Here is a 68,381-nt window from a genome sequence, read left to right as displayed (position 1 = left end):
TAAAAACGTGAGTAATCTTGGACCCAGTCTCGAATATTTGGGATCATTGGAGATGCCATCACATTAAGGTAAAGATCCAAAAATGCTTCTTCTTGTCATTTTTATCTTTCAAATATTTACTTTCCGTTGAAAGAAATGAGAGGTCTTTAGGAGACTATAGTTAATCATACTATAACCAATGTCTCCCTTCATTATTCAATTCTATGAAGCTTCAAATTCTTGGTTAGACGACAAGTAAACCTTTGGATGAAGAATTTTCCAAGTAAGAGTTTAGTTTTGTTGAAAAAGGCAAAATTTGTTTCACAGTAATTTTAATACCAAGAAGACAAACAAACAAAATATAAAAACAATAGATAAATAGTCAAATAATTGAGACTAACATGAATTTAGAAACAGATTACAAACTCTTAGTGGCATCCCAACTAGTGAAAAGATCCAAAATTCTGATATTTCCCCTCTATGGTTGGTGCCCATCCAAACAATACAAGTTTGATTGAGACAGACAATTGCTATTGATGAAATTAAACTTGATTATCTCCTCATGCTTTTTGAGTTTCTCTCCATCCACAGACATCAAACTAGAGTTGTAATAGATTATGAAACTGGAGTGTGTTTAGACTTCTCATAACAATAGGTGTGAAGGCTCTCTCTTGTGTGAGTTTTTTCATTTTCTAGTTTTTTTAAGAAGATGAAATAAATTTCATTAATTGCTAAGGCTGCAACTAGAAAGAGAACAAAAGTAAAAAAAAAAAAGAAAGATAAAAACTACATACAAATTAGTGCATCCCAACTAATATTAAACACCAAGTCCGAAAAAGTGGTGGATTTCTTCCATTCTTGATTTGTACTCCAATAAAAAAAAGGAGAGTTTTGATCGAAATTATAAGATTTTCTACCGACGTATACTTTTCTTCAGAAGTCCTTTTGTTTCTTGCTTCCCATAAACTCCAAATAATAGCATAAGGCATCTTTGAGAAAGTATTAAAGTCAACCAGGTCCTTAAAACGGTTTACCGAGGTTGTGAGCTTGATGAGAGACGGAGTAAGAGAATTCAACTATCTAGTACGAGAAGGAGGAAGAAAACAACAAATGGTCCTGAGTTTCTTCCTCATGTTTCAAAGAATACACTTGTTTGGGAAGATGAACCCCTTCCCCAAAGGATATCAAGAGTAGGAAGAACTTGAAGATACAGTCCATAAAACGAAAGAGATCTTCAGAGGAGTTATATTATTCGATATATTCTTGCTAGGAAACTAATGTGGATTATTGTGGAAGCGTTAAAGTAATGAAACACACAATTAAAACTATGAAAACTAACTTAATAAACTGATAAAATAACGATAAATCCGATAAACTTGATTAATAATAAACTTGATTGATAATATTTGAAGATGATTAAATAACTATAAAGTCAAATCCCTTTTATAGGATTTAGATATTTCTAGATATACTTGAACTAGGAAATAAATAACTCTAAACTCTTCTTGATTACTATTAACCTAAATTGAACTCTAAAATGAGGAAACTTTCTAAAACTTGGACTCTATAAAACTTGCCAAGCAACCTCACTTGGACTTGGTTGTGTATGGCCGAGTGGCTCATTATGTGGATGGTCTCCATCAGTATCTCTCTCTGGATGCTTTGTTCTATACGAAGAAGAAATTTAAATGATGGTGATAAAAAGAAGAGACTAGAAACTCACAATTTTTTTCTTGAATCCATGTTCTGGTTGAAGTAGTTGTACTATCTATAAGAGAGATGGTAGAGAGTTTGTGAAGGAGTTCTGATGCCACCGTTGCTTCCATATCTGAACATCTTCTTGAAAGTTTTAGATCCCAATTATGAGAAAAGAAGTTACATGACATCACTTCTACGACAAAGGCATCTTTTGTCTTTGAGAGTTTCCAAATACTTTTGAATTCTTCTTTAACTGGAACTGTTCCTACCCAAACATGCTCAGAAAATGAGGTTTTTGAGCCTCTGTTAATAGCAACAAAGCAACCTTCTTTAACTTTCTTCAAAATGGGTTGGATTCGTTTCCATGGACCACCTACTTTATCCACACTAATATCTTTGGAAAACCGCTAGTTTTTATTACCATTGTATCTTCCCTAGTCATATTAGTCCAAAGCGCATGCAACTCATTCCATACCTCCAAATCCATTTGACGGAAAGAGATAAGTTACCCTCTTTTAATCTTCTTATTCTGAGGCCCCTATGGCTTAGAACCTTTATGATCTCTGAAGATCTTTTCAATCTTATTTGCTACATTGTTGGGAATTAAAAAGATGGAGAGTAGGTAAAGCAACGTAGCTGAAAGAATGGAGTTTACGAGCACAATTCTACCACTTTTTGGAGAGAAATCTTCGCTTCCAAGAGGCAAGCTTCTTTGCGATTGGTTCTATAATAGGATTCCAAGTGGACAAAGTCTTAGAAGACTGATCTAAAGGCATTCCAAGGTAAGAAAGCGGTAAAGAGCCAATCGAGAATCCTAGTTTCTCAACCTGCCTGAAGAGTGAGACTCTTGGATTCCAATACCAATCAGCTGACATTTTTGTTTATTGACTTTCAAACCAGTATATTCTATGAACGGATTAAGAACATGTATTAGATGATCAAATTGCTCCATGTAACCCTCCATAAAAATAAAGTGTTGTCATCTACAAATTGAAAATGAGTATATTCCTTCCTTGTTTCCCGATACTTTGAATCCTTGAATCTTCTTTTCATATGAAGTCGAATGCATGAGATTTGCAAAAACTTCTGCAATAATAAGGAAAAGATGGTCACCTTGGCGCAACCCTCTAATGTCTGTGAAGAAACATTATTCTTTTTCTTGTTTTAATACATAAGTAACTAGTATTATGTTAACATATTATTCTTATGGATACAAATTTTTCATTTGTAGAAAATGAAAAACAAATTTGTATCTCCTTGCTAATGGAGTAATGGGTGAGTTAATCATTGGGTAATGTCTCTGGTAGTCAAAGTCGTTATTTTTCTTAACTTGATCCACCCTTCACCAACTGAACTGGTCGCGGTTTTAAGCATAAAGAAAAGCGTTCGGGCCTAAAGATTTTAGTCAACAAGATTTGACTTGGAGGACATTTTCATTTTGGGTCCAAAAATTGATTGTGTTATTTTTTGCCCTATATTCTTCATCTTCTAAATTCTTTCCTTTCTCTCTCGTATCCCCTTCTCTCTCTCTCGCTGCTCTCTCTTGCGCATTCTATCACTTTCTTTCACTCTCACTCTTTTTTTTTCTCTCTCATTCTCAATACCTCTTTTAACTTTTTCTTTTCTCTCACACTCTCTCCCTCTTTCACAGTCTCCCTCTCTCTATCTCACCCCTCTTGCTCAATATCTCTATCTCATACAGTTCCGATGAAGGGAAGTGTTTCCTTCGTTGTAACCAGCCCTCGAGAAGGATTTCCATCTAAACCTTGTTGGAGTCTTTCATAGCTAGTCAACCACAGTCGGTCGACCAAGAAGTCTGAAACCCCCGAGGGTTTCTGGAACCCTCCTTGAGGTCTTCCGGGGAGGGTTTCCAAGAGAGAGAGATAGAGGGAGAGAGGGAGAGAGGCAGTGAAATGTACAACTGGAGAGATGGAGAAAGACAGTGAAAGAGAGAACAGGAGAGAGGAGGGAAGAGAAAGAGTGAGAGAGAGAAAACGGGGAAAAGAGACAGACGGTGAGAGAGGGAAACAATGAGGTGGTCAATGTTTGAAATTCTGCCCCTAAAATCAATCTTGATTGACTAAGTCCTTATTTCCCGAAGACTTTTTAAGATGCTCGAAAGAAGTTACCACCAAATTATTCCCACTTACTCGCCCAAACAAAGCTCTGATATTTTGTGGACATGCCATTTAACAATCATTCGCTACGATTTCAGCTATTCGCTACATTTTTTGACGTCACACGAAACTATCCGTCATATAGTGATTAGTGATTCAAGAAAGTGCCATAGAGGAAAAGGTTAAAACAAATGATTAACGAAGGATGAGTGAAAAGTTACTAACAAAATAGCAATAGTCCAAAAAATCGTATCGAAAATGGTCGAAACTCATAGGTCACTATACTTTTGCTAACACACAAATTTTTGATTGATACGTAAATCCTATTTTAAGCAACATAAACTCTGATATACGTTACATTTCTTCCATTTAAATATCACATAATGTTAGACACATTTAACATTTTGCAATTTTGAATGTACACATTCTACTTGTTTATGACTAGAATGTGATTGACACTTTTTCATTTTGTATTTCAAATGATTTTGTGCATAAAAGCCGATGTACAAACCACAATCTCATTGTATCAAACACAAATACCGTTCGTACCGCATCTTTTCACATGTGTTAAGATATATGATATTGTGTCTATGACATGAACCCATGTGCACTTGCATTAACACGTAAATGTCATCACATATTATGTCGTTAAGGCCCTAGATGTGGGATTTTCACCACCGAACCTGACTTCGAACACCTGAACTTGACTTTTGACACCTCAACTATACTTTTTGGATTAATTTTTTTCCCGACTTTGACCACCGAGTGGTACTTTTTGGACTAAATCTTTATTTTGGCTTCAAGAAATAAGCAGTTTTAACTCGTACATTTGCTTTAATTTTGATATAATTTAGCATGACAAATGTCTTTCAATCTCCCCAAAGTGTTGTCTGCTGGACATTTACACTAACAAATTGATAATCATTTGTAACACCACTGCTCGTTATTATAACATGGCGTAGCTAAAATTCATTTACCACAAAATATTGTGCATCTATTAGGATTTTTTCTTTTTTGAGAAATCGACTACGATCTTAAACCGTAAAAAAGTTGGTATACTTCAAATTTTGCCTCTTTAAAAAAGTGACTTATATGTAGAACCACAATTGTGATAGAGCCACGAGTTCACTTGAATAGAAATTATGGTGAGGTTGTGGTACCGATATAAATGTATATTTCATTTAATGACATGTTGATAGAATAGTTGAGGTACATCCCCATTCCATTCTCCTTAATTAACCGACAGTCAAATACTCCCCAGCCCCATTTATGCCTTTAAAATATGTGCATGGTTAATGCTTATATATTAAATAATGTCCCTTATTTAAAAGAATATTGTTGTGTTCTTAGCAAGATGGATGATTAATCAATGCATGTGGTCCATCACCATGAGATTGGATAATATACTATGTGAAGAAATTTAACTGGTAAATTTTGTAAATGTAAATCATCAACAGATTCCCTGCCAACACTTGGTTGTTCGAGTGGTTGGTAGTATTAGCATAAGCTCCGAAATTTTGGAAGTCCCAGATTCAATCCCACTCAAAGTGGAATTCATAGTAATTGAATTTGAGTTATTAAAGATATATTAATACTAGTAATTAATAATAAGGTCGTAGGATTTTAGACCCCTTTAGTTATTTGTTTAATTTAAGTGGTTATCGTATTTATCACATCTTGATGATGTATCAATACATTGTAATGACTAATGTAGATCGTAGTCGATTTCCCAAAAAAACACCAACCAATTCACTGCGACGCCACAAGGGATGTTTGGCCAAAATCTCCTATTAATTTTTTGTTTTAACGAAGAAAGATTACTTAATTTTTTCCAATGTTTAGTTTCCTAGGTATTTTCGTAATTTGCAATTGATTGCAAGAGGTTTGCAATTAGTCTGCAACTATTTGCAAAAATGTTGCAACCGGTTGCAAAAAGATTACAAAAAATTTTGAGTTTTGAATTAACAAAAGCATAAATATTTGAGTTTTTAACTCAATATAATTCCAATTCAAATAACCAAAGATTCCACCTTCTCTGATATTCGAATCTGGGACTTACAGGAATTTCTGGAGTTTTATGTCAACACCTTGGAACCACTTGGACTACCAACTGTTGACAACAAAATATAACTTTTATTTGTAACTTAAAAGACTTAAAATATGAAATGAAAGACCTCGTAGATAGTATTTAACAAAAATGACAAGTGAGAACTATAATACGAATTGCTGAGTAGTTTCTGATCCGTTTACTTAATATGGTAATTTGGTATTTACGTCTTCGCCACGACACGACTGATAAGACAACTTGTTAAGCTCTTTGATACGTCCAAGAAAGTGAAGGATTCTATACACATATCATCATATGTACCATTTCAAATAAAGTTTAACCACTTCTTTCTCAATCGTTAATTAGTTTGAGTTAGAAATCAGTAACTTATATGGTGATCGAAAATAAGGCATCCAACTATCCGAGGAAACATTTGTGTGACTAACACAAGTTGTCTTCTTATAAAGTGATGTGGCGAACACGTACATGTAGGACTTATCGTTTTACATTTTTTCGTTTTTGGCCTAGTATAATGGCCCATCTAGAGTAGCCTTGTATAATGGCCGATCTAGAGTAGCCTTGTATAATGGCCGATCTAGAGTAGCCTTGTATAATGGCCGATCTAGAATTTACATCAAAGGCATAGAGTAAAATCAAAGAGTAAATTTTCGATACTTAATCCTCCTACACAAATTATAACTATTTCACAATTGATAAAGAAACTACATACTTTAAAATTAATATTATGCATCAGACATTTATAATTGTCCTCCACAAGTTTTCATTGTCTGAAGTTCTTCATATTATTGAATTATGTCTGAAAGGTGCCCATAGACAAAGGGGCACCCCCACCGAACCCTACAACATCAACGTACAAAATTCCCTCGTTTATGTGGACTTTTTTTATTTTATTTTATTGTTATCACTTCTCCATATAATATTGGAGAATGCAAGAGTAATCAGAATATGCCTGAGTACGCTTATGCCGTAATTTTTCTTATTTTTACATGTGTATGTACTAATAGTTTGTCCTAATCACGTCATGCGTCCACAAATCCCACCAAAACCTAGCTCTAGATGGCTTAATAGGAACTCTACCAGAACATGTTAGCAGAACCTAATTAAGATGAGACAGACACAAAGCCTTGGAAATCAATTTTTTTTTTTGTGGGGGCTAACAGCCTAACATAACTATTTTTGGGTGTAAGTATGAAATGGGCTAGGGTTTAAATATCAACACATGCTTATATTATAATACTAATTGGATAAATCTAAAACCGTTAACCCTAGATTGATGAGATCCAAATGATGCTAAACGTGGGGATTTTCAATGCAAAATCGACAGAAAATATTGCCAAGAAATAACACATTAAATGTCTTAATTGGAACCTTCTAGGGTTCCTAAAAGACTTTGGAAATAAAATCTTGATTATAATATATATCAATGTTCCAATTCTTGTTTGTACTTGTTATATTAAATTACATGTGAATATGAGTCATGGCACTAGACAATAAATTAGCTACACATATCAAAATCTGACATTTTATTTTCAACCATTTTTATTAAGACAAAAACTTTACTATAAAATTCTAAATGTACATTTTTGCGTACTTAATTCATGTACTTCGAGATTTACAAAGAAAAACTTACAAAAATTATGATTTTTTGGTTCAATATGTTAAGTTTATGTATTTCGAGACTCGCATAAGAATCAATATATTCGAATGGAATCTTGTAATGAAAGTCCAGTAGAAGTAATATTATTATTGTATTGTTTGTATTAATAGCTATAGACTTTATATCATCAAGGTAAGATATATTAATTAAAGTTGGTTAATCGAGTTCATCTTCAACTCTACATCGGTAATGTGATTTATATCTTTATAATTACTATACAATTTTAGTTATTAAAATATAAGGATAAAGAAGCATCTAATACTCTGTCATAGAAGAATTTGATGCTTATTTACCATTGTCTGTCTTCCCTAGGTCGCGGCTACATTAAGAATTAATGTTATCGAGCGAATCTTGTATGAAAATTTAGGAATTATATTTAGTTTAGGATCTATGATTTGTATTGACTTCTAGGAACTCAAACACGTGATTTCGTTAATTACACATAGAACATTGTGATATAAAGTTATTCTTAATTAATGTTTTATTTTATTATTTTTATTCGATTTGGAATCAAATATCTTGACGGTCGTGTAATGCCAGTTCGATCTCCGCACCTTCCATCAATATAATAAGAGAACCAAATTTTGGATGTTTCAACCAAAAAAAAGAATTAATGTAGGGTTTCTAAGTTGTTTATTATATTGTTCAACCAAAAAAAATTGTTTATTTTATGCACACTAAGTTTAGTACTCTATTTGCTACAGCAAAAAGTAATGTAGTTGTAAGCTTTACACCAAAGAATTATTTAATGACATGATATTATAAGATTGTCCTACTTATATAAAAGAACAATGTATTTTCGTCCATGGTCATATATCAAAAGTATATGATAGTATCCTATAAACGTATATGCAATGATCTATTTGTACACATTAAAGGAAGAAAGACACTTTATAGAGTTATGTTATAGTATTCCATAAGCTTACTTCTAGTGACCTCCTTATTGTTCATATTAAAGGGAAAGACCTTTTTATGAAGAGGTCTAAGATTACTGCATCACATGGCATGGATACACGAAAAGATTGACTAAACACATATTTTTAAGATATGCATTATTAAATAGGATGACATTGATACATTATATGAATGAGATCTTTAGATCTACTTTTACTTTAAATGGTAATTCTATTTTGGTTCTAATTTGTGATCAATTTGTCGTTTTAACCCTATATAAATGTCCAACAATTTGTTTTTAATCTCGAACATTTCTTTTTCTTCTAAAAATATCAATGTGTTATTAGGTCACTTTGTTGATCTTAAAATATATTCTTCTCACCTCTTTTCTTTCATCCATATTGTCAAAACTTCCACCATACTTCATGTTCTTTAAGGTCGCCGGTAGGAGGTTGCCTGCTTGCAACTGTCTCCAACCGTCAACCTTAAAAAAATCTTCTGATTACGAACTCCATTAACCAACGTAACTATCTTAGATGTGAGAAGGAAGGATGCGGTTATCATCTTTGTTACGTCTAACTGTTTCGAAAATCTTCAATTCAATTAGGAACCTCAATTAGTAATAGGTATTATCAATATTATTTTGACATATTTTGTTAAAACTCTTTGAAGAAATATCCCCATAGTCTCAATATGATCATTGACTTGTAATGTTTAGCTCACTTTGGCAAAAAAAAAAAAAAATTTAACAAATTAATGGACTAAACTTTAAGAAATGAGTTATATATCAGTAATCCTTGAAATATCATAAACAAGAAGGTTGTTTGATTAACATCTGGACCATTTTTTTCTCTATTCTGGGTAGTTGGTTAGTCGAAACATCCACGGTTGGCCATTATTTAGCCAAAAATCCTAATGAGCCAAACTTCTATTTTGTCTGGCTGCTCAAATATGACCTATGTCGTTCTTTTAAACCAGAATACCCGAGAAACTAACAATTTTTTTACCTCCGCACTTACACTCATTGAGATTGACATTTTCACTCGGGCATAAAGACTTGACCACATTTCTCTCGTATTTCAGATACACACACATGTTATCATTCAACCAAGGAAAGCTTCACAAATTTGCTTAAACTTACAAATGAAAACCTCAAAATATCAAAATTATAAAATACCATAAAATAGGTTGCCCCAAACTGTTAAGTATTAAAGTGACTTGTCATTTCAAAGTCTAATGAGCCCTATCTAGAGGTGAAGTTTTTGTAGTAGACACGGTGGTGTGGATAAAATTTCCTCCATCGAGAATGTGTTAGGGCCCATCAAGGTACTTATACCTCTAACATGGAAGTCATACTTCTTTCTTCCTCCATCAATTGACTTCCATTGGAGCCTAGGTCTATCAATGGATGAAATGACAACAACATGCTTAGACTAGAGTGCTCTGTGAAGATCAGCATCGGCTCCCGACTTCACTCAATTATTCCAAACATTAAAAGAAACAAAGGATAAATAACTCAAACAATTATTTCCCAATGCTAAATTATATAAAAACTCTAGTTTTGTTCCTACAACTCTAAAAACAACTAAAATGTAAAAGACCATAATCAAGATATTGTTTTTATTTACATCTTTCATGTCGACGCATTTGCATACCAGAGATCTATCAAAACCCTAACATTTCGTCCCCATAAAACTGCAGAGAGCGTACAAAGATGCTCAACCAGAAGAGCTTTATGTCCATCACTGCAGTTCAATTGCGAGATCTTGTCTTCAACCAAATCAAGTTTCTCTCTCCTGTTTTGGCACTACCGTTACACAGCTACCCGCCCCACCATCACCCGCACTATCCGCAGCAGCAACAACACCAGCACCAAACTACAAATTCGTACACAAATAAGCTATGAGAACTTTTCCTACTCAGACCACTCCAAAAACTGATGTCCACAAGTCACAGACAATTGTTCGAATAACGGAAAAACACAACAGTAATAGAAGTGACACGGTGAATTCACAACTTACATCTTGGTGTGTATAAAATATACATTAAACATGGCATTTCGATCATGAAGTATAAGAAATATCAAATGCCTGTTAAGTTATAATAGAAACTCTTACATATACACATCAGAATAGTGAGAGCACTAACCTTGCTCCTCCATAGACTGATGACCGTTGACTTAAGGAGGGTATCGCCAATTATTGATCTCAGCTTTCGCACAAGACCTTGATGGTCTATCACTTTCATCTGTTTTAAGAATGAAGTGTTAGGTGTAAGCAAAAAAGGTGGTGTACAGATTGAGAACGTACCTTATATAAGTTGTATTGAAAATTTACTGATTCCATGGCCTGTGGTGAAACTTTATCTTTCACAGCGGCAAACAAGAAAGAAAAGGGCATGCGTGGTGATTTCGAAACATCTGGAAAGGCTGGTCCAACATTGAGATTTAATCCCCTAGGATGCCTACCTTCCATCTAGGAAAAATAAATGCCATGTTTGTAAGATAAACATAAGATGTAAATGAAATATATTTGAGAAAATAAGACTAAATTTAACTGGACCATATAATAGAACGTACGAAACCCCTTCTAAACAACGATACATCAGTTTATCAAGAAAAAATATGATATATTTGAATCAAAAGCAGAGTCTGATTCTATATGAATAAAATAGTAAAGTTATGGATTGACTCAATCTTTTTGTACTCTTACTGTGTCGAAGGGGGAGGACTCTTGCAATTCCCGTCGACAAGAAGAAGAAATCGTGACCACAGACGCATTAACTCTGCTCTGATTTGGAACAAGATACCCTGTATCACCATTTAAAACCATCAATACAAATAAGACAGGCCAACTCAGCATCTCTTTATTCAATTTCTCCTGGAGTCAAATTCTCATCAGTCCGTGACAAAGGACTGGCCCCCCAGGCCTCTGATTTCCATAAAAAGGACACGACGAGGAATATGTTATAGTACCCTCTTAAATTTCGACTTTAATAGACTCGAAATCTCTCATAACGGGTCGAAGAAGGCGATTTATTCCAGGATATCCCCAACAAAACAATACACACTATTCTTTCTTTTCTAAGAAAGCTAATAAGATGCTGGAATAAATAAGCGAGAGAAAAATAATTTTCCTTTACTCTAAACCGTAACAATGCGCAACTAGCGCATATTACCTACCGATGCCATAAGAACAATGAACTAGAAATCTCTTATATACTCTAAACAGTAACAATGCCCCACTAGCACATATATCAAGGAAGGAACATCGTGCTTTTATAATGTATAAAATGTATAATTGTATTTCACATTGTACAACGAGATATTGCAAAGATATCACCTTTCTCATTAACAGGTGCTCTGAAACTGACAACGTATTCCGGAAAGATGTGAGTATTCATATTTACATTCCATACTACGTACTGCTTTGGCTTTTGAAGATCATCTACACCACTATCAAAATGTTCACTACTAGGGTAAAATTGGTCAGATCCAGGATGAACAAGTTCCATATTTCCCATTATAACGTGGCACAAGAACATATACTGTACACCATTTTCGTCAACATCATGATAATTTGCACTGTGGGGGAAAAGCAAAAGAAGATAAGCGAAGTAGAACCAGTTATATAGAGTAGAAATTTGCAAAACTTATGAGAAATAATCACCTGATACTAGAGAAGTCGGCCGGAGTAAGATGAACTCCAAGGCCATACCTGGACCTAGTTTTAGTAAGTCCGTCAACTCCAAGTCCATGCGTCAATATCCTACTAACTGCGTCTTTTGAAGAAGAAAACCAAGCATATCGAACATTTGCATTACCACGATATTTCTTCGTGATCTCTACCTGCTTCTGGAAGAGTTCAAATCGTGCTTGTGCTAACGTACTCGAACAACGTTCTACCTCAAGTATATTACTTGCACAACAATGTGATGCCATACTCTGAAGGAACATTTTCTGCACATTATCAGGAGATATTTTCTCATCTAAAGACTCCAAAATACAGTTTTGTGAATGCGAGATTCCGTTATTTTCCCCATTATCCTTCTTAATTTCAGCACTTTCTCCACTGCTCTCATCTTGTTCCATGTAATATTGGTGGCTAGCAGGTTTTCCTTCAACTTTACGCTTCACAGCACGCATATTAGACCCTTCAACGCAATCCAAATCGTTTGAGCTATCAGCTGCATTTAGTTCAATCTCTAGTTGCAACTCTATTTCAGGTGTCCCATTCGGCTCAGAAGAAAGAATTTTGCTATTTTTTTCGTCCCTGTCTTGAAAGCACTCATGTAATTCATCAGACTCAGAATATAATGCTGGGAAAAAACAACTACCTCCCTCATCAATCCACGCAATTGGATGCTGTAAACCCGTTTTCAGATCTATTTGAATCATGTGAACAAAGTCCAAAACCGATGTTTGACCCTCAAACCCGACTTCACTAACTGCCTTCTTTAGCCGAAAATCTTCTTTAGCCAACCGTATAAAACCTTCTGGAAAATCAGTCCAGCTTCCATATTGATAAACCATCAATCGTTGAGGCAACCTACTCTTCATAAAATTTGAATAGTTTGTCAGCAAAGTTCTATTAAAATGAGTTCCGCATCTGTTCTTGCAGCTACCAGATCTCACCTTCTTGTGATGTTTCTTAGAGGGTGAGGCCATGGCATATTGCTGTGGTGTCATTCGAGCAGCTCGGGAGAAATGATGAGCATAATGCGCTGCACGTTTTCTTTTTAACGCAACCACTATTTTTTGGCCATTATCCGATACCTTTGCGCTCTTCGCTTCCATTTTTCTGTACTAGATTAATTCCTATCCAGAAATCTAACTCAACAAGTGCAACTATCCTACTATACAACTACTACTTTACAGTAACCTTGAAAATACTATCCCAACAAAGATAATGTTGCAACTCTCCCTGAAAAAGTTAATTGCCAAGATCTTTACACGTTTATGTCGACAAAAGCAATGCTGCATCAAGAAAAATAACTAAAGCATAACAAACATCAACAGAAGTTTCCTTCCACAATTAAATGATCACTATCTACAATGACAAATTCAACAGTTTCTCCAACACAATATAGTTTGATACATGATAAATTTTAACTAAAATTTCATTGAGAAATTACTAATCAATATGTTCACATTTCACCATTTATTGCAGCCAATGGACGAATTGGCAAGTTTAGACTCAATCTAAGACAGTATAGTTACCATATACTGTTACCCCCTTGTGTACCACATATCATATTCCCCATACCCTTTCTGGGTGGGTTCGCAATCTGGTATTAAGGCCAAATTTGACGAATCAGAATCTGTGGCCTTAATTAAACTAAATTCTTTCTTAAAATCCATACATCGAACTCTGTTATTAAAGCCTCGATTACCTTTGACTAGTCCAAAATTAGCCCCACTTGACAGTCTCGCCTCGTTTTACTCCACCTCAATGTTTGAAAAATGGGTCAGGGCATTGCCATTCTCACCTCAAGTCATACGCACCTGAAGGCTCACACACTACGTAAGCGACTCATCGTGAGGGGTAAGATGCACATGGCTCACATAAATAATTGTATCATGTTAATTTACTTTCTTTCCGAAATTTAAGAACATTAACATATAAATGTGAAGGAAGTATGTAGAAGCATTAGGTTTAATTTTTGACAATTTATGCATTATATTTTTGACGCAAAGTTTTTTAGTATAATTGCGGTTGGAGTTTATGCAATCCTATAATATCGATTATATTCTGTTTGTTACACACCTAAATCTGCATATTATTATAGAACAAAAAAATTATGCCATGTTTTTTTTCTACATAAATCTGTTATAATTTTCTTCTCAAAATCTATATACATTGCTCAGCCTCCTAGGTTCTCAAACCGAATTAATACTCAAGTTGGTCTCTGACTCATCCAATTAGCTTTTTAATTTAATTTCCTACTAGGTTTTATTACCTATTACACCTCATTTTTTTCTTTTATTCTTTCAATCATTTAAAAAAAATTAGAAAAAGTTTAAATGGTCAGAGTAAATGATTTCTTAGCATGGGTAGTTGGGAGTGGTCGATCCACCAGAGTAACTCGGGGATCGGCTCAGTTTTGGAGTATCCAAGCTAACATCCGAGTCAAGACGTTATCAAGTTAATGTGGACCTCTGATTACTCCTCTGAGCCAACACAGAGTTCTGACCCAACTGACTCACCGAGTCTGGGAAGACAAAGAAACAGAGAGAAACATACAGAAGAAAATTAGCAAGTCATAGCTGTGTGCTATTGTTGTACTTTAATTTATGATCAATTTTATCCAGATCAATAAGCATTGGATATCATAACAGGAAATAGAAAGAGCAGTTGGAGAAAACAAGAAGGGAAATATTTGCAACATAAAGAAATTCAAGTACAGACATATCATATCCAATCGGACCCATCCAGTTCAACTTGCGTGTGTCATACTGACAAAACAAAGAATTCACCATTCTATATTTTTCAAAATTTCCATTTTATGTTATGTTAAGCAAACTGAGAAAATGAGAATAATATTGGCATTAAACAACTTGAGTGATTTAAATAACATTTAACCCAGAACTTTTAACATAACATGTTCCAAATTGTAATTTAACAAACTTTCGACGCGTACGCCTTGAGGCACGCATCATCACTGGTGCCTTGAGGCATACACAATAATCCCGACAGCAATATGAGTGCGTCTTAAGTATTTTTGAGTCGTATGCCCTGAGCCGCAGCCTCGCCTTGTGAGAACACACCGCCTTAAGGCGTAAAAAACTACAAACGTATTTTAAAACATCGATTTTAGATACATCTAATTGAACTAGTCAAAATCACTTGGTGTAGTGGTTGGACACCCATTCCTTATCCATGAGATCTCAGGTTTAATTCCCACGGAAGTGGAAAACCATGATTTATTGAACAAGGGTATAAATCAAATAGATTTAGGAATAAATAGACTCTCATTCCCCATAGGATGGCCTTAAGGGTCTATATATGGCCCTTAGAGCCCAAGATGTCTTTGTGATGGTAGTAACAGAGCTTATTCAATTCATGATGTTAGTATATTCGTGATGTATCCATGCATGTAATGATATACTGACTCTAAACTCCATATAGACAAAAACACATAGGCTCAACCCTTCAAAAGAAAACAATAACAATGTGTTCATAAAATTGATATACTTACTATTAGTAATATATATTATTTTTCAACATAACAAATAGAGTTTGATTTACAAAAAGCATTTTAGTTGGTTGTTCCTAATGGATCAAAAACTCAAAAAAGTGTCAAACTAAACCAGATTCCCCCAATCTCAAAGCTCGAACAGATTATCATATAAAATCACGAGTACTTACAACTAGCAAACGTAGACACAAACTTAACAAGGCATTGACATTTGACACTGCTGAATCAATTCTCAATGCAAAGAAAACAAAAGCATGAAATAAGGCATCATGTTCTTATGCTCTTATAAATAAGGGATTATGTTCTTATGTTCTTAACTCGCACGGAAACAAATTTCATGACATAACATAATGAATTGAAACAAATAAGTTCACAAACAATCACACTAAAAATACACAACTACTTGGATTTCTCTTACTAGGATAACAGATTAATCGACATACCAGACTCAAACGCATATATTTTGCAGAAACTACAAGAAGGAGAGCAGCATACCATTGTTCTGTAGTTCTTGATCATCTTTATACAACTTTGTCTCCTACCCTGACCTCAAAAATTGCCAAACAAAATCTTCCCTTTTTCAGTTTTCCAATTCATCATCCCAAAAACTTGAAAATATTTCACTTCAAATCCAAAACAATAGCAAATTAAATATTGAATTAAAAGCCCAAAATCACATTTCTATACTCTTGTTACTGAAATTAAAAGTTCAAGTAGCCTAATTTTTTCAAAAAAATCAATTCAATGAAATCATCAATAGATAAAGCCTAGAAATTCATCATGTGTTTGTAAAAATCAGACAAAATTAACTAGATCCATAGAATAAAATTATAAGAATATAGAAGATAAAATTACCTTGTCTAGTGAGAAAAAATTTATCAAAGGATTGCGATTTTCATGACAAGGAACGGGTTTTGTTCTATCTATTCGCAGAATATTTTTTTTTTTGTTGAAAGATCTATTCGCGGAATATACTAGGACGACCTTTTTTTCTCTTTCTAACGTGGAACAGTGTGAAGAATGGGTGCTTCTAAAGGCACCGGGTCAAAAGGTTGTTAGCATCCATCTCTATTAGCACCAGGCTCTATTGTTCCTTTCTCTGTTAGCACCGTACAACTATGTAGGCACCAGTCAAAGCCAACTTAACCCTAACACCTCCATCCGTTTATCACAAAACAAAACAAAATCTATCGGACGGACTGAACCAGTCCGAGCCTTAAGAGGACCAAACGGATCAGCTGATCCGGGACCTAAGAGGACCAAACGGATCAGCTGATCTGGGACTTAAGAGGGCCAAACGGATCAGCTGATCCGGGACATAAGAGTGACAAACGGATCAGCTGATCCGGGACTTAAAAAACATCTCAATCCTCATTCTCTTTCTCGTGAACTCGACCATGACCAGCTCCTCTGCTACTTCTCGCAAGGTTTTCTTCATCTTTCTCTCTCTAAAAACCCTTATTCTTCATCTTTCTCTCTCTCTAAAAACCCTTATTCTCTTTCTCGTGTACTTTTTATTTTCTATTTTGAGGGTGATTAATTAATGATAATAATAGGTGGGGGTGATCAACAGAAGAACAAATTGGTGGATCAATGAAGTTATTTAAGAAGTGATCAAATGTGTTGAAGATGGTGGTTGGAAGTGAAAATAAAGAATCTGATCTAGTAGATAATAAAGATCTCTTGGGATTTCCTGCAATTTTTATTCTCTTTAATGGTGATGAATTTACTGAATTAGGTTTTGGGTTTTGTTTTTGGGAAGAAGAAGGTTTTGGTATTGAATCTTTCAATATTTCTTTTACATTTACAGAGGGAATATAGAAGGGATGAAGATGAACTTAAGAAGGAAGATGAGAGAAAATGAATTTATTTTGTGGATGAAATTTGGTGAAGAAGGAAGAAGAGAGTGGACCCATTCTTTTGAATTTTGTATATTTACTAACAGGAATAGAAATTAAATAAGAAAAAAAATGAAAGATTTTTTACTTACACTATCTAGATGAGAGCACCCATGATTTTTGTTTTGGAAAAAAAATGAGTTGGTATTCTTTTTATTTTGGAAGAAGAAGATGGAAGAAGCAAATGAAGGTTAATGTCACCCACGTTAAAAACCGGTGCTTATAGAGAACTCGAGTCAATGGCTATAGACCCGAGTCAATAAAATTTCTGGATGCTAACAGCCTTTTGGTCTGGTGCCGTTAGAAGCACCCGTGAAGAATTGACGGTGTTAATGGAGGGAGGATTCGGAGGAGGGAGGAGGGGAGAGAATGCTTAGGTGCTGTTTGTTTTTTTATATTTTTCACATGTGAAATACTGAAATCTGAATTGGGATTAGGTGATTCTCTAACCACAAGTACCGCTCGAATTCACTTATTTTAAGTCACGTGATTGCTCATTTTCATTTCCCTCAGTTGCATACCAAACACTTGGAAAACCTTCATTTTAGAGAATATTTTTCTATTTTCTCCGGGAAAAATGTGCATCAAACACAACCTAAGAGTTCATGTCCCAAAGCGCCTTTAAAACTTCTCTCCACTGAATTTCACTCCAAGTCTAGAGCTATGCTTCCTCTTCTCCAAAAGAGCATTTAGGTCATCAATCTAGTCATCTCTAAAGCTCTTCCCCTCCCGGCGAATCTCTGAAGCAAGAAAATACTCCAAAAAAAAAAAACAGTGGGTTTTAGTGAGAGAAAGTACTAATAGACATGGGAAACGAATCTGATTTATGGGATGATTCTGCTCTCACAAACGCATTTAACAACGCAATCGCCAAATACAAGGTCTTCTTCCAATTGCAATTTTAGGTTATTTGTTTTTAGTTTACTATATAGTATTTATCTTAAGTATCAGGAGAAATGATGTGAATTAGGGTATAATCCACGTTATATTTCCATTAGGTCTCCTAGTTGATAGGTTTTGTAGTTTTTTTTTTCCTTTTAGAGTGAATTATTGTTTAGAAGTCCATTAGGGTTAGAAAAGTCCTTCATTATACTAAGGGCTGAGAGAATTGATTTCAAAGTAGTATTGTTGAGTTTATTTGGAAGATAGTGTGAAGAACAACTTGAAAGGGCATTTTTATAAAAAAAATTCTAGTTTTAGCTGAATGTTGAATTTGATCTTGATTCTAGTTGGAAACCAGTTAAATTATAATGGGTAAACCTTCGTATTTGATTCGGCTTACTTGTTTGCATCAAGAAATTAGTAATGTTTATGCATCAAATACATTGATATTAGTGTGTTTTAGGTTATTTGGTTTAGTCTCTGTATATCTCACTCTTTATTAGTAGAAAGGTCGAAACTTTCACAGTTAAATGTTCTCAGTATTTCGGGTAAGCACAGACATATACATGCATGTACACGACTCGGAACACTTGAAACTCAGTCTTTTACATTTCTGTCTAGATTTCTGTGAGGAAATTGTATACCTAATCTTTTTCATCGCGAGTCAACATTTTCGGATCTTCTAACATTTGTAGTAGTTGCTTTATATTTTGTGTTTCTTTCTCCTTCTCACCCACAATTTGTTTTCAGAATATTTAATGTATACATTCATGTTGTTTACAGGCTATGCATAGGAAAGAACATCATGTCGGTTCTACAGATGTCGAAGAAATGAAGGGGGATAATCCTGAAACTGAAGTTGATGAAAACCACAGCGATTCGAGGTGAGTAGAGGTATTTATGATGATTGAAAAATGAGGATAAAGGATTTTACATGAGAAGAAGTAATTAGAAATCACAACTCAGTTGAAATCGCATTCAAAGATTAGAATGAGTATATCAACATAAACTGTTTTTGCATATCCTTCTGCATTCTAAGTGCTTAATCAGTTATTGTATAGTAAATATTCATATACTTCCCCGTCTTATTTTCGTCGTTATCATTCACCATTTATACTTTGAACTCTTCTATTCTATAATAACCATTATTATTATTTGTTATTTGGTGCAAAGAATTGCGAGGCCAGATGATTCCAATAACGTTGTAGTCGGTAGTGCAGCCAATGATACCAAAACAAATGATGTTCTGTTGGTTCAAGAAAATCATCAAGGAGTGTCAACAAACCCAGAACCACTTGGGGATACAAGTAGTTCCGACATTAAACAACCTGCTGAAGGCTATACAAACTCACAAGGAGAGTTGGAGTATAATCAGTTACTTAGCCAGTATTATGAGCTTGAGGAACAAAGACAAAAGGTTTTGCAGCAACTTTATCAATTCGGTTCTGGTTATTACCAGACCCAGGATAATAGCAGTGGTTCTTGTCCATCTTCAGCTCCCTATTCTACTACTCAAGCCAACCAAGATCCGACCCACTATGCCTCCCAGGAAGCAGTCGTCTCTTCTTGTTGCCCATATGTTTGCCCGTGCTTGTCGGGTTTGTGTACTTCAGTGCTTGCTTGTTCCTCAGGCGGAGCTTGTCTCAGTAAAGTAGATACTTGTTCAGCTTGTATTGCATGTGCAAGTGCTCCTGGATATCTGTCCACTACCCAAGATGATCCTATTGTGAAAACAGCTATGGGAGCTGCAGAAAGAGCAATAGCGTCAATCAAGATGGAAACGTCTTGTACATCTAATATACAAGAAGGTATGAAATGTTTTTGTTTACACATAAATCAATGGAGTGATTTCGCTAATTGTTCAAATTTTCATTGCCAACTTTATATACCGTAACACTTAAATCTGCACCTGATATCAACTTCATCTTTTGCTATCTATCTTAGGTACGTAATGTATCGATGAAACTCTCATAGGTTGCAATAATCTTGACTATTTAACTCCCTTTTTTGTTCATGGACAACAGAGAAAGACAAAATGACATCTTCAAAATCAGCAGAAGGAGCATTGCCACAAACCAGCAATTCGGAGACAGATCTTACTTCAGTTTTCAACGCTTGGTATTCTGCAGGCTTCTACACTGGCAAGTAAGTGTTCATTTCAGCTTCCCTTCGTCAAAAGAATTTCTAAAATTCAAAACTTCATGGAAATATGACGGGCTAATTTATCAAACAAGAGAAAAATCCTCTTGTTAAGTGTTTAAATTGAAATTGTTGCCTCATTCTGCTAGAAATTTCATACATCATTTTCCACACTGTGAAGTCATGAAAAGGTATCAGGATATTATTCCTCGAACCATGATTTTCTTACTTTATATTGCAATTTAGTGTTCGTTGTATTTAAGCTTATAGTTCAATTTTTCACTAAATCTTGTGGCTAGTCCCGATCCATGTTGAATGAACAACAACATGGCCGATTTGAACCCCCAAAATTTGATTTTTCTCCTGAGCTCTAAGTCTAAATGAATCATGCTAGAATGAACGAGGAAGTAACAAAAACATAATGTGGAAAACCCTTACTCGTGAGGTTAAGACTACATTTGCTAAGATAGTTATCTACCAACATCTTGACCTAATTGTCTTTCTTCATGATGTAGGTATCTCTCAGAGCAGGCCATTGCAAAGAGACAAAATGAATAAACTTTCCCTCCATCAATGTCGAATGGGTAGCTGAGAGTATACAAGTCGTGATCACTTTATGTTATGATCTAGTATTTCCAGGAATGGGAAAGTGAACATAGGAAGGGAAAGGTTTCTGACCTAAAACCAAGTAAAGTTTCTTCATTAGGTTTAGTGGCATGTTGAAAAATTAAGTTTCTTCATTAGGTTTCTGTTCAGAATTTCGTAGTTAACTTGCCCAAGATAATAGTATTTCATTAAGAACTTTTCGTTATAGATACAACATCTGGAGTTAGAGTTTGGGGTGAGATATTTTTTTGTACTTGACCATTATAAGGTTTTCCATGACAATGAAAGAAAATGATATTGCTGTTATAGTTCTTGCTTTCCCGTTCCAATTTCGGCCGTTCTCTTTATTTCTGCTTGTTTTTTAAACGATAAACGTTTTCAGCTGCATTTGTGTTGCAATTCCAACATAAACAGATTGTACCAAGAGAGGATCTGGTTCTGGAAATAAGTACACTGAAGCTTTAAGCTGCTTGAAGAAACCTCTCCACTGGCTTCCCTAGTAGTTCAAGTGGGAAGTCTTAACCATCAAAGGGAAAGTAAACATGTTTTTATAATTTTATGCCAATTTTTAAGCGGAAATATATTTGACTCCACAAAAAGTGGCTTGAATGGTCCCAACAAGGCAAATTTCCGACGTCATGTTAGCCGCATGTTGAAGTTATGCGCAAAATCTGCCTTGTCCGGTGAGGTTACGTTGTTCTTTTTATGCATCTTCTCTTCCTAGTTCTTGGGTTCCTCCCGCGAATGAGCCCAATTTTAATACCGGACTCTATGTTGTGCTGGGCGTGCGGAAAAGAAATGTGATTAACTAGAATAGCAATCTTATAATGTGATTCATGACATTCCCAACACTATAATATATTGTTTGGTAAGACAAGAAATTGATTGGAATGGCGTTCGCTGTCCCGGCGCGATGCTTCATACATTCTCGTATAACAAACACCATTATGTATTGCGATTCAACTATCCTGGGATGCATTCGGCCTCCAACTGCCAACCCATGTCATTAGAGTATCTCCAATGCGGGCCCTCCAACGGCAATCGGCTTGGGCGGAGCCCCAACCGATTGTTTCAGTCGCCCATAACATTAGGGGCGACTGAAGATCCCCAACATGACCGTTGAGGACTCCCAACAGTCATGTTGGGGATGATCTTGGCCGTTGGAAAAAATCCAACGACCAAGATCTTCTCCTATTTTTTTTTTCGTTTTCTTAATGTAATTAATTTTAATTTTTTTCAACTCTAAAAAAAACTTCCACATTAATAATTAAAATACATTGAACGAAAGTGTCGGTCCCCGAACAATTTTTCAACCTTGAAAAAAAAAATATTATAGTTCAAACACGTGTTTTGTATATACACAAAACCACTCACGTTTCTCGCACACCAAAAAAAACGCCACACACACATTTCTCACATAAACAAATTTTCGGCCTCAATAGAGGTTGTGGTTGGAGCTGAATTTTTTAGGCTGAGCTGAGACTGAAATTTTTGGGTGAAAAAGTGAGTTTTTCGGCCTAAGACAGACTACCATTGGAGTTGCTCTTAGTTTCCAATATTCAGTGAAAGCATCTAACGAGTATTCATTTCGATGTAATCTGTTATAAGAACAAAAGGTAAATCAGATAAAATGAGAGAAAACACTAGTAAATAGGGTGTCTACTGGTTCCATATCTGCTATTCTAGAGTCATTCACTAGCCAACCGAAAGGTTAATAAGATTTCTCAACCAAACACCATACAGTCCAAAATGAGCAGATTGATACGGTTTACTTACTGGACCACTATAAATATTTGAACTTTAAATAGAGGAGAAAAGGAAAAGTGTTATAGTAATGCCATTATTTTTTTCGTACCAATTGATACTAAAATATAATGTATTAGTTAAATTTATATATCTCTTAACAAAAAAAAAATAGTTAAATTTATATATATATATATATATATATATTCACGTACATGGTTTATATTATTTATTTAATATTTAAAATTCTTAATATTTTCATGCTTTAGATTGGTGCCACTAAAGGTGTCTCGCCCTTTTGCCCTCAGCTTATCCTAGCACTCTCGATACACTTCAAATTAAGCAAACTGAGGCTCCAGAATTGGAATAGTCCGAGGACAATTAAACTGGACTGCGTCTGTGTCGTTCAAGTCCAAAACAGATTAGGCCTAATCCGAGTACCCTCAGACTGTCCCAACCCGCGGGGCACTAAGAAAGAAGGTGGCCCAAGAGTAAAAAAGAAGGGGCGCCGGTTGACCCACTTGCTTTGGGTGGAAATAAACTAAAAAGGAGGTCAATGTATTTTCCAACATGATTTCCTTACGATTTTCCCACACGTAACAAACAGACCCTTAGCTTTGGTGGTGGTGTTGCAATAGGAAAAACATGGGTGGCTATAGAAATCCTTTCATCAAATTCTCTGAAAATTTATGCAAACAAAATTTTCTTCTTTACAATTAAACCAACCTTCTTCTTCTTCTAAGTTAGGTCGTATGTTTGAGGTGGGTTTAATTTGTTAGTTTGAAGAAATTCAATTCTGTAATCACTAAAGAGTTTCAACCATCAATATTGAGTTCTCTTCAAATTACCCTAATTCATATTCAAGGTTTGTCTATCTTTTCTGTAATTTTATTGTATTTCATTTCATTAAAACTAGCTACCCTCAATTTGCTTTTTTCATTTGATTGCCAGTTCGTCATGTAATGAATTATTGCCCCCCAAACCCTAATTTCGTAGGCAAAACATGCCATGATGAAAAAGTTGAAACCTTGAAATTACATTTCTGATTTTCTAATCGATTTCATTCAAAATTGTTGTTTGTTCTTGACGATGATCACAGAAAGTTAGAAAATTTGAAGGTTTATATATTGCTAAGGTGGTGATTTTGGAAAGTAACTGGTTAGGGATGGTAGAGATTCTTAGTTAGCGAGGGCTTTGAGATTATTAGCTCACTTTCTCAAGAAAGTGATTTGGAATTCGATATTTCGGTTTAGATTAAGGAGAATTTGGAATCTAAATCATGTAAGATTTCTCTCAGCTTGAAATGGGTTTTCATGAAAAACATGATATTAGCCAATTCAGTAATCTAATTGGGTATAAGAAAGGATATGATTTTTGGTGTCTTATACGTTATAGTTTTTTGATGCAGGAAATAATTGTAGATGATATGGGATGCTTGTGTTTTTTGAAATGATTATGATTAGTTCATAGAAACTTTAATGGATGGAGCTGTTGGAATGATCTGCAGTGAAATATCCGCGTGATAGATACATAGTCCAAAATGTTCGATTGTGGTTATAAGTCACAATATATAGGCGGGCAGAGGGAGAAATTTGTAAGGTACAAAAAGTACGGGTATTTCCTACCTTTTCGTTTACAAAGAATAGCATTGTTTGCACTTTAGAAATGCAGGCAGTTGAGATTTATCTTGCAATATCAATTGAATAATTGTCGTTGTTTTTTATTATTTTGAATGAATGTTATAGTGTTGCTTTGGGGATTTACGTGTTTGAAATACGAAGATTCTCTTAAAAAACCATCTTTACTCCAAAATGGAAGGGTGGATGAACTTATCTTAAAAAAACAACCATATACAAGTATAAACTTGTGAATGAAGAATTTAATCTATTCAAATTTATTTAATTAGAAAGGAAGAAATCAATAATATTGTAATGCATAAACGGTTAGTTCGTATCTCTTTTGAAAACTGTCGATGGGTTACTTGGATTCATTTGGAAATCTAATCTTGGTGTTTCTTTGTCACTGGAATTTAAGGTTGGACGACTTGGACTCTCGGTTATCACTGTCTCCTGATACTAGCAAAATGAACAAATGCGGGTTCGGTATTGAGGGATTTACTCGTGGTGGCCGTGCAGCCAATACCCCCTCGGGATCCTTTAGGTCAGGAGTAAAAAAGGGGTCTCAAGGTCTTAAGTCAATTGGAAGACAACTTCGGTTTGGGGTTACTCGGGCAATGTTTCCAGAAGATCTTAAAGCGTCAGAGAAGAAGATATTTGATCCTCAAGACAAATTCCTTTTGTTTTGGAATAGGCTCTTTGTCATATCATGTATTCTTGCAGTATCTATTGATCCTTTATTCTTTTATCTTCCAGTATTCAATCATAATTCTTTTTGCCTCGGTATAGATGTAAAACTAGCTTACACAACAACAACGTTGCGCACATTCATCGATGCTTTCTATGTTATTCACATGATTCTCCAGTTTCGCACAGCTTATATTGCCCCATCATCTCGAGTTTTTGGTCGGGGTGAACTTGTAGTTGATCCTAGGCAGATAGCTATTCGGTACCTCAGGTGGCACTTCATTGTAGATTTTCTAGCAGTGTTACCCCTACCACAGGTTCGTATAACTTTTTGTATTTCGTCTGTAAAGTGACTTTTTCTTATTGATATTGTATGTTGTATTGGATATTGTATGTTAAACATGATTGTTTATATTCTTTTATCTATGTAAATTGATTTAGTGAGATCTTAAAACAAGTCTCATTCTGAAATTTTCAAGTTTTCAGCTATAAAATATATCTATATTTGAGAGAGATTTATTTTAAGATTTAATATGAACTCATATACAATATGTAAAATACAAATACATATTAATCATTTTCAGTTTGAGAATTTTTTTATAAAGAAATACCACCTTAGTCTATATCAGTTGGTGTATTCATTATACATAATTCTGGAAGTCAAGGTTGCAAGAAGAGCTGAGGTGTTTTTATTTACTTTTTGTTATCCGCAGGCTGTAGTATGGAAGTTTCTTCAAAAAGAAAAAGGATCAGATGTACTTAGCACAAAACAGGCTTTGCTTTTCATTGTATTGCTTCAATATATCCCTAGGTTTCTCCGGATTTTACCCTTAACATCGGAGCTGAAGAGGACAGCGGGTGTTTTTGCTGAATCTGCATTTGCAGGTGCCGCATACTATTTGCTTTGGTACATGCTTGCTAGTCATGTAAGTAATCTATTATCATGTCATTTTCCCCTTGCTTTGATACATTCAATTAGTATTTAGCATATTATTGGTTGAATTTTATCTCTAATTTTGGATTGTGATTATTCACTTGGGACCAGCTATTAAAGTTATTCTCAGTCATCTTGTGACTAAATTTTCATGCAATACTAAACGAGTCACTGGTCGAGGCAGAATTCGTCATTTCACATACTTGCTGGTTCTTTTTTCACAGATTGTTGGGGCTTTCTGGTACTTATTAGCTGTGGAACGAAACGATGCATGCTGGCAATTAGCTTGTCTAAGCAATGCCGCGAAATGCAATACAAATTTCTTGTATTGTGGCAACAGGCATATGACAGGTTTTATGGACTGGAAGGCTATAAGTGAAGGTGTTCTCAACAAGGAATGTTCTGTAGATGGTGATAATCCACCTTTTAATTTTGGAATTTATAGTTTGGCTTTATCATCTGGTGTTGTTTCTTCAAGAAAGTTCCTGTCGAAATACTGTTACTGTTTATGGTGGGGTCTACAAAATTTGAGGTAAATATCTATTTTTTTTCCTTATATCTGTCACGATAGTGACATCGGGTATACCGTTTTATGTTTGATTTTTTCTGAGTTTATCATTTCTTCACTATGATGTTGTTTTACTTTCTCCAGTACACTTGGCCAAGGACTTCAAACCAGTACTTATCCAGGAGAGGTTATATTTTCAATAGCACTCGCGATTTTTGGGCTAATCCTTATGGCACTTTTGATCGGCAACATGCAGGTAAGTCGCTTTTATTTTTTATATGGGCAAAGTTGCTTTGTAAAAGAGAGTGAGTCCGTGATGGGTATTGAAAGGTATTCTGAGAAGTTGAAATAATGGTGTAAAAATATATTCAGCTATTTCCTTCTAAAAAGTTTGGGCTTATTGGCACGAGTGGGATGTCAGGTTGAATCGAAACTGAGGCGTAGTTCGGTTTGAGATGGAATTGTTGGTTCGGGATTTATTGTTTTATTCAAATCTTGTGGAGTTCTCATGAATAAGATAGGGAAACTGCGAAAGTATGAGTACTACCAACACAAAGAGGCGGACAGAAAATTAGTTTCCTCATTCTTAGTTGGTCTTGAGGCTAGGGCCTGGATAGCCAGGTTCCAAAGCTTGAGCTAACAGAGAGACATGCCGAATTTGTTGATAAAAACTTTTTCATTTACATGAATATAACTTCTTTTTTGTTGAAAACATAAAATGAAGAAAAAGATTTGTAGGGGGTGGGAGATCTTAACTGAGTTCATAAAACTCGTAGTGACGTTTGGCCTTCTTCTAATATATTTATCCTTTTGTTTTCCTTATTCTAGGTCGAGTAACAGGGGTATAATATCTTAACGCTTCTGTATTATGCCATCCTGCAGACTTATCTCCAGTCTCTTACCATACGGCTGGAAGAGATGAGGATCAAAAGGCGTGATTCAGAGCAATGGATGCATCACCGATTGCTACCACAAGATCTTAGGCAGAGGGTAAGACGGTACGATCAGTACAAGTGGTTGGAAACTCGAGGAGTGGATGAAGAAAACTTAGTCCAAAGTTTACCGAAGGACCTTAGGAGGGATATTAAACGACATCTCTGCTTGGCTTTGGTTCGGCGGGTAAGTGTTGACTTCTGGTTTATCATCTTTTCTAGGATCAGAAAAACCTACTAGTCATATAGAAATGAAACTGAATTAGGTAGTTGATTCTCATGTTTTTCTTGTTCTGAAGAGGACTTGGGTTGTCAACTGGTTTTCCCTTACCCAAGACCACAACCAGAAAATCGTCTTTCACTCTTTCTTGGTTCCTGTTCACAACTCAGTGCCTGTGTAAGAGGGTATGGAATCGGATCAAATCTCGATTTTTTTGGACTTTAATGTCCAATCTGGATTGGATGAGAAGTTTAAGAACACAATACCTTGTAACTAACTGGAACAGCTAACAGTTATTTGAGTATTGGATGAGATCCCGAACCTAGTAATCTAGTTATTCTTGACTACTTATGAATTGATTAAATGGAATTAGTGATGTTTTCCTTTTTTACCCAAGCTTCCAACAGTCTAGATGTTGGTTCCACTCATGCTTTTCTTTGTTTTCCTTTAGTGCAGGTACCTCTGTTCTCAAATTTAGATGAACGACTACTAGATGCTATTTGTGAACGGTTAAAACCAAGTTTATACACAGAGAAAACTTATATCGTTCGAGAAGGAGATCCAGTAGATGAAATGCTCTTCATTATACGCGGACGTCTCGAGAGTGTTACTACTGACGGTGGGAGAAGTGGATTTTTCAACCGGAGTCTACTAAAAGAAGGAGATTTCTGTGGCGAGGAACTTCTAACATGGGCATTAGATCCAAAAACGGGGTCAAGCCTTCCATCATCAACTCGAACAGTGAAAGCTTTAACAGAAGTAGAAGCTTTTGCCCTAATAGCTGAAGAACTCAAGTTTGTGGCCAGCCAATTTAGACGTCTTCATAGCAGACAAGTTCAACATACTTTTAGATTCTATTCTCAACAATGGAGAACTTGGGCTGCTTGCTTTATTCAAGCAGCATGGAGAAGGTATTCCAAGAGGAAAAATATGGAGCTTAGACGTCGGGAAGAAGAGGAGGAAGAAGAAGAAGAATCAGAACTAGAAGAGGAAGAAGCAGAAGAAAGTGAAAAGGTCGGGTCGTCTTCTTTTGCTGCAACAATATATGCTTCTAGGTTTGCTGCAAATGCTCTTCGAGGAGTTCATCGACTCCGAAGTAATTCAAGTAAGAGTTCGAAGAGTTTGGGGAAACTGCAGAAACCTCCAGAACCCGACTTTGCTGCTGACAATGTAGACTGAGCTCTTCGTGTTTCCGTGGGTTAGGGATCGACAATGACTTGTCAATCTTATGTTCACATTGTTCTAGCCTGAAATTCTATATATTTGTATGTAAGGGTTTTGTAAACATGAAATATGGTTGTTGTATATTTTTTGTTGGTTTAGGGTTTTTTGATCTACCTACTGTACTTGAGCACGAGATAATGATAAAGGCACTCATGTGTCTTTCTTCACTCATGAGCTTTCTTTTTGCCCAAGAATATAATAAAGCTTTAGCTAAATTTACCGCTTACTTGACTCAGAACCAAAAAAGTAAAGACAGAGAAGTAAGTTGTAAGAGCAAATTGAATCCTACATGATTTTTAAGCTATGATACTATTAATACTGCCCCTCATGTTAAAATTTAACTAGCAAATTGAACTCATTACATGATTTTTAAAGGCCAGCATTTTGGGGAAAGTTAAATATTTTCGGGGTGTGAAATTTTAAAAGAAATATGTAAAACTTTAGAAATTTTCGGAGAATTAAATTTTAAGGGGAAATTTTGCTTTAGTTAAATTTTAACATGAGGGGCAGTATCAACATTATCATAACTTAAAATCATGTATTGATTCAATTTGCTCTAGTTAAATTTCAGCATGAGGGGCAGTATCATAACTTAAAAATCATGTAATGTATTCAATGAAAATCTAGGTTTTTGCATTGGAGAAAGTTTTTAAGAAAAAACTCTATGTGGCACTCAAAATTTCTAAGATTGAGTGTTGCATTAGAGATTCTCTTATCTTTATATTTTCATTTGAAATTTTGTAATTATATATTTTTGTCAAAATTTAAAATCAAATTTCTTTAAAAAAATAATTCAGTACACAATGAAAATCTAGATTTTTGCTCGATCTGCGCGACGAGTCATATTTGACATGTTTTACATGCATACCGATGAATATCTAAAAATCACTATTAAATTTTTCTTTATTTCAACACACTAAATCTCATCTCATCTCCTCCATATCTTGTAGTCGAATTTTCTGGGAAATCCTTGTTTCATTGTAAAATCTCGAATATTTTCTTGTAGGGACTACAGAAAAAATTTACAATTTACAAAATTAACTTTAAGTAAAAAAAAACTTTAACTCATTTTAATTTGTTTAAAGTCTTTTCCCCCTCTTTCTTCTTCCTCTCTTCTTTCTTCTTCTCTGGAAAAACTCATCCATCTCCTTCATATCTTGTAGCCAAATTTTTTGTTCTTTCTTCTCCATCACTTCTCTTATTTACCTTCCCCAAATCTTCAACTCCTACTATCCTTATTCTCTGTAATCAGAAAAAAAAATTAGAGAGATAATGGGGAAGAAACTCTAAATCCTAGAAATCACCAAACAAAATCCCTTGAAGTTCTTCTTCGGGCCTGCCTTCACTCTTAGTACTCTTCGTGGGGTGTCTCGAACTGAGCAGTCTAAGGACCACAGAAGCAATAGGGGGGCACTCATATTGGCCTCAGTCCATGTTTCAAGACCAACATGGACTAGGCCCGATTCGAGTGTTCTCGGACCTTGACTAGTCCGTGGGGACGAGAGGAGAGAAAACGGGTAGGGGGCGCCTATAGACACTCCCACGAGATAAATCAGCCTGGGGCCTGGGCCATTGCCCAGGTTGATTTTGTATGTTTTTTTTTTTTTTACAAATGTAGTGGTAATCTGGTATTTCAAAGGTTTTGGTCGAGTTTTAGAGAGGGAAAGTTGGGCGTGAGTTCTTCGTCGTTCGTGAAGATTGTTTTTTTTGTCTTTGATTCTAAAAGGCTTGATCTCCAAAATTTTGAAGGTTTGATCTTCTTACTTCAACTTATAATATAAATTTTCAATTTGAAGATTCTAAGTTTTAGTTTTTCAACTTTCTCTCTCTCTCTCTCTTGGGTTTATTGTAAAACTTGAAATAGGGTTTTTGAATCTATCTACGTTTTGATTTAAAAAGTTGGATTGAAATCGGACAAATGTAAGTTTTTAAAATTAAGAAATCAAATGAGGGTTAGGGTTTATTTTAGTTTCTCTCTATTCCTAAATAGTTTAGTTTCATTGAAATCAGGTTTATGAGTACTACTGAGTTTATCTTCACTGTAAATTCCAAACCCTAACTGTAATGTCTTGAATACTAAAATTAGGTTCATTCAAAGATACACAATGATCAATGAAAATTTTATTTCTGTCTTCTTTATTGATATTTCGTATGCACAGTTTTTTTTCTCTATTTTTTATTTTGGTAAGTACCAAATCTAAAATGATATACTTGTGCTTATGTAGATAACTAGATATACGGCAAAAGAGATGGGTCGTTTTGCACTCGATAATATATAAAAGAAAAAGAATTTGCTAGAAAATTCGAATTACTTTAAAGAGTTTGCCACGGCTAACTTGAAATCCTGGTTCCGCTCCTGGTTGTTTGGTTTGTAAGTAGAAGAAATTTTGTTCTGTAATTGGTTAAGTTTTGAAGATGGAATTACAAGGTAAAGCTTCTAAATCATCCCTTACTTCAAATACTACCCCAAACCCTAATTCAAAAGAATCATCATCTATCTGTGAAGAATGTGGCTTAAACCCATCAAAGTATAAATGCCCAGGATGTTCAATTCGTTCTTGTAGTCTTCCTTGTGTTAAATCCCACAAACAACGAATTTCTTGTACCGGGAAAAGGCCAAGAACTCAATTTGTTCCGCTATCTCAGTTCGACGACAATCTCCTTATATCTGGTATGTCTCTTTTTTACCTCTTTTTCTTTCTCTCTTGAATGCTTGTATTTGATTAATCTCTTTATGAAAGTTCATGTCTTTTGTTGTTTGAGTAGATTATAATTTACTGGAGGAAACAAAGAGAGTAACTGAATCTGCTCAGAGACTGAGAGATGTGTTGTTTGGGGATTCTTATTTCAAGCTCCCTCCCAAGCTTAAAGCCCTAAGAAATGCAGCCTTTCGCCGAAAAACCCATCTTCTACTTCTTCCAAATGGAATGGTTAAGAGGGAGAACAACAAGTCAATGTACAATCAAAGGTAACTTCGTTTATTCGTTTATATAATCTGATTTCTATTGGTTGATTCTCACTGTCAAATTCTCATGTTTAAGACATATTGTGTAGTTGTTACATGTGTCTTTGGTTGTCCTGAATTAGCTATAGCTGCTCTAAAATAGTAAGTGAAGCTAGTGGTTTCTCAAATTTAGAACTTAAAAGTGTAGTTTATCGGAAGGGGATTACCATTTTAGATGCCAAACTTGGTAGTTGGTATCATATCAATCTGGAGTTTGGTTTGGGTATCACACCTCTTCATTATTGTATACTAGTGTTATCAAGAAGATGCGTAACCTAGTTACGCAGGACTTTGTTCTGAGTAGAATTAATGCAATTCATTTTTTTCTTCATAAGATTAGCTTCAGAGTTCAGACATTGGTAATTTTGATTGATTTTTACAATGAGAGATAACTCATTTTCGTGGAGTAGACTAGTATTTGGTAGGATGAATCTTTGGTTTAGTGGATGTATTTGGTAACTGTGAGTCTTTGAGGTTGGTAATATGAAAATATTGCATCAACTGTTTCGTATCACTTCATCCTACTTTTCACTTTCCTCAGTTATAGTAACAGAGGAAACTAGGTTTTATGTGTTTCCTGGATAAATTGTGGATTTTCATGACCTTCGAGAATCACCAACTGACATTTCTATTTGTACCAGGAAGAAGTCCATCTTTTGGACGATTGAGTGGCGTTTCAATTCTACAGATGTTGTTATAGTTGACAACGGGTAAGTCATGGTCATGAAACTGGTGCATCATTAAAAACTAAAACATATACTTTGTAGAGTGTTTCAATTCCATCGTTTTTAGTTGGCGTTACTCTTTGGAGTCTTAAAAATTGGTAAAATCAACAGCGAATGAACTCACATTTTCATGTATATGGTTTCGTTGCAGTGTAGAAGAAAATACAAGCCTTTGTTCAGTAATTGAGAAGCATCTGAAGCTTGATTCAGGGAATAATAAGCTCAGGTCATTCTGTAAAGAGGAACTTGATCGTCTGAAGTTCTTAATTCGCAAAAATGCAAAGGTACATTTTACTTCTTAATCTTCCCATCTACCAGTCTTCTTTTCTGAAAAATCTAATCGTTGATTGTCATTTACGAACACTTGAACCAGACTAGGTTTTTACTAGTTCTTCAACCCTTAGTATAAACGAATTACATATAACAATTACATGGAAGAGTAAATCAAATATCTGTCCAACTCATAGAGTTCGAAAGAACTCAAGAAGTATACTTGTTGATTGCTTTTTCAATCGAGTGAATGAATGGAAGTTGGATAAGATCATAATTTTCATAGAGTTATGCATAATTTTTCTTCTGGATTGTTCATCATGGTTAAGGTCATCCTAATAGATAATTCACGAATATGAATTTGTTGATTTGACTAAAACCATCTTTTGTTCGATCCGACAACTTTCGGATGTCTTATCAAAATCACACCCTGAAACACAATGTATTTCCTCTTTTCTTTTTCGCAGGGCGCCAAGTCAACATACCGTGAGTTGGACATAAAATCTCCAATAAGTCAACAATTAGCCAATTTAGTCATTGTGGAGTATCCAGTCATTCACGTTTATCTTCCTTCAGCCAGCTTCGACTTCGAAGTTGTGAAAGATGTAAATCCTATCACTGAAAAACCAGGTTTTACTGATTCCCCGATCCAGAAGGGTGTTACCTTCAAGGAAGAAGAAATAGAAGAAGAAGAAGATGGTATATCTATGGATCCACAGATATTAGATCTCATGAGATATATGAATTCCGAGCCGTTGCAAACCGAAGATAAGAATGCGATCCAGAATTCAAATTCAAAGGAATTTGATTTGTCTACGAACAGTGAATTTGATTTTGAGCAAGATCTGAGAGATGCTTACTCGGATCTTATAGGGGAAGTTAACCCAGATGATTTTCTTGATTTTGAAGGTGGGTTTCTTCAGGAAGGTGACATGGATGAAGAATTAGAGGAAGGGGAAATTGCAGAGTTTTGAATTTCTTTTAACAATTTCTATACGACATTTTCTTGGTGTATTTCTCAGGGGAAAACTGTGAACAGTGCAAAAATGCTTAGGCATTATGGGATAAAATCAGATTATTTATGGGTTCCATATTTATTCACGATCGATGGGTTTTGATATATCGGTGGCATATGATCTTTAATGTTTCTTGCTCGTGCAATGTCGTGGATTTTCACCACATTGAATATATCTTGTCTTCAAGTGTTTGCTACTTAGCTTGGGTAGGTCATTTAGGTTTTTCTAAGAAAATATCGTTGTGGATCGGAGAGATTTGGGAGTTTTGGAACTCAGTTGTTTATCTTCCCGATGGTGTCGTATTTATAGGTGTTATTAAACCAAGTAAATGTAATATTATCACCTAGACTCCTACTATAGGATAACTCCAACTAAAAAAAAGAAGCTTATAACATAGTTAAGGCAATAAGGCATTGGTACAAAAAGGGTTTCCTTTATCATGAACCGATAACGATATATTCCATTTAAGAGGTATAGTTTTGTTGTCGGAGTAGAGGTGGTGGCCGAACGTAGTGGTGAAGGAGGTGATGAAGAAGTTTTGTTGTTCCAAAAGATTTCCAAAAAATTTGACAAAACAGTTGATTCCATTTTAAAATATTGTAGCCCGAAGTCTGTAAGAATCCACTTTTTTTTCAATAAAATTCTGTGATTCTTTTGTTCTCTAAAGCCTGTACCTCTAGCAAAATCCTAGTTCTTCGTCAGTCCAATGATTGTCCAAGACCGCTTATTTTATCGGGTCAGTCGGACACCAGACAGTGTCGGTCCGGACTTTCCAATAAAATTTACATAAAATATAATTTTATTTTTATTACTACAAACAATATTACAACTTACAACTTACACAAATGAAAATGTTTAACCAAGAAAACACGAGTAACTATAGAAAAGAGAGAAAAAAAAGTTGATCATCATTTGACAAGATATATTTAAGACATGCCTAATCATTGAATCTACCCTCATATTCTCCGACAACATACGTTGTCTGACATTACAATGGTCAAGACAAAGTACATCCTCGAACAATATGTTGTTGATTCAAAGTTAGCTCCACAACAAAACCACACCAAACCATCATATTTTTATAAAATCCGATGGTCTATAACCTTTGTAAATGAGGACGGGTTATTTGGTCGGCCTTTTCGCTCAGTCACACCGGTCGGGTATTTGGACAGTCCATATTGGTCGATCGGTTAGTAGGTGGTCCTTCGACACAGAATTTTAACCGTGATTGTCCGCCAATTCTTTCAAACCGGTCGAATACTGACCGTCATGATCATCGCGTGTCCATGGACCCCTTTTGTCTCTGTCAAACGGGTCGGGTAGCGGTCTTCCGGGTTTTTCCCCACCACTACCGTCAGAGTTCAGACCTCATTTGTTGAGGGGAACTGGAAAGAGAGGGAGAGGTTCTAACTTCTAACCTTCTAGGGTTTCAAAATCTCAGTATCGAACTCTCAAGAACACTCAAAATCTACAACTTTATTTAGATAATTTCAAAACTACACTTTTCCCTTTCATACTTTAAGGAACTAGAAGAGGACTTAGCTGGTGCTATCAAACACTGGTAAAATCTCCAATTGAACTCAATAACTTGTTTGAATTTTGTTGGTACATTTGAATACTCAACCTTAGCTTAGGTCAAACAAATTTGAATTCTTATTATGCAGTTTGATTTGCTGCTTACTATTGAGAGAGAGAAAAAAAAAATCTTATTGCCTTGAAGTTGATTATTGAAATTTCAGAATGTCAGGTGGACCTGGACTTGAGTCTCTAGTCGATCGTAAGTGAAACCCTAATTATCAATTCAAAATTTTTGTATACACAATTTTGTTTACTAGAGTAAATAGTCTTAAGAACCAACTTGTTTTTTTTTACTAAACCCTTGATTTCTGGTTTTCGCAGAACAAATTTCAGTTATAACAAATGATGGACGAAATATTGTGGTAAACTTCATAGTTCGTTTGTTTGTTAATTGTTCTTGATTGTTAGATTTCAAGAACAGACTAATATTGATTGGCAATTGGCCATTGTTGATATTGTAGGGAGTGCTCAAAGGTTTCGATCAGGCAACTAATATCATTCTTGATGAATCACACGAAAGGGTTTACTCAACAAAGGTTAGTCAATTGTCATTGTTATACGAGCTTTGAATTCTTATACAATTGACAAAATTTATGTGTAGATTGTAGTGAAAGAACACACTACCCATGCATAATTTGATCGACGAAGTAGGTTTTCAAAGGTGTTTTCCTAATATGTACCCGTGTTAAGAAGTCATTGATAGTTTTCACTTTTACTAAAAACATTAGATTCGGTACTATCAGTTCGGCGAATTGAAAATCTACGTGTTAAAAATGGAATAAATTTATGACTTAATCCATATAATTATCTAACGGAATTTGAAGGAACAAATACATGTTATCTTAACGGAAAAAAATAAAGCGAATGGCGTTTGGGTTTGAAGCAATTGGGATCAAGATTGGCCAGGCTAGTATCTAGCCAAGTTTCGCATAATTTGTTTCTTACTCGCAAACATGGCTCGGTTATAGATGGTCAAATGTCTAGGCTTGGTTCGGTAATGCTCTGCGAACTTCATAGATTAAACCAGCTTCTCAGAGCATCATTAAGCTGTTCTTTTTATCTACTTCAGAAAGGATTTGCTACTAAAAACTACTCTCTTGTTTTCAACCAATACATAAAAACTCCGGGTATATTAGACTACTAGTAAGAAAACTCGAGTGATTAAAATTAAACTAAGATTGTGTGGTAAGTTCATCTGGTAAGGCGAAAAAAATATATCACAATCATCAAGTAATAGGGATCTCTAGATTTAACCTTGTCTAATCCCCTAGCTAATGACATCTCGATATTGAATGACCTGTTTCGATTGAATTGTTCATACATCGCACACGATCGATCGCTCAATCATGCGGAACCTAGTAAAAAAAATCCTACTTTATGTATAATCATTATACACGAATCACGAATATATCTGCTTTTCTTCTGTTCTTTCTCTATAATTTCAAATTAGTTCACGAGTTTGAACTTCTTTCGAATTGCAGGAAGGCGTTCAACAACTTGTATTAGGTTTGTACATCATAAGGGGCGATAACATGTACAAATTTTCATTCACTTTCAATAATGTTAATATTTCTTACTACCGAGCTTTTTGTATCTGTCGATTTTTGTTCATTTGCAAGCTCATATATCTTGTTATTTGCAGAAGTATTGTTGGGGAAATAGATGAAGAACTTGATTCGAATTTAGACATGTCGAAACTTAGAGCTCATCCTCTGAAACCCATAATCCATTAATCAACAAGGTATGCCGAATTTTCCTATATTTAGATAATCAAGACTTGAATAGCAGATGATTGGTATAAGAATGAAATTGTTGCAGTTATAGATAACAAAAAAACTTATAATGTATTTGCCTGGGTTGTTTGTTATTGGTTATTTCAATACAAACGTCTTCGTTTTTTGTACGATTCTTTTAGTTATTTGAGGCTATATGAAGAGTTCGACAATAACAATGATTTGATGTAGGCAGACGGTGATATAATATTATCCTCTAAGCAAGGCTATGCCCTAAAATTTTAAGCAAAGAAGTATTTTTTTGGTGTTATTTTGGTCCGACAGAAACTCCCTTGCGTTGTCCAACAACAAAGACGGAGTCGTTGATGATATATTACAAATATAGCTAACATAATAGTTCATAATATGTTACAAAAAAAAAATAAAGTTGTTTATATATCAAAACTAAAAGGAATTAGTGAGAAGATGACTTAAAAACAGATTTCATTAGTTTGAAAGAAAGAAGAAGATGAAAGTTGTAAAGAAAGAAAACGGTAAATACATTTTAACTAAAATAGCTAGAGAAAGAGAATACGATTTTAAGACATTTCGGATAGAATTTTTTGTAGGTCGTGGACTCGAGAGATGACGGACGAAGAAAAGAATGGTACAAAAAATTTAGCATTGACATATTGAGTGGTAGTTGGGACTTGCTTTTCTTATCTCTACTTTCCGGTTTACACAAAAGACTTCTCATGAACGAGTGAATTCATACACCCAAACTTGTATTTTGTGAAAATCGCAGTGGTGGTGGGTTGAATTCGCAAAAAAATAAATGGAAGAATTTCCTATCTGGCTCACTAGTTTATGACCAACACTTTCAACAAAAAAAAAAGTTTATGACCAGCTTTCTGTCTAGCTTCATTTGAGACTGAGACGAAGGATAACAACCTTTTTGCCGGAGTTTTTCTGACGAGATAGAAAAGTATACATGGACGAAGAGAGTTGTGAGGCGAGAGAAAGGGAGGAAATAGAGAGGCTAGGCAAGTTACCGGTCATAAACTAAAAGACCATGTCGAAAATAAATCAAAACAAATGAAAATTTATAAATCTTACAAAATTATAAGAAACAATTGTTATGGAAGTCTGGTTAGTAAGGTTAACCAGAATGAGGAATGACATGGAAGACAATTGCAATGACTCCACAAGATTTGTTTCATATAATTTTCTTGTAACTTTCAAGGGGTAATTTTATGCTTTCAACAAAAAAAAAAAAAAAGGGGTGAGGATAAATCTAAGGCCCAAAAAAGGAGCCCAAATAGGAAATCCAACCCAATAGGAAATTATATCTAAAAAAAACCCAAAATGTTAGATTACCTTCCTATCCCCCCAAAAGAAATAGTTCCCTCTCATGTCCCTCACTCATTTCCCGCCCAAAAAATGCCAATCAACCTCTCTCCTTTCCCTCCCTGACTTGATAAGACATAACCCATGCCAGCCTTTCTCTTTCTCTCTCGGTCTCCGCGCTCTCTCTCCTCATTCAAACCCTCTCTTGATTAGACACAAACCCTCTCCATCTCTCTCTCTTCATTCAAACGATTTCTCTCTATCTCTCCTCTCTATCTCGATCAAACTCTATCTTTCTTCATTCATTCAAACGCTGCCTCTCCGTTTCTCTCTCTATCTCTTTTTCAAGCGAAACGATTTCGGCCATTAACCCCTAGAATCGAAACGTTACCGGCGATTCTCTCTCTCTATCAAAGCTATTTAAGCAACTTGATCTACTCATTTCTCTATCTATTTCGCTCTCTTTCAACGAATCTTGTGCTTCTCTCTCTATTTCGCTCTCTTTCAAACACAGGTACGTCTCTGTTCTTCCTCTAACTCTTGATCCTCTCTCTGTTGTTGGTAAATTATTTGGATTGTTAGAACATTTTTGGGGTTTCTTGTTTCAGATCTTTGTTTGTTGGTAATATTTTAGGGTTGTTGGTACAGTTTTAGGGGTGTTCGAAAATTTGGGGGTGTTTTCAAACAATTAGGGTTTATTATTTCAAGTTCAGTACTCTGATCTTGAGTTTGTGATAAAACATTTTGGTTGTTGTTTTGTGATTTCGGAAGCATTTGGGTGTTTATGGTTCTTCATCAAGCTTCTAGGTTAGGTTTGTTTTAACATTTAGGGTTGTGATCCGAAAGTTAGGTTTCTGTGGAGACATTTAGTACTTTGTCTTCGATTTTTGGGGGTCTGTCTTTGTTGATGAAGTGAATGATTTGTTTTATCATTCTGGGTTGTGTTAAAGAAATGTAGGATTATGTTTAGACATTTTGATAGTTGTTTGTGATTTCGGAAGCATGCATCTTCACAGAAAGGTCATTTGGGTGTTTATGAATCTTCATCAAGTTTCTAGGTTAGGTTTGTTTTAACATTTAGGGGTGTGATACGAAAGTTAGGTTTCTGTGGAGGAATTTAGTCATTTGTTTTGGATTTATGGGTGTTTGTCTTTGTTGATGAAATGAATGGTTTGTTTTAACATTCATGGTTGTGTAAAAGAAATTAGTATATGTTTAGACATTTTGGTTGTGTACATACATTTTGTGTTTGTTTGAAACATGTGGGTGTCTAATACAAAACATAACAAATTTTGCAGATTACAAAGATGGTTAAAGCTGCAACAAAGAAAGGAGATGGTCCTGAAAAAAGACAACAGACTCCAGTGAGGGCTAGCCCTAGAAAGAGGGCTAGTGAAGAGCCATCATCTGCTGGGCCTAGCAAAAAAGGCAAGAAAGTTGCTAGTCCTAAACAGGCTAAGGTATGTTATTGTATACACATCTTTGACAATGTCCTGTAATTAATGTTTGTGCTCTCACATTTCTTATAATGGTTTGGCATATTTGTTCGTGTGTTGTCATTCTGTAAAATGTTGCTTCAATTAGTGAACTGTCATTATTGTGTAGACCATTGGCCTAGGCTTATCGTGTAGACACATTCCAAAATGATTTGCCATTACTTATAGTGATGTAGTATTCAGTGTAGTGTTGAACATTTTGTTGAATGCCCTGACATATCTGTTACTGTCGGTGTGAAGCATCGATCGTATACATCGAAAACGAGAGAGCCAATGGTGGAGGCTCAACCAACAGAGGCTAGGGAGCAGAAGAAGAAAACTATTTTTGCCCCAAATTCTTTTCAATTTCTTCTTTGTTTTAAGAAGAAAACTACTTTAAATATTCTATAAATATTTCAAACCATTTTTAAGCATTTTACATAATTTCGTGACATTTTGGAGTTTGTCCTCTCAGTATTGTTTGTGGTCTCGCATTTCGTATACTGTTTTGGCATAATTGTTTGTGTGTTGTCATTCTGTAAAATGTTGCTTCACTTATTCCTACTCTTATTCCTAGGGTTTTGTGAAAAGTTCTGAAAACCATTGGCATCAGCTTACAGTGTTGTAGCATTTATAGTCGTGTTGGAACATTTTGCTGCATGATCTAACATATCTATTACTGTGTGTTTGAAGCATCGATCTGCGACATCCAAATCGAAAGAGCAGATGGTGGAGGCTCAACGTATAGAGTCAAGGGAGCAAAAGAAGAAAAATTGCAGTTCACAAGGTAGCAAGGGACAATTTGGAAGCATTTGTAGTCCAGTTTTTGTTCTCTAGAATGTTGATGAAATGAATGGGTTGTTTTAACAATTTGGGTTGTGTTCAAGAAATTGGGGTTATGTTGAGACATTTAGTACTTTGTTTATGATTTTTGAGAATTTTACTTGATTATTACAGTGATGTTATTGGTCAATGTGGCAGACAATTTGGTTTATGTTTTAACATTTGGTGGGGTGTTGATGGATTTTGTGGTTATTAATGAGTAAAAATTGATATGTTTTTGACATTTTGGGTTGTGTAGAAACATTTTGTGCAAAACATTTAAAAAAGAGAAGCAGCAGCAGCAAGACAATAGGTTGTACAAAGAGCTAGCTCTAGAAAGAGGACTAGTGAAGAGACAACAACTGCATGGCCTAGTAAAAAAGACAAAAAAATATTAAAGGTGACTGAATCACAGACCAAGGTAAGATGCATTCCTAAAAATTTTGCATAAGGTTTAAGAATGCATACGAAATGACATAAGGTTCTGTGAAAAAAGTTAAAATTTAGGAAAAATAGTGGCATCAGATTTTTGAAATGTCCTCTCATTATTGATTGTGGTCTAGCATTAAGTATAATGTTTTCGCATTATTGGTAATGTCCAGGCATTTTGGAGAATGTTGTCTACATTATTCTTAGGGTTCTGTGTATAGTTATGGAAACCAGTGGCATCAGTTTTTTTTGGTGGCCAATACGCGGACAACCGTTTTTCTTATATGGACAACTATCTTATGTGGACAACGCAAAAAAATTAAATTTTTATATGGACATCAGTTTTTAAGGGGACAACTTTCTATTATTTTCACTCAAGTCCTCTTAGAATCAGATGTATTATTCGATGACCTCCCTCTTTCTCCATAAACCCTAGGTTAGTTTAGTCTTCATCTCTTCTATTACTTGTTCTTCATCATCACTCAAATTTGTAGAGAGGAAATTCCTTGGAGAAGCATTGGTGGTTATGGCATCAAACAAAGGCAAGGGAATTGTTGTAGAATCTTCCCAAAGACAAAAGTTAGAACCCTAAAACTCTAAAACCAACCATGAAGAAGAAGATGGTACTGATGGCAGAGAAAATCAGAGAAGATGTGGAAGACGAAGATGGATCTGTTAGTTCCGACTCTGAAAACAATGGTGAAGAGGAAGATGAATTTGGTACTTCGGGTTGTGCAAAAATATGGCATAACAGAACATCACTTGCGACGAAAATCTGGCATAATCAGAAAACTTGCCAGATTTCGTCGCAACTTAGCTTCTGTTATGCAATATTTTCGTCGGTTTTCTGCGAAAATATGACATAACAGAAGCTAAGTTGCTACGAAAATCTGAAAAATTGTCCGATTTTGCCAGATTTTCGTCGCAAGTTATGTTCTGTTTTACCTCATCAATGTCATTAATGCCTATTATAGAAACGTCCGGAAAAACTTCTTCAGATGTAGATTGAGGGATTTTGTCTTCTTCATCCATCTAGGGATTGATAAAAAAATGGTAGAAACTACAGTTTACTTTTAGTAGAAGTGAAGAAAGAAGAATAAGACTAAGAAGAGATTTTGTCTTCTTCATCCATCTAGGGTTTGATAAAAAAATATGATATAAACTACAGTTTACTTTTAGTAGAAGTGAAGAAAGAAGAATAAGACTAAGAAGAAGGAAGAAGAAGGAGAAAAAGACAGTTTAGATTTTCAATCTTTAACTATTATTTTTGTTAGGAGTCCACATGTTACTAATTATTAGTATTTAAGACTTTATGGAGTTGTCCCCTTATTAAATCAAAGTCAACTAAGTCAAGAATAGTTGACTCGCATCGGGCACGAAAATAGTTGTCCATATAAGAAAAACGGTTGTCCGCGTATTGGCGACCTTTTTTTGGTACACAATTTGCAACATGATCTCGCATTATTGACAGTGTTCTAGCATTGTAAATAATGTTTAGGGATGCAAGGTAATAACAACAATTGTTTCTCAAACAATTCGAATAATGTTAGAGCATTATTGATAATGTTGGAACATTATCAAGAATGTTTAAGAATTGCAGAAATTGTTCGTCGAACATTATGTATAATGTAGCATGCAAGTTACCTAATCTTCATCCATTTCAGAATATATTCGGAAATGTTACACAACGACGAAGTATGTCCGTTTCAAAATCAAAAGTTCTCTCATCAGCGAAGAAGTGTAGGTATTTTAAATCGACTTCTGCTTTGCAATTTAACAAATGTTTGGGCACTGCTTAAAATGCTTAGAAAACGTTAGACTGATCTGAACATCTTTAATACAAAATTATGGTGAACATTTTTCAAAATGTTCACACATCCTTTAAAATGTTAATACAAATTGTAAAGTGTTTTTAACAAAACGAGAATCAGTTGCTACTGTTAACATAACTGTACGGAATAGTGTTAACACATCCCGTAAAATGTTTAGACAAACTGTAAACTGTTGCTTACAAAACGAGAAGTGGTTGCTAATATTAACAAATCTGTATGGAACAACAATGAAAACACCATGAAAATACCCTAAAACCAAGAACAACCTCACCAATGAAGCTTCAAATAAATAAATCAACAAATCTATATATTTAACTCTCTACAAAACTATGAAAACACCATGAAAACATCCTACAAACCAGATTTAACTCTCTACAAATAAGTAGATCTACAAATCTATATATTTAACCTCCATTAAAGAAGATGATGATTGAAGATAAAAGATGATGAAGGTTGCTCAAACGAAGAAGATGATGAAGGTCGCTCAAACGAAAAAGATGATGACTGAAGATGATGATTAAAGATGATGAATGAAGATGATTGAAAATAAAGGAAGATAATGAATGTTCTTGAAGGGGGTTTAGGTTTATGTAGATAGAAAAATCTGGAAAAAAAATTTAGAGAGAGAAAGAGGTAATGAAGAGGGTTGAAGAATGATGACTGTAGAGAGATGAAGATGATGATTGAAGAAGATGATGACTGTAGAGAAATGAAGATGATGATTGAAGAAAATGATGACTGTAGAGAGATGAAGATGATGATTGAAGAAGATGATGACTGTAGAGAGATGAAGATGATGATTGAAGAAGATGATGGTCGGTGAGATTCGAGAGAGAAAAGAGGGTTTGGGTTTGTGTTAGGTAGAGAGAGAAAGTGAAACAGATTATGGATAGAGAAAAAGATTTAGTTTGTGAAAGAGAAATATTAAGGAGAGAGAAAGTTTATCTTTCTTATAGAGGGAGAGAGTTGTTGGATATATATAGGAGGGCAAAAGAGGGATTAGAAGAAACTATTAGGTCTTAGAGATACGAGTTGGGTCTGGATTGAGCATAGGGATGTGTATTTGGGTTTGATTTGAGATATTAGTTGATTATTGGGTTTTGGGTGGGTTAATAATCCCGGTTGGGTTTTTTTTGTATTTGGGCTCAAAATTTGGGCCTTTCATCAAAAAATTCAATTTTATATGCAGATGTACATACACAAATGAAGTTTTGGTGGTCCTCTAACATTCATGAGCCACCTTAGTTTTGACCATAAGTCCAAAAATTATTATAAAAACCGTCCAGATCAACAGTACGAAAGTAAGATGACCTTAGACCGCCCACGAAGGGGTGAATCTAGTTATACTCCTATAAATTATATATTAATGTGAATCTCATGTCGACTGAGTATAAAATAAATATTATATAGGTACAAACACTTATTGGCCCATTCCAGCCATTTCCGATCTGCTAAAAAGTCAGAATTCTTGACGAGTAGTCGATAGAGGTGTGAAATATCAATAGCAAGGCTTCTTTATAGTATTCTTGACCAGCCCTTATTTAAAGTCACTCCCTATTACCAAATGGAGTCATCCATTAAAACATCAAAATTTTCCCCCTCTTAAGGATCTGAGGGTGGTTTCAGATGGCAGGTGGTGGTGGTGTTACTCAGATTGGCTGGTGGTTGAGGAAAATCCGGCAACTTGGAATTTTAATTCTGATGATGAATATCTTATTGGTTGTATTGGTAAAATCAGAGAGATCAATGAGAGAATTTCATAAAATTGGTCAAATAGTTGATAAAGTCAACAAGAATGGAGGACCTTATGTGGGTTTAGTAATGGCTTATACAACTGAAGAGACAGTTCTTTTATCTTCTGGTCTTTTCATTCCTAACCCCAAATTTCCCTCCCTTCAATTGTCTGGTAACCTCTCTTTCTAAACCATTTTTTTCTCTCCCAAAATGATACTACGCCCGAGTCCCGGCCGGATCCCAGCGGGCTAACGTGTTGGACCATGATCTAGGTCCTGGTCCGACACATCAGCCGCTGCGACTCGGCTGTGACTCGTGTCAGGCATATTATCATGACTGTTTTCTCTCAGTTTTTGACAAATTTGATGGTAGATTGTCAACCACTACTTACCCAATAGTAATGCTATCATTTAATGACTGAAAATGTCGGCCAAAATCTAGCTTAAATATTTGTGGGCGGTGGGATTTCATCAACCAATCAAACGAGAGAAACAACGGGTGAAATATTACCTTCTACTTTGGATTTCGGCCGGCTTTTTCAGACATCTTATCATACTTATTTATCTATCTATTCATTTTATTTTACTTTTAGTTTTATTTTTTACTTGAACTATGATTAGGACGAAAATTCAACATAGGCAAGATTAAAGGTACAAATGTCATTTACGTATTATCAGGACAGCGCAGGGTAAAAATTCTTATTTCCTTCTGAATATTTTCACTATAATATTAGGATGTGTAACTGTAGAATTGATATGTAAGTTCACAGTTAAATGCAGGAATTACTGTACAAATCCTTATTGATTTTTTTGACATACGGGGAATCGTCCATTACGGGATAGCAGGAAGTGCCAACAACTCGTTATCATTTGGTGATGTTAGTGTGCCAAAATACCTCGCCTTTACGGGTTCTTGGACATGGATGGTAAAAAGAGAAGATAGGCCAACAAATAAATTTATATTTCAATTGTTTTTTCATATTAGGCTATTATTTTTGACACTCTTAAAAGTTGAAAACTTAAAAGTTTCAAAATCCAGGAATCAGAAGAAGAAAAAGGGGAATTTCCTCAAATGAAGATTGCATCATATAATATTCCTAAAGGAGGAAAAAATGAATTGGCAAAAGTTATGTTCAAAACAGAGGAACTATACTCAGTTGGTCAACCTATGAAAGAGGTTTTTTGGCTTGAGGTTGACCAAGCATGGTTCAAATTGGCAGCTCAGCTTCAGGTGATTTTAGTCTTTTTTTTTTTTTTTTTTTTTTTTTGTTGAGATTGATTTTAGTCATTTGATAAGTTACAAAAGTTAAAATTCTTTTTACTTCACTTTTAGTGCCCCTAGGGGCGGTCAGGGCATTCGGACTTGTCTAGTCTGTATTGGATTTAACATACAGATTTAACAAGACGGACTCTGGGTCTCAGACTGTTCAATTTGAGGTCTGCGGAGAATGCCAAGAGAGGGGTGGTCCAAGAGCAAAAGGACACCGACACCGTTAAAGACAACCTAAAATTTACGGTCCCTTTGGCCAATCCACGACTTTCAGGGTTAGTTCATTTTTTGCCTCTAGATATGACTAGCTTACCATTTTAGCCCTTTGTCCAATGAGGCCTTTCGGTTGCTTAACCAATATTCCGTTTGGATCATCTGGGGCCAAAATAGCAGATTGGTCGTATATGGGTAGTCAAACAGGAACCAACCCAAAATCTTATTGGTTTCAAATCCATTGAAACCAAAAACTAGTCATCTATCCTAGAATTATGGTTGTGAGGATTTGTGTTAGGAATAATCATAAGTTTACAGAAATGCTACTGATAGATCGTCATATTGATATAAAAGAAAGCAAGTTATTGGCGTATTTTATGGGAAACTGAACCAGCATTTCTTTCGTATCCATTGGTTCGATAAAAATATAGGATTTCAAACTGAAACAATGCGTGAATGCTACTTATTGCTTGCCAAAGACCCCGAAAGTTGAATATGGGTTGAGAGGTTCAACTGCCGATGTATTTGTACAAAATGCAGCATTTAGAAAATTCCTCTTCAATAAATTTCAAGTCTCAACAATCGACGAAGAGAGCTCTGCTGTCGTAATGGTGAGTTTTTTCTCTCGTCTTACTGCTTGTTCTAAAAGCTCGAACTTAAAATAACATTTGGTCTTGATGGATGAATAAATGCAGACATGCATCTCAAGTAAAGTGCCTAGTATTGTGTTCAGAGGTGTATCAGATTTGGCAGGTGGAGATGGTGAGAAGTTTTCAGAAAGCCTTAGTTCTTTGGCAGCCATTAATGCCCTTCAAGTTACAGTCAAGTTCATAGAATTGGTTGGAAAACAATATCATACATTTGATGATCACAAGTGAATGACCTAACTCTCATGTTTTCTTGATGTGAAACTTCTTCGTGTTAACTTCTACTTTTTAATTCAAGAAACTTCCTCCTTGAATAAACATGAATTTCGAAAATCTATATGAAGGAATAAAAAATCTTCTGTATCAAATGGGGGATTCTACATCTTTATTTTACAACTATAGTCGAGAAAACAACAAAATCTATTTACAAACTCTCAATCAACCCCTTGAGGTATAAGGGGCAACTTGAGATCGTAAAGGTCGATATATGGTTTTCAAAGTAAGTTCTAAATATGCAGCCAAAGGGAGTGTCAGCTTCATACCTAAAAAAGAAAGATACTCGTAGAATGACAGAGGCAAATAGAGCCGCACATAACCCCAATTCATAGCCAATTCTATCGTTTCAACTAGTAAAAGTCTTGGACTTGGAAAAAAAAAAAAACCTAGAAGCTAAAAAAAGGTACCTTGAGTAATAGCGATAACGAGAGTCCATTTCTAAATAAAGGATGATAAAACTAGAGCATACGACCGACAATGTTAATGTTAGCAAGAACCTTTCCTTTTCGATCTTTGACTAGTTTGAAGATCACAAACCTTCTCACCCACCATTAATGGTGTTTCATGTTTTTTTGCATGAAGGAAGTTAAACATATTAGCATTGGAGAAGCGAGCCTAAATCAAAGGTGCTTCTATAACGGGCAGTTTTTGATGGATTTTTCAAATAACTTCATGTAACAAAGATGGTTAACTGCTAAAACATGCATCAATTTGCCAAAATATATAAGAAAAAAAACTGAGATTATTTTCCCAGATGCAATTAAAAACAGAATGTATACATTTGAATGTTTACAACGATCATTCGAACATGAATCTGTACAATATAGAGCTAGCTAAGCTTGACCTTCTGAAAAAAAGAAGAATTGTTTTCTATCTATAAACTCCAGTATGGAAGTTTTCTATGTTCTCTAAATGATACTACCAGAAGAAGATGGCCAAGTAAAACAAAAAACAGAGTTGCAGTTGTTGTTGACCTCCATTGCTGTCCATGCATGCTAGATTAATAAAAGACTAGTTATGCTTTAATCGTTCATGCTACATATATATGTTTGCAGAGAGGGATATATGTTTGCAGAGAGGGAGTTACCTGAGAAAAGCATCAACATGTTATAGACGTTATAGTCGGCTATTGCCATGGTTGTGACAAAATGACAGATGAAGTCGATGCATTCAGTCCTTGTTCTCCATAAACAGCAGCTTTTAGAACCTTGTATTGCTCACTAACTGAACTATATAAAGCTTCTGAAAAAGCTACTTTCGCCTGTAAGAATCAATTAGAGGGTTCTTATGTAAATTTGAGATCTGCAATCTACTTAAGACGGATAAAGCATAAATTACTTGGATGTTGCAAAACGGACAAAAAAAAGGTTTCCCGGTAAACAATAGATGGAGACCAACCTCTTCAGGGTTTTTCTGATCCGAAGCAAATTCATTGAAGCTTAGTTCTTGAGTAACGGATACCCCAACCCCATGATGGGAGATCATTCTTCGTTCTCCAATTTCCTTTTCTACCTGGCAACAGAGTAAAATTTCAGTAAAATGTATCCCCTACAATGACTACTGAGCCAACAATTATAATAACATATAATGATAATAATAACAAATACATAATGATAATAATAATAATACCTGTGGAGGTGGGGGCATGATATCATGGCACATTACAGTCAAAGGATATATATGCCCAGGAGGACCTGAATGCTCAGCTAGCCTTCTTATGTTGTCCACTGAAGAAGCATCAAAGGATGCCTGCCCCCCTTATATCAGTATCAGTAATACGGAACAAGCAAAATAGGCAAAATACAACAACATCACAAAATCTAAAGGAACCCATCATAAACTACATACATGGAAAGGTAGGGAAGATATAACATCAAGAAGTGATAATGGAATTTAATTCAGCCAATGCCCATACAACAAACATAGTCATGTGATAAATTCACCAGAATAATAAAATTAGATTCAAAATTGGTAGGTCTTATGCTGAAAAGGCTATCTGGAAACTTAGCTTCTTTGTTACTATTAGTTCCTACGAAAGCAAAGGAGTGACAGCCTGACAGGAGTTCGAGAGAAATATGAATTTACTAGAAACAATCATCTCAGAATTCAAATTTAATTTTTTATGTGAGCTTCTAGATATGAAGAATTTGTGGGTTTTAACTTCCACACTTTTATGCCCAATTGGGATGCTTCCCTCATGTGCGGACTGCGGAGTTTTCTTTCCTTTCCTTTGGGAAGTTTTCTCGAGCCAATGTATTCCTTTCAACTTTTTTTCTAAGTTGTAACCATTCTTTGATTTTGGGGAATTTTCAATAAAATATTGTCTTCTTATAAGAACTTTCAGTTTTAGTACAAGCTATAGGTAGGTATTCAAAAATGCATATACACTTACTGACAAAGTAATAATAATCGGTAGTTATTATGATTGAAATAAGCATTAGATACCTATATACACAAAAAAGGAGGTGACCACATGCAATACTATTTCACATGCATCACCCAAATTCAATATTAGACACATACAAAGATAATCTACAATTACCAAGAAAAGATACCGTGGATATCCAAATCTATCAACACATAAGAGTACGTTTACAATGTGTCAATGTCTGAAAAAGGGATTTTTTTTTCTTTCTGACAATGTTTGGAAAGCTTATGCAACTAGCATGTGAAAAAATAAAGCTTCAGGTTAAGCTGTCTAGCATGCGAAAAAAGGTAACCAGGTACAATTTCAAGTGAAAAATGACTCACTGGAAACCATTCTCCAGTAGCAGGATTCGGCCGGTCCCTACCACCACTGGGTGCAATCCATATTATCTGTGATCCACCCCTATATTCAATTAAGCTGATTAGAGAAAGGCAAGAAAAACAAAAGTATTAAAGCAGAATATAAAACGAAATGCAGTATATAATGAAGACAAATAGCGTATTTCCTAAACTTCAGAAGTTAGTGAACAATATGTATAGAACTTCAGGCAGAAAATAAAACCAAATGCAATCCTGAACTATAAGAAAACTGCACTACTCTTAAGTTCTAAGTATACAAGTTACAAAGCAACCACACTTGACTTCTCCTATCAAGTCACTCTGTCACTGCCAGAATTTTGCCCAAAACTATTGTAGCGTTTAATAGCAAACACTTACAAAATGAAATGGATTTGGATATCCACTTCAATGTATCACTTTGCTAACCAACTCAACTAACTGTAAGACTTCAACGAGTAGCTGCTGACTTCACCATTTCAGGTAGCTATGTTGCGTAGTTGGGTAAATACGTTTAATTAATGACGACCGACACAAACTTTTGTCAATTTATTATCAACCACGCTCACCGCAGCAGACTAAAAGAATTTCGAGTTTTCTTCCATCCTTTTAAATATATATACAGAATAGCAACCAAGTTGTTTTGCAACAATTCACTTCAAAATTTTGTAGCTCCATCAAACCAATTGGCACAAACATTTTGGATGCATAAGTTAACATGGCAACATAGTTCAAACTTCAAAGCTTCTAAATCTTCCAAGAACATCAACATAATATACAATTGCAATAATACCTTAAAAGTAAGGCCATTTCCTTCAAGCTCCTGGTATTTGCTCTTCGTTTCATGTCAGCCAGTTCGGGAATGTCGTTCATATGCTTCTTTGAGTATACACATACGAGATTCCTGGGGTAACACAAGTAAAACCTCTAAGTTCTCAATGCATAAATGTCCAGACTAGGGTTTTCATTCATGTATTGAAAAGCTTCATGAGCACCTTCCCATACTGAAAGGCTTGCAAAGAGGATCTGTCACAACTCTATCTCCAGCAACATATGTCTGGAACGAAAAAGAGTCATGCCTCAATTATTCCATTTACATGACTTATTAAACTGACGTGTCAAAAAAGGAAGAATTTTACCAGATTCTCCGCAATACGAGGATTTGTTGTTTCAAGTAATAAAGAAATAACTGCTGGATCCGCCTCGGTCTGGTGATTGGAAATCAGAATAACGTTGTGACCCTACATGTCATGATACAAACGTTGTTAGATCAATCGTAGGAAATGAATATGCAGAAAAGTACATGAAAAATTTGGTCGATGCAAAACAAACAGTGAAGGATTAAAAACAAAAAGTGCAGCTGGAATCTAAAAACAGCCTAACATGTAATCTCATAACACCTCACTATGTATAGTGCTCCCTACAACAAGGCTGTCTGCCTTAATATTTTTGAATAAATTCTGTCTTATTATAGCAACTCCTATCCTCTATTAGAAGCAACCTTAATCAAGAAGTATTATAATGATTCATCCTTATGTAATCAACCACCATACTAGGGAAGGAAAGTTAAACAACCACAAGCACAAGAAAAAACTCCTCTGCTGAAGAGACCCAGACATACATAATTTGAGTGCAAAAATTGACCAAAATCTCCTCAGATGCAATTTGGTATTTTGATCACATACAATTGGCGTCAGGTGTCATTAAATATTTTTTATTTGTCTACCAAATTGAATTCCTCGTGTCCATATATAACGATTTGCTTCTTGGGTTGTGATAAGAGATTGGTACTGCTCAAACTTTTACACTTCTTGAGCCAATGTGTAGTGCGCCATTCTTCTTAATATGCCTATGCTACTACTCTGGACCTACTTATGAGCAACTAGGAATGTATTATCTTTACGAAGATTTGCTGGAGTCCCTCAGGAAAATTTCAAAAAGGAAAACTTGATATCCAACGAGAATATGCTTTATTGCAACCTCAAGGAGGAAGCTGAAAACCAAAATTCCAAATAAGCATATATAAAGCGAAGATATAAAAGGGAACTAACAATAATCCAAGGTTTATATCAAAAGAAAGTTTGATTGTATAAATGTTTGCGTTGCACCTGATTAAGCTTTTCTTCCATTTCACTGAAAACGGATATGTTGCCAACATAAGATCTTCTGAAGAGACAAAAATTAAATTAAGTTAAAAAGCACGAGTAAAATAATAAATATAGAATTAGAAATAGAAGTTAATCATGTTTATAAAACTTCTTTTATGTAAGAATATGCAACAAAATAATTGCTAGGCAGCTAAGAGAGGAGTTTTTAGTAGGATCTGATGGGCGAACCTTAGTAGGAAGTAGGAATAGCAAGATTTCTACAACTACTTCAAATTTTCTAAACATACTATGAAACAAATCAGCATTCTAAAATAGTAATTACGAAGTACGTAATAGATGTGTCTATGTTGTATGCAGTGTTTCTGTTGGTACCATGTATCACTTCAACTATTAAGTTGCCCATAAACAAGCTTAAACTACCAAACTACGAAAAAGTTACAGTTAAGACCACTGCTGCTTCAATTCTGAATTTCAAGTAGGTTGGTCCAGATGAAGATACAGTATATCAGTGGTATCGAGTATTTAAATTTCATTTTGTAACTTTCCTTTTTGAAAAAATCAATGGAAGTGAAAAGGGTTTACAGATACCAGGATAGCTTAATACCACTGCAAAACATATTAAATAAAAATTGTCGTGATTCCCAGTGGGCTCCAATTCTGGTTCCGATTTCTGAAATATTTGATCCGGAAATTGGATAATCAGTTAGCGTTCCACCCTGGAGGCATAGAATCGTGTAGCCATTGACACCCCTAGAAATACAACCGATAGAAAGATAACTGAGATTCTTTTCCTTTTGCAATTCTTTTCCTCAGACTAGAATGGCTTGAGTCAACTTTATGTCTAACTTGATGTAAGGGGAAACATTCCAAGGAATGCAGCTAGAGAACATGGAAACTTGGATGAAGATTAATTTTACACTAACCTAAATCAATCCAAAAGTTCTAAAGGAAACTAAAACCTTGTTCTTTACGAAGTCAAAGTACAATGCTTTTAAAAAAAACGTAAATAACTAGTATATCTCTAGTCAGAATTTGGAAACCAAACATTAAAATTGTAAGATATGAACACACCTAAAATCAACCAGAGGGCGGATGTAATTTTGACCAAACATGTAATAGTCAAATGGCTCCCTTATGGCTTTGTGATGTGGTGAGAAGGGGAAAGGATCCTGAGAAATATACCACTTTGATGTATAAGAAAGACATATATACTAACAATCAGCAATTATAGGTTCACCAAGGAAAATTACATACGTCAAAGAAAAAAAATTAAGGAAAATAAGAGCATGTAAAACAATGTACCTCCACTTCTAGCAGAATTCGGTCAAACGCAACAGCCATATTCGACAGTATGATATCATGAGCCCTAGGATGTCCACTTTCAAGAATCTAACAAGTACAAGTGCAGAATAGAATTTCAACCAACAAAAAGTGTAGAGAACTTATGAAGTAATAGAGAATCAGATTTCAGATCCAGCTTGACAAGAAATCACTATTTTAGAGAGATGGGTGTCTCCCAGGACTGCCAATGCACATCAGACGTAAAAGATGCCAAACAGAATTTGAGAAGATAAAATTTGAGAAACAGATGAAGTATTAGTGTATTATATCCAGCTCAACAACAAACTCCTATTGAGTAGGGAAGTATGCCTTTGTGGATTGCTAGTGCACAAAAGGACTTTGGGGCAAACTATATGCTTCATGGTGCAGTAATAGCATCTTTATAGCATACAAACTCCGAAAGAAAGTTACAAAGTGAAGTATGACATACTCCCATGCATCAAAAAGAGCCTCATGGAAGAAATACTAGTAAAGTTTAACAAAGTTTTGGTCTTTACAGCATTTCGATAATTCTTATATAATTCCTCTAACGCAACAGCAACATTAGCAGGCAACCGTCCAGCTTCTTTCTCCTTTCTAATGCCTGATAGCAGCTCTGCAACTAAAAAGTTGTCTTTAGGGAAGTGTATAAGGTAATCTATTTTATATTCCAATATAAAGGTATAGCAGGGAACAAGAACATTATCATGGAACATGAGCAAAGAGATTTGGAATTAATGCATAATGGTATTACTGAGAATGCAAGTGCCTACCATTAATTCTAGTCCTTAGAATAGCTAAATTCGACTTGGAAATTGTAATAATGACCAAAAGAAGCAAAAAACAACCTAAAATGCAGTGTATCAACGCATAATTTTCCTAATTCAGAACGTGCACGGCAGAAGCTGGAATCAGCATGTGCTGCCAATCAGGAAAGAGTACTCAATTTTTGAAATACGGTTAGTGAGGTGAATGAAAGCAGCTCTTCGCTAAAATGTCGGTTTATATCTAGTCAAGTGGGTCAAGAGGAAATGTAAATGGAATTACTTGTACAGAAAAGGAATGTCATGAACGAATTATGATGTTTGCAAGGCATTAATACCCATCTAAAATTGGGGGAAAAGTGTCACTTATATTACTGGTTGCAAGATAGAACCTTGAAACACCTATGGCATAACTCCTATTCTCAATCCATTACTAGTACATTAAAATTCAGGTTAACTACCGCGGACTAAAAAAACCTCTGCAAGGAGTTGGAATTTCTCAATCCAATGAAGGTTCCCAATCAGGCCTCCCCAAGTAAAAATGCACTCAATATAGTGCTCAGTGGATTCTGGACATTATTGATCTTCCCTCTCCCACTTAATATTACGCGGAAAGATGTTTAATCTTTTAAGGTAAAAAAATCATTTTATTCCTGCAGGGATGGAAAGCATTTATCGAAGGCAACGAGACAGACTTTCCTGCCATCACAGGTACTATATATTAGAGTCCCAGCCCACCAAAAAGACAATTCTTCAAATATAATGCTTTTAGTAAATCAAAATTTGTTACCCTGATGAAATCAGATAGTCTTCACCGTGACAACCAACAGGAAAGAAGATCGTTGACCAATTAACTAAAACGTGATTTCCTTTATTCTATTCCGACACAAGCAAAGGGGAAGTTCATTGTTCAAATTTATTAATGTAAGGTAATTTCTGGCCAGTCACCAATCGTATTACAAGAATCCCCCCGCATCTATTCCTTATCGACATCATTTTAATTATTAGACCAACATTCATGATTACATGAGGATGTATTGTCTTTCTGTTATTTGGAGTTATCATCGGAACACGACAACAAACAGAAAATTGAGTTTTCTGCATGCCCGTTCGTGATTACCGTTTGTTTCCCCTCTTATTCCTTTTCATAATCGCTTATGGGTATGTTTTTCCCTTTTGCATTTTTCAAAACTCCCCTGCATTATCTGATCAGTCATGACAATCCCATGGTTATTATCTAGCATTCCTCTACCCCAATTTAGCACTTGTTTATCCAACAAAAGAAAATCATAGAACTAATCAAGATTAAGAAACTAGGAGTCTAGGATCAACTGATTCAATTCTTGTCTATGTGAAGTACTAATGAACAAACAGCAGTGGAATCAAGAAGTAACTTAAAATTGAAAATTGAAAGAAATACAAAAATGAATCTGTAAAACTGACCTTCCTCACTTAGAACATCAAGAAATGTATGTGAATGACCATCTGCTACCTTAATCTCCTCTCCTGAACCCGATTGAATAACATTTTCATTTCTTTTTGGTAACTTCCTCTTGTTCTTGGTTGATTCTTTATCCTCCACTAGTTCTGCCATTGCTCTAACCTTCCCTTTCGACGAACACGAAAGAGATGAGGATTGAAAACCTCTTGAGCGAAAATAAAAACAAGAAACTGGATAAATCTCTAACACAGAAGAAGAAGAATTGAAAGAAGTCCGATTATAAACCCTAGATTTTGGAAAAGACACTGTAACAGAAGTGAGAGAAGCTGAAATCATCACCATTGTTGATTGTTCTGAACCAAAACTTTTAAGTAAGAAAATCTATTAATGATACTTCTTTTGAGTTCGGTAATTAGATTTCACTTCAAAATCAACATCAATTACTTCAACAAAACCCTAACCCTAATTTTTACTCTCTTTCAAGCTCGATAGTATCAGTATTAGAGTGAGACTAGTTGTATAGAGAGAGAGAGAGAGATAAAATCTGAGTTCTTGTAAATGGAGAGAGAAAAGAGAAACGGAAAGATATGATTGTTCTTTACGACGATCGAGATTTTCGATCTTCGAGAAAAAAAAAATTTACAGAGAGTTTTTAGAGAGAGAGAGTTTTCAGAGAGAGAGAGAAAATGAGGTTTATAGAGAGAGAGAGAGAGAACTGTCGCTAATAGGGTAGAGACGTCCGAGAGGACCGAGGTAGAGAGGATGAGATAGGAAGAAAGAAATGATAAAGCATTGCCTGCTTGGTCAGGTTTAATTACAACTAACCTATTAGCATATGCCACGTGGACGTTTTTGTTTACTGTAACAGAGGGTGTGCCTCTAGTGTAACGTTTTAATGGTGCAGGTGGTGGTAGGTGCGCATCGGGGCTCGGGCTGGGGCTCGGCCTCCGGTTCGGGCTCTTACAAAATAGTGGACTTATTGTGGTATTAGAGTTCATATTTTAGACCTTCTATCAATCTTTTCTTTACAAAATTCAATTTTATGAGCCAAGAACTAGTAGTCTGTTAGTCGGTGCATCTATTTCGTAATGCGGATTCGATTTCATCGAAGAGCAAATCCAGAAATATTGAATTTTGATATAAATAAAATAGTTTATGTGCGTTTAAACCATTTAATTTGTCGGGCTTTACCTATTTTAAGAAATTTTTGTGGACAAAAATCTAAACCCCTAAAATCTTTTCTAACTTCTATATGAGTACAACAAAAAAATTAAATACGAGTTACAACTAAATACAACTCCACAAATGATAATGAAAATGTGATGATAATTAGCAAACAATCAAAAATGTGGCTCTATGATCAACCACCAAATATCACTTCCCAAATTTTCAAAAGCATTCTAGTTGAGAAAATAATAGAGTTATTTCCTATTTGACCCCCTACTTTGTGACCAGCTTTCTTTTTGGTCCCCTACTTTTCATAAATTCAAATTTGACCTCCTATTTTCATGTAAATAGCGTAACTACCCTTCCTAATTTCAAGATAAAATATTAAAAAAAAATTATTTCCACCTCACCTCTCTCTCCACCTAACCTCTCTCTCTCTCTCCACCTAACCTCTCTATCTCTCTCCACCTCACTCTGTCTTCTCTGACCAAGGTCGACGACCGGGAAATTTTCCGGTCGGCGACCTTCAAAAAAAAAACTATCATCTCTCTCTCTCTAAATATTCCTGCGAAGGGGTTTCTTTTCGTTGGAAATCTGTTGAACCAGACTTTTATTTAGAGAGAGAGGTTAGGTGGAGAGAGAGAGAGAGGTGAGGTGAAAATAATTTTTAAAATATTTTATTTTGAAATTAGGAAGGGTACTTTCGTCATTTACATGAAAATAGGGGGCCAAATTTGAATTTATGAAAAATATGGGGCCAAATAAGAAATAACTCAAAATAAAATATTACAGCGTAAAAAAAAAATTATAGCAAATTAAAGAAAAATGATCATCACATTTTAAGAGCCAACAACTGGTAGCCCAGTTGGTCACTGCATCTACTTCGCAATGCAGAAGTCCAAGTTCGTTCTCATGGAAGTGCAAATCCAAAAATATTGAAAGTTGATATAAATATTGTAGTTTATATGGACAAAAGTCTACTTCTAGTTTAGTGCATGCCCATTTTAAGAAATTTTTGTGGACAAAAATATAAACCCCTAAAATCTTTTCTAACTTCTATATTAGTATAACAAAAAAGTTAAATACGAGTTACAACTAAATACAACTCCACAAATGATAATGAAAATGTGATGATAATTAGCAAACAATAAAAAATGTGGCTCTTTGATAGACCACCAAATATCACTTCCCAGTTTTCCAAAAGCATCCTAGTTGAAAAAATAAAAGAGTTATTTCCTATTTGGCCCCCTACTTTGTGACCAACTTCCTCTTTAGCCTCCTATTTTTCATAAATTCAAATTTGACTCCCTATTTTCATGTAAATTACGTAACTACCCGTCTTAATTCAAAAAAAATATTAAATTTCCACCTCACGTCTCTCTCTCTCTCCACCTCACCTCTCTCTCTCTCTCTCTTTTCACCTAACCTCTCTCTTCACCTAACCCCTCTCTCTCTCCACCTAACCCCTCTCTCTCAACCTCACTCTGTCTTCTCCGACCAAGGTCGTCGGTCGAAAAATTTTCTGGCCGGCGACCTTAAAAAAAAAAAACTATCATCTCCCTCTCTCTAAATATTCCAGCGAAGGGTAAATATTCCGGCGAGAGGGTTTTCCTTCGCCGGAAATCTGTTGAACCAGACCTTCAGATCTGTTGAACCAGACCTTTATTTAGAGAGAGAGAGATGATAGTTTTTTTTTGAAGGTCGCCGACCGGCGACCTTGTCGAAGAAGACAGAGTGAGGTGGAGAGAGAGAGAGAGGTTAGGTGGAGAGAGAGAGGTAGGGTGGAGAGAGAGAGGGGTGAGGTGGAATTTTTTTTTAAATATTTTATTTTGAAATTAGGAAGGGTAGTTTCGCCATTTACATGAAAATAGGGGGCCAAAAAAGAAACTGGTCACAAAGTAGGGGGCCAAATAGGAAATAACTCAAAATAAAATATTACAACGTTAAAAAAAAAATTATAGCAAATTAAAGAAAAATGATCATCACATGCATTTTAAGAGCCAACAACTGGTAGCCCAGTTGGTCACTGCATCTACTTCGCATTGCGGAAGTCCCAAATTCGTTCTGAAGTTCAAATCCAAAAATATTGAAAGTTGATATAAGTAATGTAGTTCATGTGGACAAAAGTCTATTTTTGTTTTGGTTCATGCCCATTTTAAAAAAAAATTGTGGACAAAAATCTAAACCCCTAAAATCTTTTCTAACTTCTCTATTAGTACAACAAAAAAGTGAAATAGGAGTTACAACTAAATACAACTCCGCAAATGATAATGACATTGTGATGATAGAAAGCCTTCAAAAATGTGGCTCTATGATAAATCACCAAATATTATATACTTGGCAGTTTTTCAAAAGCATCCTAGTTGAAAAAACAAAATATTACAATGTAAAAAAAAAAGTCATAGCAAACTAAAAAAATGATGATAAATATTAGGATATTACTATGATCTTTTATAAAGAGACTATACGCAAGAAACTTCGTTGGACTATGGTTGTCGTGATTTATAGAAGGAGAAATGCTAAAGTTACAAAAGATTTTGACAAAAGATTGTTGCCAGCTGATGTAGCGGTTGTGGTTTGAAACTTTGACCAAATCTAGACCGTTGAGAGATGAATATTACAACCGCTACATCAGCTGGGAACTTTCTTTTGTCAAAATTCTTTGTAACTCTAGCATCTACCAGATAGAAGAGGGCAAATTAGCTGACTCGAGTTGGTCGGAGCTAGGAGGTTGGTTGGCTCAAGAACACAGTCATTCAAAGGATCAAAATGCATTTGAAGGATCAAATTGCAACATTCCAACATTTCAAATCTGTAACTTGGCCACACCTGATCCAGTTGGACATTTTTGTTCTGTTGTCTTGGTACTCAAGAGCATGAACCAAAACAAAAGTATTGTTGCCTCAAACCTCAAATGTTCGATCTCTCTTATAGGACTCATGAGTTGGGACAACCACTTCAACTGACGCAGATCGGCAGGAGCAGAAACATCAACTTGAGACAAGGTTGAATCACAGAGAGCATCAACAATGTTTGCGAGATTGATCTACAAATGCACCACTACAAGTCTCCATGACATCAACTTAATGTTAATAGAAATCTGACACCATAGAGTAAGAGATAAACTAACATCATCATTTGTATTAAGGATAATAAGTTCAAGTTAGGTTTATCAGATTAACATAATATTCTTTCTGACCTGGAATCCAACACCGGACCACAAACATGAAGTAAACAACAGACGGTATCCTTAAACTACTAATGAACAAATTAGGTCGACCGATCTTTCCTTAGCAAATGTATCATAACTATAAATCCAAGATAAAGTTTCTTCTTCTAAAACATTTTTGTTCAAACATAATAGAATATGTCTATGATCATTGGACTTTATGAAATTAAGTCCATCCGAAAAAGAAATAATATATGTATCTATAATTAGTTCACATAGTAGCACGGTTGGATGATCGAAACCACATGCAGTATTATAGTAACACACAAGGGTCTATTTGGTTTGATCGAACAAATGAGAGGCCAACAACCCGAAGGTAGGTAGTAACTTATCTTTTGGGTTGGGAAACAACAACAAGGCAAGTTTGTCCACTCAAACATACAGAAGGTTTGATATGTTTGACCGAACACATTAGAAGATTTAGATGTATTCAGTCAAATATAGCAGAGAGATATACATTTGATTGGATAGCAAAATTCATAAGAATATAACAACAATATTTATAACGAAAACGTATAATCCATTGAAAATTTTGAACTTAACTGGTTGAATTTCTACAGTCTTTAAACACATCACTTGATCTTACGATCATCTAAATTTTTATCAGAAACTTCAACTTCATTTTAGAATATAAAGACATAAATACAACTACAAAGATGAGAGCCCAATGAAGCGAGAGATACCATTTATGAGAGTGTATTGATAGATGAAAGGGACGTTGTAAGACTTGCAGAGGCTCGAAGCAACAAAAGAACGAAAAAAGTGCAAAAAGATTGAAGAAAGAAAGAACACAACAGGCGAACGAGAAGGTGGGAGAAATATTAGGGTTTAAAGTAGAAGAGGGGATGTGTTGTTTAAGAGAGTGTTTGTATAGGAAAATGGCGCCGATTAGGGTTTGAAAAAGCTTTCCCTTTAAATTCAGAATTGAAGCAGCAGTGGTCTTAACTGTAACTTTTTCGTAGTTTGGTAGTTTAAGCTTGTTTATGGGCAACTTAATAGTTGAAGTGATACATGGTACCAACGGAAACACTGCATACAACATAGACACATCTATTACGTACTTCGTAATTACTATTTTAGAATGCTGATTTGTTTCATAGTATGTCTATGATCATTGGACTTTATGAAATTAAGTCCATCCGAAAAAGAAATAATATATGTATCTATAATTAGTTCACATAGTAGCACGGTTGGATGATCGAAACCACATGCAGTATTATAGTAACACACAAGGGTCTATTTGGTTTGATCGAACAAATGATAGGCCAACAACCCGAAGGTAGGTAGTAACTTATCTTTTGGGTTGGGAAACAACAACAAGGCAAGTTTGTCTACTCAAACATACAGAAGGTTTGATATGTTTGACCGAACACATTAGAAGATTTAGATGTATTCGGTCAAATATAGCAGAGAGATATACATTTGATTGGATAGCAAAATTCATAAGAATATAACAACAATATTTATAACGAAAACGTATAATCCATTGAAAAATTTGAACTTAACTGGTTGAATTTCTACAGTCTTTAAACACATCACTTGATCTTACGATCATCTAAATTTTTATCAGAAACTTCAACTTCATTTTAGAATTATAAAGACATAAATACAACTACAAAGATGAGAGCCCAATGAAGCGAGAGATACCATTTATGAGAGTGTATTGATAGATGAAAGGGACGTTGTAAGACTTGCAGAGGCTCGAAGCAACAAAAGAACGAAAAAAGATTGAAGAAAGAAATAACACAGCAGGCGAACGAGAAGGTGGGAGAAATATTAGGGTTTAAAGTAGAAGAGGGGTTGTGTTGTTTAAGAGAGTGTTTGTATAGGAAAATGGCGCCGATTAGGGTTTGAAAAAGCTTTCCCTTTATATCTAACAATCGAAAAATAACCGATGAAGAGGCATATTATCTCATTCGTTGGATGGGTTATGTCACTTTAGTTTGTAGTGTTTGGTTACGGACTTATCGTCACTGTTGTAGAAGGTTCTAGCAAACTAGAAAGGCAGACGATTGCTCGGATGTCTCGAGTAAAAGAGTTATAAAAGTGAAACTCTAGATTTTCAGAAGAAAGCGATCAGGCTGAGTTTGAAGAAAAGCAATTCAATGTAAATCTCGACCAAGTACCAAATCTTCACAACCCTCTTCTTTTGGGTCTATAGCACATTTTGTGTACTTAGGGAGGGCAACCCCAGTAGGTCTGTAGCTGTAGGTGACAAGTTTAGAGAATATGACATAACAACTGATAGTTTGATTTTTCTGCGGGCCTTGCTTCAGCTTAAAGGTACAATTTAAAAATCTATATATACCTTTCTCCTTCTCCATTTGTCTGAGGACTGGTTTTTCTAGGGTTAGAATCTTCCAAATTCCTACAAAATTGAAGGGTCGAAGAGGAAATATTGAGGAGTAAAGATCTCTGAACAATTTGATTAGGGTATTTTCTTTTTTTTTGAGTTAGAAGATGAGTGATAATTTGATGGAAAAAGTCAGTGCATTTGGTGAACGTCTGAAGATTGAAGGAGCAGAAGTTGGAAGAAAGATGACGGCTGGAATGAGTTCAATGAGTTTTAAAATGAAAGAACTTTTTCAAGGACCAAATCAATCTGATAAATTTGTTGAAGAAGCAACTTCTGAGAATTTATATGAACCTGATTGGGCTACTAACCTTGAGATCTGTGATATGATCAATACAGAAAAGATTAATAGTGTTGATTTTGTACGTGTAATTAAGAAAAGAATCATGATGAAGAATCCTAGGGTTCAATATTTGTCTTTGGTTTTGCTTGAAACTTGTGTAAAGAATTGTGAGAAACTATTTTCTGAAGTTGCTGCTGAAAGGGTTTTGGATGAGATCGTGAAGCTTATTGATGATCCTCAAACTGTTGTTAATAATCGTAATAAAGCTCTTATTTTGATCGAAGCATGGGGTGAATCTGCTAATGAACTTCGTTATTTGCCTGTTTATGAAGAAACCTATAAGGTAAACCCTAAAACAAAGTTTGTTTAATTTATTAGTTGTTTCTCTGTTTTATGTTATTAGATTAGCTATTTCCTGATTAGTAGAGATTTTATTGCAATTTTTCCAAAAGGGGAATAATGGTACATGAATAATGATAATTAAGTACTTGCGAAAAAAAAAGTAAGGTAAAGAAAAGAAAGAAGAAAGGAAATCATTAACAACAATCACAAGAAAGAGATGAAAACCCAATAAGGCAATTGATTTAATGCGCCAACCAAACTAACTAGAAGAATCGATAGCCAGTCGAAATAGTTAATATTTCATTTCGGGTTCTCAAGTGTACCGATTTTAAAGTTACCGGATTGGCGGATTGTCATAATTTTTTGCTTGACATGGAGATGTGACTTATTAACTATAAAAGGTAGGATATTTAAATCCGGAAGAAAGCTGGGATCTTCATTGCTGTATTTTTATAGGAGAGTGGATTGGGGATGGTGGGTGGTTGAGGACTCGGATTCATTCACTTGACTAGACAAAATTCGAACTGCCTCACGTATTAGATTGTCGCACTAATCATATTTTACTTTAGTAGTTGAAATGTAAATGATTGCAATGTCGCTTTTGTTCCTGCTGTTTGTCCAAAAGATGCGTAATCAAACTATATCATCTAACAGATTAAGCAAGCAAAGTTTGGTAAGACCACAAAAAGGGCAGCATCAAGAGAGGAGTTGATACAAATTTTATCCGAAGTTAAATGAACAATTATTTGGTTCAAGAGGGATCGTATTCCCTTTTGGGGCTTAGTTGAGTCCATGACTTAGTACATGCTCAGCTTGGCGCCGAGCATCCATGTTACTTCAGATAGAACTGAATTTGTTCTCATAATTTTGCAATACTTCACCCCTCGTAATCTCTTTTTCGCTTCGAAACCCTTAACAAAGAAGTAAAAAGGGTGTGAACTCATGCTAAGTGTTGTTACTCCGTAGTTCAGTAATTTAGTTGCACACAGTTTGGGGCTATTTTAGTATCTTCTTTCCGTAGCATTTTCGATTTCTTTTTGTTCACTACTGATTACCGACGAAACAAAATGACAACACAAGAAACAAGAGTACTGAACAGAGCAAGAATCATAACCAATTCTGTTTGAGTGTTGAGTTCCAGTGTGTAAGAAATCCAACAATAGGAAATGGGAAGTAACACCAAGAAGTACAACTAGGCCTTGAGGGCATTAATGTACTTTTACCTTTGTATTGTGGCTGTTATGGTTCCTTATTTTTATCTGCTAGTTGTTAGTGACCTCTTACGTGATTATTTGCCCATCGATTTGCTTTCATATGTTGGTCTTTGTTTTTTAGAAACCGAGAGAGTCTAAGAATAGGCAAAGTTGTTCTATTATAGAAGTGGCATGCCAATTTGCCCAAATTCCTATTTAGGATACTGATTCTTAAGTACTAGCCACGTCTACTTTTAGCAAGCAACGCATACGAAACCATGGTTGTGTTATTCCATATTGCGATATATGAATTATTGTTGTAGGTTTCCTTCCAACTTGAACTATTTTGAAAAATAAACGGTCAAGGTAACTTTTGAACAAACTTAAAGAACAAACAACATCATATCTATGTTATAACTTATAAGACATAATAGCTCTGCATATGTATGGGTTTAGTGAGCACAACTAGTCTTCTCTGAGTATTCGTAAGAATTAAGACCTGGTATAAAGCAAAAGTCTGATTTTAGATTAGGCCAATTGGATCTTGCTGAAACACGAATATCTACTAAATTGATAAGTTTCCTCTTAATTGAAAAGGCTGTGTCATTCAGTATCCTTAAATGGATAATGATCGTTTCCTTTAGAGTGGTCTGATACCTGATCGTAAGTAGTAAAACCTGGTACAGAAGTCAAATACGATTTTAATTTAAGAGTCACCTCCTAGATGCAGTCTTTCTGGTCAAACAATGTGTTATATTATATAAGGTTTAGTTGGTCTTGGAAAAGAAACAAGATGCTCTTATCTGGGAGGTGGACACAAGACCAAGTTTCCTAAACAAACTAGCTACTCAGCCCCTCTAAGATGTCAGTGTGATGGTTTCTTCCACACGGATATTAATAGTTAAACATATGACTTGAAACAAATCTGAAAATTTCCTGAGGACACATTTAGGCTCAAAGTACTTCGATTGATATACCAAGTTACCTACTATGGGAGAAAATGAGAAAGGCATTTTATTTTTCCACTTTTTCTGAAAGAGTATTTCATTTGATGGGGTATACATGGGCAAGTTGTACTAACATATGTTGTTTCTCCCTTTTTAGAGTTTGAAATCTAGAGGAATCCGGTTCCCTGGGCGAGACAACGAGAGCTTGGCTCCGATATTTACTCCACCACGTGTGGTTACAGAGTCGGACATAAATGATACTCGAGTCCAAGAGGTTGACCAACACGAGGTACCTGCCTTATCAGCAGACCAGACAAAGGAAGAATTTAACGTGGCCAGAAACAGTATGGAGCTTCTTTCCACTGTTTTATCATCTTCTCCACAACAAGATGTTTTACAGGTAATTTTGTTTGATACATAAGTGAAATTGCTCATTTCTTAGGTATGCTGTGGGGAAGGGAAATACGAAATCACGGATTCTACTTGAAAATACTATTTTACTTTTTGACTTTATACTGTATATCCTCATCACTGTTGAATATAAAATCTTAACTAATGAAGATCTACTGTACGAAGTGAAACATGGTCCGTGTGGAGAAGAAAAAAAGTCATTTTGATAATCCCGGTTAGCTAATCAATTGTGCGTTATTAGCAGCAGTGTGTACTTTAGAAGTAAGAAAAAACGGGGAAGATAGGAGTAGGATAGGAGGGTTGTGTTACCTTTAATTCTCTTCCTATCTAGGTGTTGTACAAGATTTAGTGTTTAAGAGAGTCGTAGTAAATTCGTAGTGTTACATTTAAGATCTGTTATCAAGATAAAGTATTGGTAAATAATTTTATTTTAGACATTTACTGGAAAGATATTACTCCTACTTGTTTACCTGCTCATTCTCTTGGGATCTAATTTCACCATAACCTGTGGACGGGGTTGAAACTATTTTTGTTATGGTTGAGTTTCTTATACTGTTATTTTCAGTGTTATATCTGTGAAACAAGTTGTACTTTTGTGACGTTCCTCTAAGTATCTATAAACGTAGTGCTACACTGAATAGATGATCTACTTTTGTTATGCTCCTGCAGTCGTGTACATATGCTTCGAAAAACTGAGTACTCATGCACTTCCATTAGAGTCTCAACCTTCAATTCATGCATGACCATCTGTCGGACAAAATTTTGTCTTGTGCTGTTTAGAACCCTCGCAGCCCTTAGTTGTGAAGGATCTAGTCAAACATTACGTTAGGAGCTTGCTGGTATTACGTCAGAAATGGTTTTCTCACGTAGGTTAGAAGTTAGTTCTCTAATTTGTAAACTTCACCAATTCTTGAGACACAACAGCGTTGAAGGTTGATTAATAGATTGTTTTGATCTTTGTAGATTATTGTTGGATTCTTTGGCCACCATGTGTACTATTACAGGTTGATTAATAGGTCGCCTTATGCTCCGACTTGGCCATGTATTGGGCGAGGAAACCCAGGACCAAAGAATGCATTTCTTTGGATGAACCAGATTCTGGCAGTCACTTATTCTGTGAATCGTACAGTCCCACACAAGTCTGGGAATTAGAGGAGAATAAACTTCCCGTGTTTGGCCTTAAAATTTTAGACCAAGGACTTTTGGCTCCTTTGGGACTTACGGAGAAGGTCTTTACCACTCGCAAACTCTCGTTGGTTGGACATGCATGTGTCATTCTGATAGCAAGTAGATGAATTTGGTACGGAAATTTCTTCCTAGCTTAGCAAATACACCTGAGAATTTACCCTAATCATATAAATGAAGCATAGAAGCAGTTCTACAATGTACTGTGGAGCGCTTACTTTCTTATAATGGTCACCATCTCTTTCCTGCTTTATTATCTTCTTGCACTTCTTCATGCATATAATAGTGTCAGTGCTGAACTATTCTGAAAATATCATCTACCCATTTCTGTAGCATATTTTCACTTTCTTTAAATTCTACAATTACAAACAGGATGACTTGACAACCACATTATATCAACAATGCCGACAATGTCAACTAACTATCCAGAGGATTATCGAGACAGCAGGTGACAATGAAGCTGTTCTGTTTGAAGCTCTGAATGTTAACGATGAAATTCAAAAAGTTCTATCGAAATACGAAGAGTTAAAGAAGCCTTCTACAGTTCATACTGAACCAGAACCTGCGACTATACCTGTAGCTGTGGAACCCGATGAATCACCTCGTCTTAGTAAAGAGGAATCCTTGATAAGGAAATCAACAAGTTCTCGAACACCCAGAAGAGGAAATGGCGAAAATGAAGACATGATGGATGATCTTGACGAAATGATCTTCGGTAGGAAGTCGGGAGCAACATCTGAAAGTGGGCAGGACGGTAAAAAGTCATCGCAGACAAAAGATGATTTGATCAGCTTTTGACTTCGATTATTGCAGGTTTCGTCTTTCTCTTTATAGGTCTAGTATGTTCTCCGATCAATGATCAAATGATGGTGTCAATTTCCTTATGAACAAAGAAATTTTAAATGTTTTAAAACTGCAGATTTATGCAATTAGAGTCCTATTTATGTTCTTAGGCTTGACTAACATAAATACAAGATTTAACTTGTTTATGCTCCTAATATGTTCAATCCACTATTTGTGTATTTATGATTATTTTTACCTTGATACCACCATAGTTTGTGCAAGTGTATAATCCATTATTGTTATTTTGGCTTTCTTATGTTTGATAATTTTGAAGGAAACAAAATTTTCCAATAAGTTTGTGACTTCAACTGATCACAACCTCAACTCTTCTTCCATCCACAACTTTTTTTGGTATTGGGACACCATTTTATGGTATTGAGATATGTAAAAAGTATCACTCTTTTTTTAGATTTTGTGCCCTCTACTCATTGGGATAGCGATATTATATTTAGAGACTAGACTAATATTGAAAATTTTATCGGGATAAAAGACTGTCTCAACCTAAAATTAAAAATATCAATATTAATTTTATTTTTATGTTGTGTTTCAATTGTTTGATCTGGTTCGGGATTTCTCCAAATTTTATATTTAGTTTGAGCCTTTAAAGAAATCCAAACTAGATCCAGGGTTTGAGAAAATCCCAAACCCTCTGTAGAGAGAGAGAGAGAGGAAAGAAAGAGGAGA

The 68,381-nt window shown here is 35.2% G+C and overlaps 8 protein-coding genes across 36 annotated transcripts; 6 read left to right on the top strand and 2 right to left on the bottom strand.

The window, feature by feature from the left end:
• Positions 1-9,937: 9,937 nt before the first annotated feature.
• Positions 9,938-16,651, bottom strand: LOC147536651 (inactive poly [ADP-ribose] polymerase RCD1-like). Of its 19 annotated transcripts, none has more exons than XM_086640969.1 (10): positions 16,466-16,632; positions 16,106-16,233; positions 13,775-13,916; positions 13,047-13,406; positions 12,082-12,965; positions 11,755-11,996; positions 11,125-11,222; positions 10,723-10,887; positions 10,562-10,660; positions 9,938-10,290 (listed from the first exon to the last, which is right to left on the bottom strand). In XM_086640969.1, exons 4-10 carry the CDS (start codon positions 13,206-13,208, stop codon positions 10,195-10,197), a joined length of 1,746 nt encoding a protein of 581 aa, XP_086497095.1. In that variant the 5' UTR covers positions 13,209-13,406; positions 13,775-13,916; positions 16,106-16,233; positions 16,466-16,632; the 3' UTR covers positions 9,938-10,194. The 19 variants fall into 19 exon arrangements, with proteins under 19 accessions (XP_086497095.1, XP_086497102.1, XP_086497094.1 ...); XM_086640976.1 differs by having other exon boundaries at positions 12,082-12,960; XM_086640968.1 differs by having other exon boundaries at positions 13,047-13,335; positions 13,805-13,916.
• A 1,372-nt stretch (positions 16,652-18,023) lies between these two features.
• Positions 18,024-21,441, top strand: LOC147536650 (uncharacterized). 2 transcript variants are annotated; one of them, XR_015226087.1, is made up of 6 exons: positions 18,024-18,389; positions 19,174-19,274; positions 19,564-20,198; positions 20,415-20,535; positions 21,045-21,178; positions 21,242-21,441. XR_015226087.1 is itself a non-coding variant. In XM_086643794.1 (5 exons), the coding sequence occupies exons 1-5, from the start codon at positions 18,315-18,317 to the stop codon at positions 21,085-21,087; spliced, it is 975 nt and encodes a 324-aa protein (XP_086499920.1). In that variant the 5' UTR covers positions 18,145-18,314; the 3' UTR covers positions 21,088-21,441. The 2 variants fall into 2 exon arrangements, 1 of the variants encoding a protein (XP_086499920.1); XM_086643794.1 differs by having other exon boundaries at positions 18,145-18,389; positions 21,045-21,441.
• Positions 21,442-23,450: 2,009 nt separating this feature from the next.
• Positions 23,451-29,214, top strand: LOC147536649 (putative cyclic nucleotide-gated ion channel 5). Of its 4 annotated transcripts, none has more exons than XM_086639231.1 (9): positions 23,451-23,743; positions 23,978-24,159; positions 24,287-24,477; positions 24,913-25,498; positions 25,895-26,107; positions 26,340-26,647; positions 26,768-26,879; positions 27,506-27,742; positions 28,232-29,214. In XM_086639231.1, exons 3-9 carry the CDS (start codon positions 24,419-24,421, stop codon positions 28,952-28,954), a joined length of 2,238 nt encoding a protein of 745 aa, XP_086495357.1. In that variant the 5' UTR covers positions 23,451-23,743; positions 23,978-24,159; positions 24,287-24,418; the 3' UTR covers positions 28,955-29,214. The 4 variants fall into 4 exon arrangements, with proteins under 4 accessions (XP_086495357.1, XP_086495356.1, XP_086495355.1 ...); XM_086639229.1 differs by having other exon boundaries at positions 23,489-23,743; positions 24,287-24,486; XM_086639230.1 differs by lacking the exon at positions 23,978-24,159 and having other exon boundaries at positions 23,484-23,743.
• A 1,268-nt stretch (positions 29,215-30,482) lies between these two features.
• On the top strand, positions 30,483-34,118 carry LOC147536648 (HIT-type Zinc finger family protein). Of its 2 annotated transcripts, none has more exons than XM_086642312.1 (6): positions 30,483-30,748; positions 31,225-31,670; positions 31,766-31,967; positions 32,645-32,713; positions 32,880-33,012; positions 33,466-34,118. In XM_086642312.1, exons 2-6 carry the CDS (start codon positions 31,415-31,417, stop codon positions 33,970-33,972), a joined length of 1,167 nt encoding a protein of 388 aa, XP_086498438.1. In that variant the 5' UTR covers positions 30,483-30,748; positions 31,225-31,414; the 3' UTR covers positions 33,973-34,118. The 2 variants fall into 2 exon arrangements, with proteins under 2 accessions (XP_086498438.1, XP_086498439.1); XM_086642313.1 differs by having other exon boundaries at positions 30,614-30,748; positions 31,233-31,670.
• Positions 34,119-35,342: 1,224 nt separating this feature from the next.
• On the top strand, positions 35,343-37,495 carry LOC147536647 (sm-like protein LSM8). 3 transcript variants are annotated; one of them, XM_086640220.1, is made up of 6 exons: positions 35,343-35,575; positions 35,679-35,791; positions 35,914-35,954; positions 36,054-36,128; positions 37,074-37,126; positions 37,235-37,495. In XM_086640220.1, exons 2-6 carry the CDS (start codon positions 35,755-35,757, stop codon positions 37,323-37,325), a joined length of 297 nt encoding a protein of 98 aa, XP_086496346.1. In that variant the 5' UTR covers positions 35,343-35,575; positions 35,679-35,754; the 3' UTR covers positions 37,326-37,495. The 3 variants fall into 3 exon arrangements, with proteins under 3 accessions (XP_086496346.1, XP_086496348.1, XP_086496347.1); XM_086640222.1 differs by having other exon boundaries at positions 35,371-35,575; positions 37,238-37,495; XM_086640221.1 differs by having other exon boundaries at positions 35,387-35,575; positions 35,754-35,791.
• Positions 37,496-44,596: 7,101 nt separating this feature from the next.
• LOC147536646 (bark storage protein A-like) lies at positions 44,597-47,440 on the top strand. Of its 3 annotated transcripts, XM_086640217.1 has the most exons (6): positions 44,597-45,115; positions 45,564-45,631; positions 45,713-45,868; positions 45,982-46,173; positions 46,857-47,036; positions 47,121-47,440. In XM_086640217.1, exons 1-6 carry the CDS (start codon positions 44,836-44,838, stop codon positions 47,301-47,303), a joined length of 1,059 nt encoding a protein of 352 aa, XP_086496343.1. In that variant the 5' UTR covers positions 44,597-44,835; the 3' UTR covers positions 47,304-47,440. The 3 variants fall into 3 exon arrangements, with proteins under 3 accessions (XP_086496343.1, XP_086496345.1, XP_086496344.1); XM_086640219.1 differs by lacking the exon at positions 45,564-45,631 and having other exon boundaries at positions 44,646-45,115; positions 45,789-45,868; XM_086640218.1 differs by lacking the exon at positions 45,564-45,631 and having other exon boundaries at positions 44,646-45,115; positions 45,723-45,868.
• A 632-nt stretch (positions 47,441-48,072) lies between these two features.
• Positions 48,073-56,546, bottom strand: ATS1 (phospholipid/glycerol acyltransferase family protein). 2 transcript variants are annotated; one of them, XM_086640216.1, is made up of 13 exons: positions 55,747-56,546; positions 54,058-54,155; positions 53,522-53,608; positions 53,291-53,388; positions 52,220-52,277; positions 51,251-51,352; positions 51,107-51,168; positions 50,905-51,015; positions 50,100-50,178; positions 48,978-49,097; positions 48,747-48,860; positions 48,436-48,609; positions 48,073-48,343 (listed from the first exon to the last, which is right to left on the bottom strand). In XM_086640216.1, exons 1-12 carry the CDS (start codon positions 56,084-56,086, stop codon positions 48,475-48,477), a joined length of 1,404 nt encoding a protein of 467 aa, XP_086496342.1. In that variant the 5' UTR covers positions 56,087-56,546; the 3' UTR covers positions 48,073-48,343; positions 48,436-48,474. The 2 variants fall into 2 exon arrangements, with proteins under 2 accessions (XP_086496342.1, XP_086496341.1); XM_086640215.1 differs by having other exon boundaries at positions 54,058-54,161; positions 55,747-56,493.
• Positions 56,547-62,118: 5,572 nt separating this feature from the next.
• LOC147536644 (TOM1-like protein 1) lies at positions 62,119-67,918 on the top strand. The gene is made up of 3 exons (XM_086640434.1): positions 62,119-63,119; positions 65,416-65,658; positions 67,227-67,918. The coding sequence occupies exons 1-3, from the start codon at positions 62,601-62,603 to the stop codon at positions 67,650-67,652; spliced, it is 1,188 nt and encodes a 395-aa protein (XP_086496560.1). The 5' UTR covers positions 62,119-62,600; the 3' UTR covers positions 67,653-67,918.
• Positions 67,919-68,381: the final 463 nt, after the last annotated feature.

The sequence above is a fragment of the Eschscholzia californica genome, unplaced genomic scaffold (assembly GCF_041429995.1).
Source record: "Eschscholzia californica isolate CP2 unplaced genomic scaffold, dmEscCali1.0.p SCAF_5, whole genome shotgun sequence".
Classification (NCBI taxonomy): Eukaryota; Viridiplantae; Streptophyta; class Magnoliopsida; order Ranunculales; family Papaveraceae; genus Eschscholzia; species Eschscholzia californica.
This window is presented reverse-complemented; position numbering and strand designations above follow the sequence as displayed.

What these genes read in the sequence shown, in the direction of transcription:
- LOC147536651 (XM_086640959.1), bottom strand. Translation starts at nt 13,208, where the DNA reads ATGGAAGCGAAGAGCGCAAAGGTATCGGATAATGGCCAAAAAATAGTG. An exon ending in AGTCCTCCCCCTTCGACACA is followed by an intron (nt 10,888 to 11,124) that starts GTAAGAGTACAA and finishes TATTTTTCCTAG; the next exon opens with ATGGAAGGTAGGCATCCTAG. An exon ending in TTCAATACAACTTATATAAG is followed by an intron (nt 10,661 to 10,722) that starts GTACGTTCTCAA and finishes TTCTTAAAACAG; the next exon opens with ATGAAAGTGATAGACCATCA.
- LOC147536650 (XM_086643794.1), top strand. Translation starts at nt 18,315, where the DNA reads ATGGGAAACGAATCTGATTTATGGGATGATTCTGCTCTCACAAACGCA. An exon ending in GAAAACCACAGCGATTCGAG is followed by an intron (nt 19,275 to 19,563) that starts GTGAGTAGAGGT and finishes TTTGGTGCAAAG; the next exon opens with AATTGCGAGGCCAGATGATT. An exon ending in GCAGGCTTCTACACTGGCAA is followed by an intron (nt 20,536 to 21,044) that starts GTAAGTGTTCAT and finishes TTCATGATGTAG; the next exon opens with GTATCTCTCAGAGCAGGCCA.
- LOC147536649 (XM_086639229.1), top strand. Translation starts at nt 24,419, where the DNA reads ATGTTCGATTGTGGTTATAAGTCACAATATATAGGCGGGCAGAGGGAG. An exon ending in AAATTTGTAAGGTACAAAAA is followed by an intron (nt 24,487 to 24,912) that starts GTACGGGTATTT and finishes CTGGAATTTAAG; the next exon opens with GTTGGACGACTTGGACTCTC. An exon ending in TGGGGTCTACAAAATTTGAG is followed by an intron (nt 26,648 to 26,767) that starts GTAAATATCTAT and finishes TACTTTCTCCAG; the next exon opens with TACACTTGGCCAAGGACTTC.
- LOC147536648 (XM_086642312.1), top strand. Translation starts at nt 31,415, where the DNA reads ATGGAATTACAAGGTAAAGCTTCTAAATCATCCCTTACTTCAAATACT. An exon ending in AAGTCAATGTACAATCAAAG is followed by an intron (nt 31,968 to 32,644) that starts GTAACTTCGTTT and finishes TATTTGTACCAG; the next exon opens with GAAGAAGTCCATCTTTTGGA. An exon ending in GTTGTTATAGTTGACAACGG is followed by an intron (nt 32,714 to 32,879) that starts GTAAGTCATGGT and finishes GTTTCGTTGCAG; the next exon opens with TGTAGAAGAAAATACAAGCC.
- LOC147536647 (XM_086640220.1), top strand. Translation starts at nt 35,755, where the DNA reads ATGTCAGGTGGACCTGGACTTGAGTCTCTAGTCGATC. An exon ending in ACTTGAGTCTCTAGTCGATC is followed by an intron (nt 35,792 to 35,913) that starts GTAAGTGAAACC and finishes TGGTTTTCGCAG; the next exon opens with AACAAATTTCAGTTATAACA. An exon ending in ATCATAAGGGGCGATAACAT is followed by an intron (nt 37,127 to 37,234) that starts GTACAAATTTTC and finishes TGTTATTTGCAG; the next exon opens with AAGTATTGTTGGGGAAATAG.
- LOC147536646 (XM_086640217.1), top strand. Translation starts at nt 44,836, where the DNA reads ATGGCAGGTGGTGGTGGTGTTACTCAGATTGGCTGGTGGTTGAGGAAA. An exon ending in TATTATCAGGACAGCGCAGG is followed by an intron (nt 45,632 to 45,712) that starts GTAAAAATTCTT and finishes GTAAGTTCACAG; the next exon opens with TTAAATGCAGGAATTACTGT. An exon ending in AATTGGCAGCTCAGCTTCAG is followed by an intron (nt 46,174 to 46,856) that starts GTGATTTTAGTC and finishes ATAAAAATATAG; the next exon opens with GATTTCAAACTGAAACAATG.
- ATS1 (XM_086640215.1), bottom strand. Translation starts at nt 56,086, where the DNA reads ATGGTGATGATTTCAGCTTCTCTCACTTCTGTTACAGTGTCTTTTCCA. An exon ending in ATAAGAATTATCGAAATGCT is followed by an intron (nt 53,609 to 54,057) that starts GTAAAGACCAAA and finishes TGTACTTGTTAG; the next exon opens with ATTCTTGAAAGTGGACATCC. An exon ending in CTACTGGAGAATGGTTTCCA is followed by an intron (nt 49,098 to 50,099) that starts GTGAGTCATTTT and finishes TAAGGGGGGCAG; the next exon opens with GCATCCTTTGATGCTTCTTC.
- LOC147536644 (XM_086640434.1), top strand. Translation starts at nt 62,601, where the DNA reads ATGAGTGATAATTTGATGGAAAAAGTCAGTGCATTTGGTGAACGTCTG. An exon ending in TTTATGAAGAAACCTATAAG is followed by an intron (nt 63,120 to 65,415) that starts GTAAACCCTAAA and finishes CTCCCTTTTTAG; the next exon opens with AGTTTGAAATCTAGAGGAAT. An exon ending in CACAACAAGATGTTTTACAG is followed by an intron (nt 65,659 to 67,226) that starts GTAATTTTGTTT and finishes AATTACAAACAG; the next exon opens with GATGACTTGACAACCACATT.